The sequence below is a fragment of the Camellia sinensis genome, chromosome 6 (genome assembly GCF_055761805.1).
Source record: "Camellia sinensis isolate YWXY chromosome 6, ASM5576180v1, whole genome shotgun sequence".
Lineage (NCBI taxonomy): Eukaryota > Viridiplantae > Streptophyta > Magnoliopsida > Ericales > Theaceae > Camellia > Camellia sinensis.
Genome location: NC_138966.1, coordinates 199,489,454 through 199,561,542, shown reverse-complemented (window position 1 = coordinate 199,561,542; position 72,089 = coordinate 199,489,454). Strand labels below are relative to the sequence as shown.

General features: G+C 36.7%; 4 protein-coding genes and 1 pseudogene across 5 annotated transcripts; 4 read left to right on the top strand and 1 right to left on the bottom strand.

Annotated features, from left to right (window-relative positions):
- The first annotated feature begins 15,801 nt into the window (after positions 1-15,801).
- LOC145793990 (PKS-NRPS hybrid synthetase cheA-like) lies at positions 15,802-17,281 on the top strand. The gene is made up of 2 exons (XM_082876907.1): positions 15,802-16,877; positions 16,957-17,281. Exons 1-2 carry the CDS (start codon positions 15,802-15,804, stop codon positions 17,279-17,281), a joined length of 1,401 nt encoding a protein of 466 aa, XP_082733033.1.
- Positions 17,282-26,963: 9,682 nt separating this feature from the next.
- LOC114300022 (protein DEHYDRATION-INDUCED 19 homolog 4) lies at positions 26,964-30,584 on the top strand. The gene is made up of 5 exons (XM_028244875.2): positions 26,964-27,133; positions 27,341-27,477; positions 28,480-28,557; positions 29,264-29,526; positions 30,285-30,584. The coding sequence occupies exons 1-5, from the start codon at positions 27,070-27,072 to the stop codon at positions 30,391-30,393; spliced, it is 651 nt and encodes a 216-aa protein (XP_028100676.2). The 5' UTR covers positions 26,964-27,069; the 3' UTR covers positions 30,394-30,584.
- An 815-nt stretch (positions 30,585-31,399) lies between these two features.
- On the bottom strand, positions 31,400-37,696 carry LOC114300021 (heat shock protein, putative (DUF789)). Its single transcript, XM_028244874.2, has 6 exons — positions 37,026-37,696; positions 34,944-35,155; positions 32,452-32,734; positions 32,273-32,358; positions 32,066-32,157; positions 31,400-31,978 (listed from the first exon to the last, which is right to left on the bottom strand). The coding sequence occupies exons 1-6, from the start codon at positions 37,344-37,346 to the stop codon at positions 31,719-31,721; spliced, it is 1,254 nt and encodes a 417-aa protein (XP_028100675.2). The 5' UTR covers positions 37,347-37,696; the 3' UTR covers positions 31,400-31,718.
- A 6,057-nt stretch (positions 37,697-43,753) lies between these two features.
- Positions 43,754-50,813, top strand: LOC114300002 (major strawberry allergen Fra a 1-2-like; annotated as a pseudogene). Its single transcript, XR_014333793.1, has 7 exons — positions 43,754-43,973; positions 44,112-44,782; positions 45,345-45,525; positions 45,977-46,128; positions 47,416-47,475; positions 49,909-50,124; positions 50,362-50,813. The product of XR_014333793.1 is annotated as a major strawberry allergen Fra a 1-2-like (transcript).
- Positions 50,814-59,968: 9,155 nt separating this feature from the next.
- On the top strand, positions 59,969-60,586 carry LOC145793989 (uncharacterized). The gene is made up of 2 exons (XM_082876906.1): positions 59,969-60,253; positions 60,365-60,586. The coding sequence occupies exons 1-2, from the start codon at positions 59,969-59,971 to the stop codon at positions 60,584-60,586; spliced, it is 507 nt and encodes a 168-aa protein (XP_082733032.1).
- The last annotated feature ends 11,503 nt before the right edge of the window (positions 60,587-72,089 follow it).

Here is a 72,089-nt window from a genome sequence, read left to right as displayed (position 1 = left end):
CATCAAAACCGATCCTCTTGGGCTCATTTTCTGGAAAACTCTTATAAACACATGGAGTAACATGATTCAAAGCTCAATTTGAGAAATCAAAGCCCAAGGGTGTTTAATTCAAACCCAATTTCAAATCATTTTCAAGAACAATCTTCAAACATGACATGCATGATCTTAAATCATTTTCAAAGCTTCAATGCTGTTTCAAAAGAGCTCAAACCTTCAAAAACAAGATGAACTCATGGACTTGGACATAGTTGTGAACATGCATGTAACATTTTGCCATGACTCAACTCCAAATTCAACCAAGAACACATGCATGCAAGAATTGAGCTTCATTTAACAACAATGAACCAAAACATGACTTAGTTCTACAATGAAGCATGAATCATGCAAGAACTAGCTCAAACACATCAATAAAGGTTGAGTTCTCTTACCTAGAGCCTCAATTACAAGTGTAGGACCACAAAGCAACAATCAACCTTCAATTCTCTTCAAATTCTAAGCAATATTGAAATGAACTCAAGACTCTCACTTCCTCTCTCTCTAAATTCGGCTAGAACAAGAAGAAATGGCTGAGCAAATGTGTTTTGATTCAAGTATAAGGCTCAAGTGTGTGTATTTGAGATAGTGGCCCACTCAAGGGCATAACAGTAAATAAGTCCAACTCTTTAATTAGCTTATTTAATCTAATTTAATCATACCTAATCAGTTTTCAGGTAAATACACCACAAAATCACATAAATTATGTTGATCATTAAACATCAATCAATTTTGGATTCGGCCGCCGATAAGGCCTTCAATTTGCAGTTTAATCACTAAAATACGAACAGATCAAATAAACAATCAACAGGTAGAATGCAGTTCAAACAGATGTATTCATTCAATTCAGTTTCAATTATCAGTCATTATCAGTTCCGTTTAGCAGTAATCGGTGATTATCGGTAATCAATCGGCCATTAATCAGTAAACAGTATGAGGGTTGTTACACTAAGAGTCTTATCTTTATTCAAACTGAAGTCCTCTTTTATTCTAGGACTGTTGTCCCTTATCCGCTTATTCCGGATTCCAGTATCTTCGCAGATAATCTCGGCCTAGCCGAGATCATCTCGGCGTCATGACCAGGACACGTGGCACCTCGGCTGACACTTCAGTGCCACCTCGGGCACGTGTTGTCATTCAAAAATTATGTCCCCACAACTGCCCCCTAGGTTCTATTACCTCGGCATCCTGAGGTGATGGAACCTATATCATTTCCTCCATCTAGCACGTTGACTAATCTTGTTTTGTTACCGAGGTCATCATTCGTCGGCTCAATACAACCAAGACTTAGTCTGTTTTCATCAATGCTCTAGAACTAATAACCAAGTTTGTTCAAGTTATTTAGCCGAGATCGTTCTCCTAGCCGAGGTCCTGTTCCATTAAATCAAGAACTCCAAGAGTTTCAACACGCGTATGAGCTGTTATGCACAGTATTTCAACCGTTTCTGTGACGCATCTTTCCCCTACTGAGCCATACCTGACACACGCCATTAAGTCGCATCTCACTTGTGTGCGCCGTCTGAAAAGCACGTCGTCCTTGACATAGTAATTGCGTTTTTGCCGCCATTCCATGTGTTTGATCAAAACTGTGTCTCTCTCTCTCTCTCCGTCTTTTCACTTTTTTACCATCATTTTCGTGCAAACTCTCTCTTTCTACTCTCCCAAATTCGCCATTGTTTCAAGCTCTCAAGCTCTGCAACCACTTCCACTCTTCCCCTCCGGCGAAGCTTTTGCTAATCTTTTCAGATTGCTGCCATCATTTGACTCCGGCGTACTCAACACCGGCTTCACTCCTCTGGTAAGCCACTGCTTTCCTTCGTTTCAGTTTCTTGTTTCTCTTCAAACTGTTACGTTTGTATACTGTTTCTATGAATTCATTCATGTTCTTGAATCTTCATTTATATTGCAAATTTCCCTTGCTTGCAATTTGTTTATAGATACATACACGTATTTACACACTTGTTCACTTTGCCACTGCTTTTGGCCTGGCACTCTTGTACACACTCTGTCACAGCATTCTTGATAGTTCATCACCATTCTTGATTCTGAATCACGTTTTTGCTTATGTTTTCTTGTTGTTTTTTTCCAAATTCTTTCCTTTAATCCTCCTGTTTTAGTAACTTTAGGATTTGGGATTTGCCTTAGAACTCCAAACTCTAGGAAAAATTGAAAAAAATTCCGTTTAGATCCCAAAAAACCCTTGCCCCAGCATTCGCTTAGGTTTTGCCGAGGTTCGTAAAACCCTAACAAACCACTTCTTCTTGCAACCCAGTACTTTTCCCTTTAAGTCGACATCATAGGTATGTGGAAGTGGAAGGTAGACATCCCAATTAAGCAAGAATATTTCAGGCAGGAGTTTTCCATCCCTGCCGACGTTCATCTTAGGTTGGCTGGGGAGGACGACTCTATTATGCCCACACAAGACTCCATGCCCTTCCCAGTGATAGCCTTCGTAGTATATGGACTTAGGCTTCCTCTTGATATCCTTTTACGAGAAGTCCTACACTACTACAAACTGAACCCCATGCAGCTTGCCATTAACTCCTACCGAGTTATCAATGGTATAATTGCCTTAGCCAAAAGAGAGAATGCTAGGGTCACCCTTGCCGACATCCAGTACTGCTACACTATGTGCGGCCTTAAGTCAGAAAAAAGGCTATATTTACTACCTTAAGCCGAGGTCAACAGAATACAAACTCATTGCCGACCTCCCTGATTCCAACAAGGGCGCCGGGGACGATTATTTCATCGTCTCGGGCAACTGGGAGTTCCTTCCAAACGACGATCTTCACCTCTACCCTTTAAGCCGTACACTGTTCAGAGAGGGAGATGGTAAGAGCCAAGTGTTACCTTTTCTTGCTTCCAAGTCTCTCTTACTTTGATATTTTTTTGTACGTTCTAACGTCTGTTTGGTTTTGTTTTGCAGTTCTTCCCCAGCCCCCAAAGGACTTTCGCAAAAACTTCTTTCCCAGTAAAGATTTTAAGAAGTTGCTGGACTTGCTTGTCAATCAGCGCAAGGCTTCTTTGTTGTTCAACTTTATCTCAACGTACAAATCTGTTCTTCCCAACGTCCTAAGAAAAAAGAATAGCAAGTCTCCTTCATTAGCCATAACTCCTTAAGCCAAATCATCAAGGCCTGACCAAGGATCAACATCTGGTCCTGTGGAACAATCATCAACCTCGGCTCCATAACTAATTTCTCATTCTCAACGTAAACGCCGACGTCAAATCGTAGCTGCCGCCGGGATGGGTCGCAAGAAGGTAGTTGCTGATGATCTTCTGGCCGACATCCCGAACGTCACTACCGTCCAATCTCCATCTTCGCAATCTCAACCGAAATCAAAGCCAAAAAGGCTGAAGAAAGCCCAAGCTAAGGCAACGGTAACTCAGATTGACACTGAGGATGCCTTGTTAATTTCAAAACTGGCCGAGGGCGAGAAGTCCTCTTCCGCAACTGAGAAGAGGCCTGCCGAGGCCAAACCATCCGAATCCACCAAGTCAAAGAGGCTGAGGTTGGCCTCTGTGGCCACCTCGGGGTCTCTCAAATCCGATGCCCCCTAGGCCCCTCCAATCACAATTGAGGACAAGCCAGTCAGAGCTGGTGACAGCGCCAATGACATTGAGGTCGGTATTGCCCTCTCTACTACCTTGCTCCTCTCCAAAGATCTTGACCGCAACGCCGAATTCAGCGAGTATGAAAACTTCGCTCTAATGTTCCGTCCAAGTAAGCCCTCAACACTTGGTACTTTTTCATTTTCTGCTATTCCATACTTAGAGAGTTTTACTAACTTGTTTTTTCCATTTCTTCTAGGCGATCCAGCATGGCCACTCCTTCGCGATGTAAGCCTTTGCCATCAAGAATGAGTTGGCCAACAAGACTAGGGAGGCTGCTGGTTTGCAGAAGACCATCAACAAGGCTGAGACAAAGATGAAGACCTCGACAGATCAGGCCGAGGCAGCCAAGAAGGCTCAGGACGAGGCCGAGGAAAAGGCTAATGTTGCAGAGGCCATTGCCAAGGTCCTTGCGGTCGAAAAGAAAGAGGTCGAAGCAAAGATGGTCGAGGCCCAAAAACAACTCCAAGATGCTTTGGCCACAAAAGAGGCCGAGATCAAAGCAGCAGATGAGAAGGCATATGCCGAGGAGGCGGCCGATGTCTGAGATGATTACAAGAAACAAGTCAGACAGCCATGCAACAAGGGCTATACCCTTGGTTGGATGGCTGCTCTGAAAGAGTTAGTTGTCCCTGAGGACTCGCCTCTCCGACAAAGCAGTCATATTGTCCTCCTATTCCCCCCTACTCCAAGCCAACTCGAGGACGAGGCTGAGTCTGAGGAGGAAGCTGAGGCCGAGAAGACGGTAGAAACTGTTGGGGCCAAGTCCCCAACTTTGAATGAGCAAGTCTTGGACTTGACTCAGGATGAGGAATATGAAGCTTTAAAGGGTGCCTCTTCCCAGAAGACAACCTCCGATGTGCCAATCGCCGAGAGAAGCATCGATCAGACTCTACAAGAGATCGTTGCCGAGCTCGAGGCTAAGAAGGTTGCCGAGAAGTTACCACAACTGTCTTCTGGGATCGAGACCTAGCCTCCCGAATAGTCTTGTTATAATCTCTTTCTTTGTTTCTTGTACCTTGTACTTTTTTCTTACTTTTGAAACAATGTTAACTTTAATTTGGCCGACGTGCCATTTTTGTAATCTGAACAATTACTCTTCAATGTCAGGCTGAAGTGCCTTCTTTCCTTATCTAAACGCACTCTCAAATTTTTTCTTTCAATGCGATTGTATGTTTGTCTTCTTTTTATTCTTGTATGATTCTATACTTAGAATAATTTGCATGTCTTTGAAGTACACCTTAACTGTGCAATCTCCTCGGGGTAAAGTACCTCAGATATACCCATCGACTATTTATCTCGGCCTTGGCTTGACCCTCGAAAAATATTTTCACAAGTGTTGGCACTTTACCTTTACTTATCAAGACTTCTGTCTTCCATTATTTTCCAAGTTTTGGCAACATAGTAATCTCGGCAAGTGTGTAGATACTTTTTTCAACATAATCTTGGCTTAACTTCAACTTGTAAATTTTTCTTAAAATTTCAACAAGTGTTAAACTAATCCTCTTTTAACATATACTCGGCTTAACTGCAACTTGTAAATTTTTCTTAAAATTTCAACAAGTGTTAAACCAATCCTCTTTTAATATAAACTCGGCTTAACTGCAACTTGTAAATTTTTCCTAAAATTTCAACAAGTGTTAAACCAATCTTAGCTTATAAATTCCAACTCCCAAGCATCATTCTTCCAGCCCTCTGTCCCCTAATGTGAACTTAAGTTCCACTTGGGTTCTCATTAAGTATGTGGCTTTGATCTTGTCACTGAGATTAGATTCAAACAAAGGCCGTCCGAGGTCATCAACCTCGGTCGCCTGTTAATCTAACTATTATAGGTTAATTCAATTTAATTCAACTATATTATATCCAAGTAGAAACTCTGCCATATAATAAGTAACTATTTATCATGTTTCAGTCAGAAACATCGCCAACTTAGTTCAACTCTATTATATGCAAGTAGAAACTCTGCTAATAAGTCTAAGTTATTCGTCATGTTTCAATCAGAAACATCGCCAACTTAGTTCAACTCTATTACATGCAAGTAGAAACTCTGCCATATAATAAGTCTAAGTTATTCGTCATGTCTCAATCAAAAATATCTCCAACTTAGTTCAACTCTATTACATGCAAGTATGAACTCTGCCATATAATAAGTCTAAGTTATTCGTCATGTTTCAGTCAAAAACATCGCCAACTTAGTTCAACTCTATTATATGCAAGTAGAAACTCTGCCATATAATAAGTCTAAGTTATGTGTCAATCAGAAAAATCGCCAAGTGACTGGTCAGTCATACTACACAAGTTTAAAAATCAAGCTAAGACTTTATTTTTACTTCGGCTAAGAAACAAAAAATCTAATGATAGAAAAACTTCAGATTGCAAGTATTCCGGGGTCTTGGAAACCCTTTGCCTTTACTGTCTTCAAGCCGATATGCCCCATTGCCCAGGACCGAGATGATTCTATAAGGTCCCTCCCAGTTTGGGCCAAGCTTGCCTTCTCTGGGATCCTTCTTGTTGTCGACGACCTTTCTTAGGACAAGGTCTCCAACTTGGAATTCTCGTGGGTTAACTTTTTTATTATAAGCCCTGGCAAGCTGCTGCTGGTATATCCCCAGCTAAATTACTATATTCTCCCTTCTTTCTTCTAGCAGATCCAGATCTCGGTTCAACAATGCCTCATTGGTCCCATTTTCTACTCCCTGGGTTCTGATCCCTGGGATGCTGACCTCCAGTGGGATCACTGCCTCTGTGCCAAAAACCATGGCAAATGGGGATTCCCCAGTTGATCTTCTCGGTGTAGTCTGATATGCCCAAAGTACACTAGGCAACTCATCCACCCACTTTTCATTTGCTACTTCCAGCCTCTTTTTGATCCCATCCAAGATGACTTTGTTGGATGCTTCTGCTTGCCCATTACTTTGAGAAAAACTTGGAGTGTAATAGTAGTTCTTGATCTTGTACTTTGCACAGAAGCTTTTGATTAGCTTACTGTCAAACTGTGTACCATTGTCTACTATTATTGCCCTTGGGATCCCAAACTTGGTGATTATGTTCTTCTAGATGAAGTTCTTCACATCAACATCTCGAATCTTTGCGAGGGGTTCAGCTTCCACTCACTTGGTGAAGTAGTCTGTTGCCACTAGCAGGTACTTCCTTTGTCCAAGTGCTTGAGGCAGTTGTCCAACAAGATCCATGCCCCATTGGGCAAATGGATAAGGGCTGGACACTGGGTTCAAATCTACTACTGGTTGGTGTATCAAAGGTGCAAACCTCTGACACTTCTCATATTTTGTGACATAGGCTTCAGCATCTTTCTGCATATAGGGCCACCAGTACCCCTGAGTAATGGCCCTATGAGCAAGTGACCTGCCCCCAGTGTGGCTTCCACATACTCCTTCATGTATCTCATACAAGAAGTCTTCAACTTGTGAAGGATGTACACACCTCAAAAGGGGACCAGTAAAAGACCTTATGTAGAGATGCCCCTCTGCTGTCAGACTGAATCTTGCTGACTTTAGTCTGATCTTGTGTGTTTCTTTATGATTATCTGGCAGTTTTCCTTCTTTAAGGAATGCTATTATTGTGTCCATCCAGCTTGGTCCCATCTCCACACACATTACTTCATGCTCTGTGTTTAGTGGTTCTATGCTTAGACCTGACAAGTAGTCCACCATTATTGTCCTTGCCTTTCCAAGTTTCATTGCACTAGCCAGGTTGGCCAGAACATTAGCATGGTTGTTGTTATCTCGGCTAACCTGCTGTAGTCGGCAATTCTGGAATAAGGCTACCAATCTGCCTACCTCATTTACATAGGTCGACATCCTTTCATCTCGGGTTGCGTATTTGCCTGTTGCCTGGTTGACAATAAGCTGGGAGTCACAGAAGACTATTACTTCGTCAGCTTCCATTATTACTGCCAGCTTTAACCCTACGATTAGTGCTTCATACTCTGCTTCATTATTTGAGGCTCTAAACCCCAAACGAATGGATTGTTCCAGTACCTATCCATCTGGCGATACCAGCACTACTCATGCCCCCGCTCCTTGTCGGTTGGAAGGAGTCGCCGATGTAAATATTACATGGCTTGAGTTTCTCTTTTTTCCTCTGTTTGGTTATCCCCAACTGGGTTTCTCCTTGTTTACCTCGGCTTAGCGGAGCCCGATGTGTGATGGCACCTGATGTGAACTCAGCCATGAAGTCGGCCAAACCTTGGCCTTTGATTGTTGTTCTGGGTCTGAATTCTAGGTCATATTGGCCCAACACCACTGCCCATTTGGCTATTCTGCCTGTCAAATCTCCCTGCTGTAACAGGGACTTCAAGGGATGCTCAGTTAACACCACAATTTTGTGGGCTTGAAAGTAATGATTCAGCTTCTTAGAAGCCATTACTAAAGCCAGTGTTAACTTCTCCAAGGGTAGATATCTGGTCTCTGCATCTTCTAGTGTCTTACTCACGTAGTAAACTGCCCTTTGCTCTCCATTTTTTTCTTTGATTATTACTGCACTCACTGCATGTTCTGACACAGCTAAGTATAAGAACAACTCTTTTCCTGGTACTGGATTTGAGAGAACTGGAACTGTGGTTAAATACTTCTTCAAGTCGTCCAAAGCGACTTTGCACTCTTCTGTCCATAAGAAGTCTGTGGTTTTTTTCACTAAGCTGAAGAAAGGTTTACATTTGTCAAAGCTTCTACTTAAGAATATATTTAGGGCCGCAGCCCTTCCAGTCAACATCTGCACTTGCTTTGCCGATGTTGGGCTCTCTAACTCCAAAATGGCCTTGATTTGATCGGGGCTAGCCTCAATATCCCTTCTGGTAACCAAATATCCTAAGAACTTACCAAACCCAACTCCAAATGCGCATTTTGATGCATTGAGTCGGCGTTGATATGTTCTAAGGATGTCAAAAACTGCCTTTAGGTTGGCCAGATGATCTCCAGGTTCCTTAGTCTTCATGACCATGTCATCTATGTATACCTCCACTGTTCTGCCTATTAGATGCCTGAACATCTTGGTCACCAATCTCTGGTAAGTTGCTCCTGCATTTTTTAACCCAAAAGGCATCACTCTGGAGCAATATAGCCCTTTTAGAGTGATGAATGCAGTCTTCTCCTCATCTAGGGGGTACATAGCTATCTGATGGTACCCTCTCACTACAACAAAAAACACATTTGGCGACCCAAAAATTGGTCGCCAAAAGTTCAAACTTCGTCACCAAAAGAATCGGTGACAAGTATACAATTGGTCGCCAAAGGCTTGTCACTAAAAGTATTGGTGACGAAATCAGAAATTGTCACTGTATGTAGACATTTAGCAACAAGGAAAATTGGTTGCCAAAAATCATATATTTTGTCGCTATAAAATTACAGTTTGTCGCTAAAAGGTTAAAATTTTGTTGCCATAAATATCATTCACCTTTCAACGACTATTTTAATTTCGTCGCCAAAAAGTCACGATTGGCGACAAACAGTTTCGTCGCCATATATTAATTTGGTCGCCAAAACTTTTTTAGCGCTCCCGCGCAAAAAGTTAAATTGGCGCCAACCATTTTTGGCGACCAATTGAGATATTTGTTACTAATAGTGTATTTTTTGCCGACCAACACGTATATTGTCGCCAAAAACATACAATTGGCAACTAAATTCAATTTGGTTACTAAAAAGCGTCGCAAAAAATGCTTTTTGTTGTAGTGCCTGTATGCATCCAGGAAGCTCATCCTTCTATGCCCTGAAGTGGCATCCACCAATTGGTCAATCTTGGGTAGTGGGAAACTGTCTTTGGGACAAGCCTTGTTCAGGCTGGTGAAGTTCACACAGACCCTCTACTTCCTATTCCTTTTCTTTACGACGATTGTGTTTGATAGCCATGTTGGGTAGTTTACCTCTCGAATGGCCCTAGTCTCCAGAAGTTTATCCACTTCCTCTTCTACTGCCTCAACATGAATCAACATTGGCCATCTTGTTCGTTGGATAACAGGTTTAGCCGACCTGTCCACATTCAGTCTATGGCAAGTGACCTCGGGGTCAATGCCAAGCATCTCGTACGGTGTCCAGGCAAACACCTCAAGGTTTGCTCTCAAGAATGCCTTTAGTTCTTTTTCCTTTTCCTCGACCAAGCCCGAACCGAGAAGAAAGTAACGCTCTTCATCCTCTTGCTGGACAACGACTTTTTTCAAGGCTTCCTCACTCTTCTCGGCTGGCTCTTTGTCGACGTCCTCTAGGACTTCCATGTCGTCATCTTCAATCTCTGTTGGTTCTGCTTCTCGTATATTGCAGGTGGATTTCATTACTGCCATGGAGCAATTCTTTGCCTGTACTTGATCCTCTCTGACCTCCTCAATTCCATGCTCTGTTGGGAATCGTAACAGCTGGTGCAATGTTGAGGGAACAGCCCCCATTGCATGCAGCCATGGCCTTCCCAAAATAGCATTATAAGGGGAGGGAGTGTTAATTACTGTGAACTTAGTTTTTATTTTCTTGGTGCTAACCTGCACCTCCAAACTAACTACTCCCAGGGGCTATGTCGACGTTCCATTGAACCCGACCATAGGACCGTTGGATTGTTCCAGATCGTCTTGGTGAAGGCCGAGCTCCTTGTAACACCTGACATACATGATGTCACAAGAGCTGCCTCGGTCAATTAAGATGCGCTTCACTTGGCATTCCCCAATCTTGAGGGATATTATCAGGGCATCGTTGCATGGATGCTGCACCATCTCTAGGTCGTCTTCAGTAAAGGACACCACTGGTCCCTGCACTCGTTTGCCCTAGGTCTTTTCTGTCTGACCTGGTACACATGTTGCAAGTGTTTTACCTTCTGGGTCTCCCCACGTATTTTGTTCTCATTGACCTTCGAGTGAATCACATTGATCACTCGAGGTCCGCCTACCTGCGGTTGTAGTGCTTAGGGAAGGCGGTGTTGCCGGTGCCTGAGGTAGTCTTGCTTGCTCTTCCCTTGTTCTGGCCTTATCTACAAGGTCCCTTAGATGACCTTGTCTTACCAGGTCTTCCAAATGTGCCTTCATGGCTCTGCACCCCTGAATCAGATGGCCATCTTCATTATGGTGGGCATAGTGTTTGCCAAGGCTTCTTCTCATAAATTCACCAGGAGCCCTTACTGGTGCTCTGTAATAGGGCTGATTTCGGATTTTCTCTAAGACTTTGTAAATTGGGATTCGGAATATGGTTGTGATTGCCTGTGCAGCCCTTAATCCTGTCTCTTGCTTGTTGAACCCGCCATTACCTCGGCCTCGCTTCGGCGAGCCGTTTTTCTTTTCTTGTTTCGACGCCTTTGTCACCGGCGTGTCTTCTTCAGCCCTCGCATACTTCTCAATTCTGGCCATCAGTTCCTCCATACTTTTTGGCAGTGTCTTTGCTAATGATTTTCGAAGCAAACAATCATATTTCAGGCTGTTTTTAAAAGACACAACCGCTACCTCTTGGTTGCATCCTGGTATCCGGTTGAATACCTCACAGTACCTCTTGGCATAGGCCTTAAGGCTTTCATCCTCGCTGATTCTCAGAGCCATCAGGGAGTCCACCCTTAATGGCTGTAGCTTGTTTGTCACAAACCTAGCCACGAACATCTTGGCTAGGCCTTCCCAGGTTTTCACAGTTCCTTTCGGCAACTTATGAAACCAATCCGATGTTATTTCCTCGAAGGATAAGGGGAACACCTTGCAAAGCAACGGCTCGTTCCCGGTGTATAGTGCCATCAAGTTCAGGTACAGGCCGACGTGAAAGTTGGGATCCGACTTACTGTCGTATATCTGAAACCTCAGCATACTAAACCTTTTCAGGGCCTCGAATTTGTCTAACTCTACCGAGAACGACGTTCTCAGCTTAACCGGGGAGGTTACCTTGGCATTTTGTTGCTTCCTCTGGAGGTAATCCCTCAGATCCTCCTTGGTCCGTCCTGGAGCTCAGCTATATCCAGATTTCAGCCTTTTCGACGCGCTGCTTCCGGTGTCATTGTGAGTCCTCTTGGATCTCTCTCCGTTAGTTGCGTCGAAACAGAGTTCCTTCCCTTGAACATGCCGATGTTCTTTGGGGTCAGCTTCTTTGGTACGCTACGTCCTCCGTGAATCTCCCTTCATTGACTCTCCTCGCCCGACCTCCCTTGAAGGCCGGTGAGAGTGTTCCTTGGTCCTAGTGTGTTGGGGGGCTACTGGGACTGTTTTATGTCCTCCCTTCTGGGTATTGTTCTTGGCCGCTGGAATCGACGCATCTTGTAATGGGAACGGTGGTTACATGACGTTGTTCTGCATCATGAAATTGACAACCGCTTGCAGGTCCGCCAATTTTTCTGCCATTCCTTTCATCTCTTCGTCCCTCCACAGGCATCTATCTTTCCATACCTGGAGGTCATCCTCATTATAATACCCGCTTTGGTCTAATTTCTTTGGTACGTCGCCTTCCTTACCGACGCCTTTCTCTCCGGGATTCGAATCCTGAGTTCTTTCGTTGCAATTATCTTCCTCAACGTCAAGGTCAATAGGTTTACTACTCCCAGTAGGGATGTCGTCCCCAACCTTTTCTTTCCGTTCGTCGTTGGTCATCTATTCTTTTTTTTTTTCCCACAGACGGCGCCAAATTATGGGTGTCAATTTCTGACCACACTGCTAAACAGGTACTCAGTTGGAGAACACTGACAAAATAGATTAAGTCCGAGCGACCTATCAAAAAGAAAAGATTCTGGCGGTGGTTCGTCCACCCGGGGGCACTCCGACGATTAAGTCAGTTATCTCTCAAAGATAGCAAAAGTGCTTAACTCACTATTCAGAATACAAAAAGCATACCTTAAACCCATGAGGGTGACTCTCTTTTATAGCCAACACTAATCTAATCCCAATAGAAGTCTAACTCCAATAGATTATGTCTCAATACTAATCTTGGACTCCCAGTTAGATTGGGATAAACTTTCTAAGAATCTTATCTTTATCCAAACTGAAGTCCTTTTTTATTTTAGGACTCTTGTCCCTTATCCGCTTATCCCGGATTCCGGTATTTTCGCAGATAACCTCGGCCTAGCCGAGATCATCTCGACGTCATGACCAGGACACATGGCACCTCGGCTGACACTTCGGTGCCACCTTGGCCACGTGTTGTCATCCAAAAATTATGTCCCTACACTTACCTACTCTTTGATTGATTGTTTCAAAAAACTATTTTGATTATTACTCTTATCCATTGTTTGATTTTGTTCAAACTTTATTCTATTTGTAAGTGACAATATAATAAAAAATAATGATATTGATGATAATAGTGAGTTTTGGTGGGTGGATTAGAATTTTGGATTGAGAAAAAAGAAGATAAAATAATTGAAATTTAGAGAAGAAAATGAAGAGATTTGAATAGGAAGAATGCGTATAATTGATTAGGGTGTATCATAGAAAATAAAAATATATTTTATTTAAATATTTAATATTTGTTGTCCATATTAGTAAATTCACATTAAAATATAATAGAAATTTAAATTTTAAAATTTAAATTGGCGTGTAGTAAGATAATTTTTGAGTTCAAATATAATGTCCCCACAACAGCAACTGATTTAATGAGCTGAGCCATAGCCCAAGCCCAATAAGAAAAACCAGTTATAGTTGCGAATTGAATGTCCTAATTAGGATTGTGCAAAATATGGCATAATCCGCAAAAATCGCACTAATCCTCATTAATCAGCACTACTCTATCCGCTAATCGTGATTTAAACTTTAAAATTTATAATCCTCCTTCAAAACTAGAGGTGAGCAGCGGATATACCGATCCTTCAAAACCGACCGAACTGAACCGAACCGAACCGATCCGCCGCATTTTGGACGTATACGTGATGATGAGCGGACGGTTGCGGATTGATTTTCTCCAATCCGCCAATCTGGCAGACAGATGGCGGATTTGAGATTCCTTTGGCCACAATCGAACTGCCAAACTGCGAGCACCCCTAGTAATTTATAAGTCTTTGTATTTTCAATTTATTTAAATATTCTGTTGAAAAAAAGTTTTCAACTTGAATATCTTTTTTGAATTGAAAAAAATAAACATAATATTTATCTTTATTTTTTGGTTTTTAAATCTATCTCTAAAAATAATAAATAGAAAATATAATATTGCTGGTTGGTTTTTGTTTTCAAAAATAGATATAGATGTAACAATACAGAGATATACAATCTCTACTATTACTCTGTTCATGGTTTTGGTGGTTTGAATTGTTTTTATATTTTAAGAATCACAGATTATAATACTTTATGTGGATGAGGCATGCAGTGATTATAATATTCTAAAGTTTCAAACTTTTTTGCTTTGGATGAGGCATGCAGTGATTGTAATATTTTTTCAAGTCATTGATTGTAATACTTTCTTTTTCTTTTTTTGAGGAAGTACATAAGTTGAATTATGTTGAAAATTTATAAAATTTTAAACCGCCAAACTGATTTGCGTCCATCCGTCAAACCGCCAAACTGCTCAATCCACACCCGCCGAATTGGCAGACGGATGCGGATTGATTTTCTCCAATCCACCAATCTGGCGGACGGATAGCGGATTGGAGGTTTAGTGGCCGCAACCAACCCGCGCCCACCCCTATTCAAAACCGTTCCGTTCCGCTATAGTTAATACATATATATTTTCTATCCTATAATGAAATATCAAAGTAAAAATAAGTGTGAAAGAGATTTAATATGTAAAATTTATTACAAATTAGTAGTTATATATATGAAAAATATTATGCAAAATAATGTTATATATTATGCAAAGGCTTGAGAATTGGTTATAATATTTTTCAATCCGCCAATCAACCCAAAACAGCTCAAATCGCAATTTGTCAATTTGTCAATTCACTAATCCGTCATTCGATTTATAATTTTACTTTCAAACCACCCGAACCGCACCACATACACCTTAACAACTGCTGGTATAGTAGGCTGGGTAATTTGTGAATGGGCTTATAGTTATGATACCATTTTACAGTCGGACTGGGCCTGAGACAAGAGTTTTTCCACCAGTCCTCAGTCATGTAGGTAAGGGCATTTTCAAAATTAACCCAAACTTCATGGCCATATACCCTAGTCGTTCCTACTAAAACACCGTACCTACGAGAAAAATTCGGGAGCTTCTATTTGCACACACTTAATGATTTTATTTTTATTACAATTTTATCCCTAAGTGAAATTACTATTTTGGACATCATACACAATTCAAATAAACAAACGTTCTCATTGCACATCCAGACTCCATATCCACATCATGTTGAAGTTGTTAAAGCCGTTGAAGCTCCAAGTCCATTATAACTACTCCTTCTTCCATACTCAATTCACATTCCATCATCATCCTTTGAAACCCTTCATTGTTAGCTTCCATTCATTAGTCCACACACTAAACACCCTCATTCTTGATTCGTAACTTTTCATTAGTTTATTCACTAAACCTCATCCTCATTCATCATTGTTATGGAAGATTTTTCTTCTGAAAATTTAGATTTTCAAAAACAAATAAATGTTTATAAGAAAGATAGCTAAGGATATGTAAGTTTTGCAATGTAAAAGTCTTTTTTTTTCTTTTTCTTTTTTTTCAGCGTCTTTCAGATAACCAAGGTTGAAACATATCAATTTATTCAGCAGTCTACTACTGAAATAATTATGTAATTTCGGAAGTTGTCGTCCGAAATAATTTAAATTTTACGACATTCAAATTCCGAATTGGTAAAAATAATTCGGACAACTACATTCGAATAGTAGCATTTTGTTCGACACTGTACTTTCGAAAGAAGTAATTTTTTTTTTCCCCCATTTTATATTCCAAATTTGTAAACTGCATACTAAATTTGCAGTCTCGAATTGTAAATTTGTCTTTATAATGCCATTTCAAATTTGTAATGTTGTATAAAACATGTAGGAATATGTGTCAACTCAAGGAAGTCAGGTTTGCGCGAATAGTGTGTTGGATCACACTACTCAATTCACAACTGAACAGATTCACTCTACGAAATTATAATGATTGTGTTTTGAGTTGCTCAACAAATGTAAATATTTGATAATATTTATTTGACTTTGTAGGTATTCAAAAGTAAGGATGAATTGCTCAACTAGGTACGTGAAGTTGGAAAGAGAAATGGTTTGGTCATTGTAATCAAAACATCAGACTATGGTGGAGGGAAAAAAAACCCAGGATGTATCTTGCTTGTGAGAGGAGTGGCCAATATAGAGCGACAAAGAAGTTAAAACATGATGGCAACAATACATCAAGAATAACCGGTATGAAGAAGTGTGGTTGTCCTTTTGATATGAGGGCTCACAGGTTTATCACAAATGATGAATGGACATTGACCATAGTATGTAGATTGCATAACCATCCACCTACGGAGCACCTTGAGGGACATTCATATGCGGGGAGGCTGTCAAAGGATGAGAAAACATTGTTAATGGATATGCCAAAGAGTATGGTTAGGCCAAAAGAAATCCTAGTAGCCTTGAAGCAGCGAGATGCCCTAAATATAAGTACACTTAAAACCATTTACAATGTACGCCATCGAAACAGGGTGGTACAAAGAGCTGGAAGATCACATATGCAACACTTATTGGATGAATTGGCCAAGTATAATTACATTGAGTGCCATCGATGTGAAGAGTTTTGGGCACATTCTACCAGTTTGAACTTATTTCGGGCACATTCTACCAGTTTGGACTTATTTCAGTCTTTCCCATGTATATTAATTATGGATTGCACATTTAAAACCAAAAGATATCGTTTTCCTCTTCTTGAAATTATGGGAGTGACATCAACTGAAATGACTTTCTCTGTAGCTTTCGTATACTTACAGTATGAGAGGGCCGACAACTATGCGTGGGTGTTAGTTACATTGCGTGATGTCATGAATTGTTTTGTTTTGCCAGTGATTATTGTCACTGACAGAGAGCTAGCCTTGATGAATGCCATACAGAAGATATTCCCGAGTGGAAGACATTTATTATGTCGTTGGCATATCAGTAAGAATGTATTAACTAAATGCAAGAAAATGTTTGAGACACAACAGAAATGGGAGAAGTTCAACCATGAGTGGAACTCTTTAGTTTATTCATCTTCTGAAATTCAATACGATGAGCATCTTAAATCATTACTTAAGGAATTCAGTAGTTATCCCGAGGCAGTCAACTACGTCATGGATACTTGGTTGGTTCCTTACAAGGAGAAATTTGCGACGGCATGGACAGGCACGTGTAATTATGGCAATGTTACAACCAACCGGTAAAATTACTTTTATTTAATAAGTTATTAATAAGTTCCACGTACTTGATTTTTATTTGACTTACATTGAATTGAACAGGGCTGAGAATGCATATGCAAAACTTAAAAGACAATTGGGTTCATGCCAAGTCTCATTTCAGGCATCATTTGAGAAAATACACAGTCTACTTGAGTTGCAACACACTGATATCAAGGCTTCATTTGAGAAAAGTCTAACTGTTGTGCAACATCAATTCAAACCTTCTCAGTTTAGGGAGCTATGGGGTAATGTGTCTATCTCTGCATTAGAGTATTTGCTTGTAGAGAGTAAGAGAGCCAATTCTATTGGTATTGATGCTGAAGCTTGTAGATGTGTCCTTCGCAACACTCACAGTTTACCTTGTGCCCATGAGATTGCTGACTAAACAAGATTGTCCTATACCACTTGCTACCATACACTCACAGTGGAGGTAACTTCATATCTCTATATGCAACAAATAAGAGGAAACGAAGGTGACTTGTCATACAAAAGTAGAGTTGTTTGTGAAAAAGTTCAATGAAAGTGATAGAACCATGCGGTTAGATCTTTTGAAGAAGTTAAAAGAGATTGTATGTCCGGGAAGCACTTTTCTTGTTGAGCTGGAGGTGAAGCTCAAAACACGTCCTTGGGATCATAAGAAGATCAATGTTTCTACCCGTCGTGACCCGTGTGCATTTGAGTTTGTGCAATCTGGACATGATTTATTCTCACCTACGGACACTCAAATCACTACATTAGCTTCTACTCTGGAAACCAAGAAGAAGCGACCTGTTAAGGGAAAAGAGAAGGTGAATGCGAAGGGGAAGATGTACATTACCAAAATAGTAAAACCTGGTGCATATGTTGATACTTTCCCTTCTGGGTTGAAAACCATACATTAAGTTTGCCAAGGATGTAGCTGTAGATGGGAATTGTGGTTTCAAGGCTATAGCTGCTTTAATTGGTCATACAGAAGATGATTGGGCTCAGGTTAGGCGTGATCTTTTGGGTGAGCTACACATACATAGAGAGGAATACATTACACTTTATGGGTCCTACGAAAGGTTTGAAGAATTGATAAGCATATTGTCATACTTTGAAGACAATCCTGACTACTCATATTGGATAACTATGCCAGACATGGGGCATTTTGTTGCATCGTGCTACAATCTTGTGTTATGCCACTTGTCATTACAACAATGTCTTACCTTTTTACCTCTTAGAACAGAGCCAACACCTTAACTTGATAGATATGAGATTGCCATTGGGTTTGTTAACGGAAATCATTTCGTCCAGGTATAAGAGAAACTTATCAATTTGTGCATGCACAAGAAGTTATGAGGTATGACCACTAACTCAAGTGACATTTGGTGTAGGGTTTTTTGCTGCCAGGCCATCTAGTTCCTCCTATAGCCACTAATTGGTGAAAATACTGTCACTCTTACGCTGTCGACTGGGATGATGCATATGTGCGTCGCATTCAGCATTTCAAGGACATCATTCATGATACTGTAGCTACTTGAGAGACATTTGATGTTGTTGATGTCGAATGACACATGTATGCATTTGACAATGTTAGAATTATAGAAGAAATTAATGGATGTGTTTTTTGACGTTGATGCGTTCTGTGGCATGGATTAAATGTTATCGACCATTGTTACCATTCCATTCTAATAACAAAATATCATTTACAAAACCATCGACCATTGTTACCATTCCATTCTAATAATAAAATGTCATTTACAATGTCATTATTCCATTCTAATAAGAAAATATCTTTTATAATGGCATTAAAAGATGTGTACAACAGTGTCATCTTGCAAAAAAACACTACAAAAAATTCTTCAATTGACAAATAACATGTCACAAATTAGCTATATGCCTATGATTAGGCCTACGACTGTATGTCAATGTCAGAGATAAAAAGCGACCTCCAGTACAACTAGGTCCAGCAAAACTAGGTCCAGCTTCGTCAATGTGCTGACCTTCAAGGACAAGCTCCATAGCCTCGATAGCCTTGTAAAGTCGATAAGGATGTCGAATCCTGTCCTCATAACCAACCTGAATGATAGGATGTGCAATCCTAAGTGCATGTGCAATACACTGTATTTGAAAAGAATATCATGTTTTAGGGAACATATCAGAAAAGCAAAAGTAAGCTACAAATGCATAAAAGAGGATAATATATTACATCGACATGTTGGTTGAAATCCTGATGTTCATGGACACGTGGTTCATCAGTGTGCTCAACATATAGGTGCATGATATTCTTATGCCAATCCATGTAACCCGGTACACATTCCCAAGGCTAACGAACTGGTGTTCTCCTCTGCTGCTCAGATAACATATGGTTATCCCAAGCCTCTAGATCCTATTCAAGTATCTATACATGATTGTATATCGTGCATATATGTTGCCTCGAGTACCACGAATGGGAGCTAACGGTGCATTTGGGATGGTTTGAACCCTGCCAAACTGCCTCAGAACTCTATCTGGATGATAGGGTTCGACCACGTCTAAGCACTTCAAGCATCCATGGTAGAACGTAACCGGGTTACATGGATGCCGGTCTCTGCAACTATGATATAAATCCTAAATAACCTATAAACGTAAAGTGTTTTTGAATTAAAGTATATAAAGGGTAACATAAATGGAAAGTGTTAAAATTATTGATGGACGAGTAAACTTACATCAGTTGCTACCAAACTGTCAAGCTCCACTTGAAAAGATTTGAAATGATTAATGGAGGAACCCGCCTCTTTCCTAGATGTCCACTGGTGCACGTGTGGCATGTTTTCATTGTAGCCAATGTTCTGGTGAGGTCGGAATGCTCGGAAGTGCTCATAAATCCACGCCTCCAAAAAAGACATATAACTACCCATCTGCTTAACACCGAATTGGCTAACATACCCCAACTGTCTGTCTAAAAATGATAATGCAGCAGCACCCCAAGCGTAAGTATGAATGGATCCCAAATCCATCAATAAGTCAAGGTAAACAACAGGAACCCTACCGCCACTCTTGTCACTGAAGAGCGTACATCCCAACAGAAACAACAAATAAGCTCTAGCAGCGCATTATATGGCCTCCTTTGGGTCTGAATCTGTGACACCAGCAAACTGACTTCACAACCACTCAAGCCTGACTGAATTCCCACCAGCAGTAGAAACCTCGTTATGTGCTACACGTTCAGTAATCCCCAAGCCAAAAACCAGTAGTGTAACTCCATGAAGATCCATCACATCTAGTACGCGAACTAATTTATTTAAAATGAGAAGGCTAAGAATAGTGCCAACATCATCCAAGGTCAAGGTCATCTCACCAACTATCATATGAAATGTGTTCGTCTCAGGTTGCCCTCTCTCAACAAAACTGGAGATTAGAAGCTTGTTAACAAACCGATAAGTGTAACGAGCTAACTGTGACAACCCAAACAGCTCAATAATGGCTTTGAATCTGGTGTTGTTGTCTATTGACCACCGTAGCCATGCAAGGATCTTCAAAGAGTGATTATAACACTTTAGGAGCCCTCGTTCTTCTAAAACAAATGAATATCTCATTAGAAACTACCATATAACACAACAACAAAAAAATCATATACAAATGAATTTCACGTCTACTCAGGAATGTTTACCTCTCCCTGTCAAACAGCTACAACGACATGACTATTGAAACTCCGCAGTATTGATGGATCAGTCGGTCCACCTGGAAAAGCATGAGTAAGGTCCTCTTCCTGGACAGTAGGAGAATCAGGTAAAGGAACATCCTCCACAGCAATGTCAGGCATAGGGGTGTGCGCGGTGCGGGTCGGTGCGGTTTGAGAGAAAAATAGAAACCGTGTGGCGGGTGGCGGATTGATAAAAGTGTCACTAGAATTTGCCATTTTCCTTATCAAAAACCGGCGGTTCGGTTGGCAAATAATGGCGGATTTGCCTTGGCGGTTCGGGCGGATTGGCGGTTTATAAAAAATATAATTCAAATTACAAAACTTAAATCAAAGAGTAAAAAAAAGACGAGAGATACCGTGATATTAAGCATCTTGCGAAGCTTTCTTCTGATGCAGCAAGTGTAGCAACAACATGATAATATCAACGACTATGCCATCAGTTCATTACAAGCATCTGTGAAAGCTACCATGATCAAATACAATACATAAAATTCCCCTCGAGCAGTAATGTAATACTATATTCTAAGGTATAGAACAACAAGCAAACTTAAGTAAAAAAGAATTTTTAGAATCTTATAAAACATGATTTAATAGCTTTGCGGGTCGGTGCGGTTTGGAAGAAAAATAGAAACCGGCGGATTGATAAAAGTGTCACTAGAATTTGCCATTTTTCTTACCAAAAACCGGCGGTTCGATTGACAAATAATAACGAATTTGCCTTGGCGGTGCGGTTCGGTGCGGTTTTGGTAGTTTCGACGGTTTCGGCGGTATTATGCACACCCCTAGTCAGGCATATCATCATCTTCAACTCGTCTTTGGCTTCGGCTCCGACTTCGACTGGCACTAGGGATATCATATTCTACCGGAACTAGATCACGACCTCGACCCCGACCTTGTCCTCACCCACACCCTCGTCCCCGTTCATGGTCAACATCCAAATCACGACATTGTCTATTTGAAGTAGTAGGTGGGACACGTTGTTGACATTTAGGATCCATATTATTTGCAAAAATTAATATACTTTATGAGTATACAATTGTAAAAAGAATATACAAAAGAGAGGGAAAAAAAAAAGAACAAAACCGTTCGGAAGTTAAAAATCGCAAATGTCCATTATGTTCGAAAGTTGAAATCCAAAAAAACACATTCATTTTGAAAGTTGAATGTTGTCCGAATTAAACATATTCAGAAGTTGAATGTCAAAATAATGAAAAAAATTCAAACTTCTACTGTTGAAATAAATGATAATTTTCAAAATTTTACTTCTGAACAAGTTGTTTATTTTTAGATAACCAATTCCAAATGAGGAACAGATTACTCGTTCGGTGGGCTATGTGTTCGTTCGTTCGTTTCGAAAATGGTAAAAGCAAACCCTACATTACAAGTGAAATAGGAATGAGGATTGAAATAAGTAAACTAACCTAAGTTCTCTAAATGTGAAGAATTCCTTCAATGGTTCAATGAGATTCTTCATTGCTTCAATGAGATGTCTTCAATAAGCTTTTGGGAATGAAAGGTGTGAGAGATGGACTTGTGTGAGAGACGTGTGTGAAAGATGCAGCTTCAATGGGTGTGTATTTGCACCGTTCAAAAAGCTGGGTTTGAGGTCTAGGTGTGCGTGTGTGTATGTGTGTGTGTATAAGGATGGCAATGGGGGTTAATGGGGTGGATATTAATTCCCCATCCCCATTCTCTTATAATAAATTTTTCCCATTCCCCATTCCCCATTCCCCATTTCCTAATGGGTTTGGATTTTCTCCAACCCACTTTAATCCCCATTTTTATTTTATTTTTATTTTTTATATTTAATATTAACAATCACTTTTTTTTTTTAAAGGTTCACAACAAAAACTAAATATACCTTCAATCTTTTTTCTTTCTTTTTTAATATATTTAATGTTAACAACTTTTTTTTTTTTTTTTAAGTTTCATAACAAAAGCTAAATGGGTGTTGTTATGATGTGCAACCCCTTAAGGTTGCACACCATATGCAACCAACACAAAGGGTGTAAGTGGAAAGTGTAAACATAAAACAGGACAGCAAACAGAAAGGCGTAAGTGTAAGGTGTAAGTTGCATACTTAAGAAAAGTCCAAGCTAAATATACCTTCAATCTTTTTTCTTTCTTTTTTAATATATTTAATGTTAACAACTTTTTTTTTTTTATTTTTTAAGTTTCACAACAAAAGCTAAATATACCTTCAATCTTTTTTAATATATTTAATGTTAACAACTTTTTTTTTTTTTTTTTTTTTAAGGTTTTAGCTAAATATACCTTCAATCTTTTTTCTTTCTTTTTTAATATATTTAATGTTAACAACTTTTCTTTTTCTTTTTTTTTCTTTTTTTTAAGGTTTTAGCTAAATATACCTTCAATCTTTTTTCTTTCCTTTTTAATATATTTAATGTTCACGACTTCTTCTTTTTTTTCTTTTTTTTTTAGCTAAATATACCTTCAATCTTTTTTCTTTCTTTTTTAATATATTTAATGTTAACAACTTTTTTATTTTTTATTTTTTTTATTTTAAGGTTCACAACAAAAGCTAAATATACATTCAATCTTATTTTATTTTATTTGGTTCAATAACAAAATCAAATACACATTAATTAATTAATTAAAAAGTTTGTTTTATAATAATCAAATATATAATTTTGAGACAACCAAACAAGTTTTAGTAATTAAAAAAAAATGTGGAAGAACGTGAAAGATTAAAAAAAAATTACAACCTTCTCTCTCTCTCACTCTTACTCTCACTCTCTCCCCTACATGTTATAAGAACATGTTTACAATGTTATAAGAGTCTGTTTGAAGAAATAAGATGTGAAAGAACCTGGTTGAAAAAAGTGTTATAAGACTCATATTAAATTGCATCAGGGCATAAACAAGAAATTGTTTGTTGATCTCTTAGCCACAGATATTTTGGACGTTAAACCATCTTTCTCTTAGCAAATTTGAACCATTCATTTTAATTTATCCAAAATCTAATTATACCTTTTAACAAATCTAAACCACTCATTTTAAGATATCTATGCCTTATCACACCCAATCCATCCTCCATCTTTTTCCTTTAGTCCCCCACTAATTTTGTTGTTTGTTACTTTTAAAAAACAAAAAATATTTTTTCAATTAAATTTTTACTAATTTCACAACATTATCATCACTATTCTCACCTTCACTATCACACTACCATCACTATGCCCACTACCATCATCACTGCCGCCATCACTCCACCACTATGTCACAATCTCTACTTTCACCTTCGTTCCATCACCACCACCACCAAATATAAAAAATATATTTTTAATTTTTTTTATAAAAAATATTTTTCATTAAAAAATATTTTCTATCTAAATAAATGAACCATAACATTGGGAAATAAGCTGATTTCAGTTAAATCTGTTCATAACTAAGAAAAATTTTTTATTTAAAAAAAATTTATTTAGTAAGACTTTGTATCCCCTTTTTGTTTTTTCAGCAAATAAATCTTTGTACCCATCCTTTCTAACCAATCACGACTCATGCTTGTTTCGATTATCTACAATTTCCTTATTTTCAAATACATTCATATAATATATATGTTGTATGAATTGTGTGATAACATAAAACAAAGAGATTTATACTCGTTAATTGAAATTTCAGAACAAGCAAACCATTCTGAAAATTATAATACATAACAAAATAAAATAACATAGAAAAGCAAACCGAAACTTGCACTACATAGTGTCCTTAATTTTTTTAAATAAATTTAAAAAATTCGAGATATGCATAAAATTCGACAAGAATAATGTGACAATATTAATTAATGTGTATTTGATTTTATTGTTGAGCCAAATAAAATAAAATAAGATTGAATGTATATTTAGTTTTGGTTGTGAATCTTAAAAAAAAAAAATGGTTGTGAACCTTAAAAAAAAATTAAAAAAAAAAAGAAAGAAAAAAGATTGAATGTATATTTAGTTTTGGTTGTGAATCTTAAAAAAAAAAAAAATTGTGAACCTTAAAAAAAAAATTAAAAAAAAAATGGTTGTGAACCTTAAAAATAAATAAATAAATAAATAAACAAAAGAAAAAAGATTGAATGCATATTTAGCTTTGGTTGTGAATTTTAAAAATTAAAAAAAAAATGGTTGTGAACCTTAAAAATAAAAATAATAATAATTAAAAAAAAAGATTGAATGTATATTTAGCTTTGGTTGTGGATCTTAAAAAAAAAAGAAAAAAAAAAGTTGGTTGTGAACCTGAATAAATAAATAAATAAATAAAACAAAAAAGATTGAATGTATATTTAGTTTTGGTTGTGAATCTTAAAAAAAAAAAAAAAAAAAAAAAAAAAAAAAAAAAAAAAACATATGGGGAAATTAGTGGGTACCCATCCCCAATCCATCCCTTGTGGATATTTAAAGAATATCATTTACCCTACCTAATGGATAAGAAAAAAAAGAAAAAACCTATGTATTTGGGTTGGGTCTCCATGGATACCCACAGAGTAGGTTATCCATTGTCATCCCTATGTGTGTATGAGGGTAGATGTGGAATAAAAGATTTGTGTAGTGAGTAAAATAAATTGAGATTAATTTTTTAGGTGTACGTAGTGAGAATGATGTGCAAAAAGTGGAAATGAAAGTGCAAATAGAAGCTCCTAAAAAATTCTATATCCATATACTTAAGGACAATTTGGGAATCTAATTAAAAGTTAATTTTAATTTATTTTAAGTTATATTATTGCTTACATTTTTTATATATAAAATGATAAAAAAATAAAAAAACTCAGCTTTTAACCAACTTTTCAAATCACCCCTTAATTATCGTAGTACATATCTTTTTTCGGTACATACATTTATTAATTTGATTATTAATTAATTTTCTTAATTTACTTAATGAAAGTTACAATTATACTCTTCACTTATAACTATTGTACATACACCACTCAATCCTCATTTCCACACTTGTTGAGTGACCATGTTTTCAGATTTGTAGACTTATTGTAGACTCATGTGAAAACCATTCAAGATCACAGTTTGAAGTCAAGTGAAATGAATATAAAGTCCTCTATTGAATACAACAATTGAAGACCCTATTAAACTTCCATTGAAAACACTATTGAAAATCCTTCAAAATATTGTTGACGATAAGGTATATTTCCATTTTGTTATTGTATTTATCATTTCAGATCCTTGTGCACTCCATTGTCATTAAACCCTTGATTTTTTTTTTTTATAATGTTTTTCAGTTTGGGGATTTCGGCACTGATTTTTTGAAATTATACATTTAATTCGGAACTTAATTTCCAAATAAACGTGAATAGTTTGGCAAATTTGTTTCGAAAAAAATAAAAATAAAATTATGCAGTTGATCTCTAAATATAATGAAATAATTCGACAATTGACGTCTGAATATAATGAAATAATTTAGCACTGGTTGTTCGACTGATAATTGCAAAAGAAAAAAAAATTACTGCACAAAAAAACTGACATTTTTATCACTGATTTTGCTATCACCAGACATATTTTTGCGTGAGTTTGAATTTCTATTAGTTTGTAACTCTTCTATAACAAAATCAAGCAAAAATTGTGAAACTAATAAAAAAACGATATAAATATAAATAATAGAGTATAAATGTAGAGATTAAAGGAATATGAGAGTTGTTATGAGAATATTGCTTTGTAAGTAATAGAAGAGTATAGAGTGTGTAGTAAACAAATAACAATAATGGAAAAAATATGATTTAGTTTTTTTTTTTCTTTCTCAAAAGGTATTGAAATTTTTTAATTTTTAAAAAATCTGTAGCTGGAATATTTTTATATAATATTATTTGTGTTAGTAGATATCTATTTTGATCATCTTTATTTGAAATATAATTATTATTAAAATAATATTTATTTAAATATATGCACTAATTAATTATTAAGCATATTTATTATATAAGTAACAAATATCTAAAACTATATAAATAATATTATGTCATTTACTAATAGATTAATATATATTAATTGACACATGTAAGATTATTATTCCGTAGGTAAAAGATATGAAAATAGGAATTTCTCAACCCACGAAGGTTGGTGGTCTGCAGTAAGGGTGTGCACGGTGCGGCTCGGACGGTTTGAGAGTAAAATTATAAATCGAATAGTGGATTAGTGAATTAGCGGATTAGGAGATTGATAATTTACGATTTAGGTAATTTTTGACGGATTGAAGAATATTTTAACTAATTATTATACATTTGTATAATATATAACACTAATTTATATAATATTTTTTAAATTTATAACACAAAGTAATTTTACATAATATGTTTCATACATATAACCATTAATTAATAATAAATTTCATATTTTAAATATCTCCCGTATTTATTTTTATATTAATATTTTATTAAAAATTAAAAAATATATATATATTAATTATAGCGGGGCTATCCAATTGACGAATTATAAATTTTAAAGTATAAATTGCGGTTAGCGGTTATAGCAAATCTTTGTAATTTAAAGCAAAATTATCGATCTTTCCTTACAATCGAAGCGAAAATGGACTCTGATTTGTGGACTACGCGTCTCTTAGCTGCCTCCAGGCGATATCAATCTCGATCTGGTTAGTCTCAGTGCTACTCACGTTCTGTTTGTTTCCCGGGAAAAATCTTATGATAAAGAAAACGAACTTGGGATATTCAGATTTCCAGCTCGAAGCTGTTGTGAAAATTACAATCTTTGTTAAAATTTCTTTTGTGGGATTCAAATGGGGGGTTTGGTTTTTTTTCTTTTCTCAGAATTCGTGAAATTGGTTTTGATTGTAGTGCAGCTCACGAAGGAGGTGATGTTGATGGTGATGATGAGTCGCGGACGGAGTTTCTTTGCCCGTTCTGTGCCGAGGAATTCGACGTTGTCGGACTTTGCTGCCATGTCGATGAAGCCCATCCTGTTGAAGCTAAGAACGGGGTAATCATTTTTTGTTTAATTTTATAAGTGAAAAAATAAAATAAAATGAAACCCTACTAAATTCTATGGGGATTGGTGCTTTAAAGCTGTTTGCTTTATCCATTTTTTATTATTTTTTTATTTTATTTTTAAAGAGTGATAATGTGTTCATTGAGGGCAAGTGTTATTTTTTCTTATTTTTTACTGATTTTAGTTTGGATTTTCTTTTATTCATTTACATGTGAATTCCTGTTGTTTCTTTAGCAAAGCATATACGCACACTTATTCCTTATCTTTTTGTTCAACTATGACATGTTTTCTTTACAATTATTATCATATAGTCTTTTGTTGAGTGACATTTTGATTTGAGAAATTATTTAGTTATTGTCTCTGAAAAAGATGGCTTTGCAAGAATGAGTTACAGAAGTTGGCATCTGGGTTTTCCTGTTTGCTTGACGGAACCTTAGTTTAATATTTTTTGGTATCTAGATGAATTCCCCAAAGTGAGGGCCCCCAATTACATTGTGGGGACAACCCCCCAAAGATTGAGGTTTCCACACAACAATGTTTATTTGTCCCTTTGGAATGCATTTCCACCAGTGAACCGGAGTTGATGCATATCTTTCTGTTGGAAGACATATATAGATAACCAAAGGAATGTTTACAGTATCACTAGTCTGTTGCCGAACCAAACCCCCAGCTAACCTTTTTTTCTTAAGCACCTCATTCAAAAACCTCTTACCCTTAAACAACGGGAGTTATGTCAGACGTGTGCATATATGCATCTATACGGAAAATGCATTTGGGCTATGTATAAGCAAGATTCAACAGATATGCATTATCTTTTAATAGTTACTGCAAAAAGTATTAGTTACAAACTGCAGAACCACAATAAAGGTTTTGTTGTATAGACTGTTATTCATTTACCATTTTTGCTATTTACTAAAGAGTGATTTGTGCTTGCTGAGCTACACAAATTGTATGTTTCCACTGTTATGCTAATTAAATTGTTTATATATGCAGGTATGCCCAGTTTGTGCAAAAAGAGTGGGGATGGATTTGGTTGGCCATATGACAGTGCAACATGGAAGTCTTTTAAAGATATCCTTTTTGTTCAAGTTGTCTAAAGTTATAAGTTAGTTCCTTTCTATGTTGCAGTTATGGTTTTGGTTTTGATTTGGTGGAATGCCCTAGTGCTTGTGGGGATGCCTTGCAAAACATGAGCTCAAAGTCTGTGTGTAGATACCATAATTGAACTAATAACTGACTCGGTTTTATTGATAATGGTTAGACTGTATTTTGTCTCAACAGAAAACCACCCGGTATAGGGTTTTAGAAATTGTTGTTTCATCATACAACTGAGTACTGACTAAAAAAATTTCCTGAGCCCGATTAGGAAACATGTTTACAAACAATTTTGTCTAGCCGTCTCGGGATTCTGCCTATTCACCGGATTTTGCCAGTTTGCCGTCTGGATTTATTTCCTAGAAGAATTAAACCACGTGTCTGCTTACTCTGTGGTGTGCTTGGAGTCTTTGTTATCGCAGATTCTTTTTTACTAGTGCTATTGGAACTTTAATTGGTTGACTTTCCTTTAGAAGTTTATTTTATACAAAAAAGTAACCCCGTGTTTTCCTTACCATAGGAAACGGGTTTTAATCATGTGCATCGTGCATCTTCATTATCCCAGATTCGTTCTCTTTAAGGCTTTCCATGTATATTTCTGTTTTGTTTTTTGTTTTTTGTCTGTCTCAGTTTCTTTAAATGGTTTCATGAAGATTTATGCTGTTCCTTGACTAGAAGTTACGTGCAGCGCAAGAGGAGATTCCGTAAAGGTGGATCTAATTTGACAATTTCTACATTGAGAAAAGAACTGCGCGAAAGAAATATACAATCTCTTCTTGGGGGATCTCAGTCCTTGGTTTCATCCTCCAGTACAGAACCTGATCCATTGTTGTCTTCATTTATGTACAATCTTCCTGTGGTTGATGAGCCTGCAAGAGTAAAACCCAAATCTTCAGTGGAAGCAAGCTCGGTGAAGGAAAGCTCTATTGAGGATTCCTCTAAAAGGTTTGAGAATTGGCATTGATCATCGATTATTATGTTGTTTTTGTTTGTTGATTTATTAGAAATAGATGTGAAAACTTGAACTTGTAGTAATAAAGAGTTGGCCATGAATTGAAAGAAAGTAATTTGAGGAAGTGGATGCTTATTCATGTTAAAATAACCTATCTCCCTCTCTCCTGTGCAACTCACACACAATCATTCTCCCCCTCTCCCACAATAATTCAATAGGCCTGAATTCTTATATTAGAGGATGCTAAGTGTGATGCATATTATTATTACCTTGTTTGTTTTAACAAGTTTTAGCAGACCACAGAGTCAAAAGTTTATAATGAAACAAAATTCCTTATTCTGAATTCTGTGTATCACCATAGTTCAAAAGATTTGAATGTAGTTCCATTTTTTTGCATATTCTAATACCAAAATGAAGCTGGTTTGACTTCAATTCTGAGAGGCACCATTAAATTTTGAAAAAACCAAAAAATGCAGTGTGTCCCGAAACTAATAGCAATTTATGTCCATTCAATATACCTATTGATCAAATCTTTTTTGACAAACATGTAGTATATACTCAAATAGTCTCTACTGTTCTTATTTTTATCCCTTTCTTCGCTAATTTATTTTGTTTGAAGCTTTACAACAAACACACACGCCCAACCTTTCATTCTTGTAGTTATTGGTAGCACAGAAGTGCCATTATGTTTGATGTACATGGTTTTGTATACAAATAGAAGAAGAATCTGATGCCAATTTACTACTTACAGAAAAATCCAACAAACTCCATTGTCAGACAAGGATCAAGAAGAGAGGGCTAGGAAGTGTGAGTTTGTCCAAGGGCTGCTGCTGTCTACTTTTCTGGATGACAATTTATGAGTTTCAGGGAGTTTTGTAGCTCTGATGATGCTATTATATGTCATTACTGGAACTGTAGTTGAGGGAAGAAGAGAATGCTCTTAAACATTTGTTGGTGGAAGTAGTTGAGACACAGGAACATTATTGCATTCCCAGTTGTATGTAAAACGTATGTTTATATTATTGAAAAGTGGAACTGCTTTATTTTCCCAGATCATGTTATTGCAAATCTACCTGCACCAGTTTTTCTTTTCTTTTTCGATTTTTGTTTTTTTTTTTCTTGTCTTCTCCAGATAATTTGAAAGCAAGTCTCATCTGAATGTGCTGCATGGTAGGATCATTTCAAGCCAGGATATTTTGTATACAGAACAACACGAGAATGTAAACAGGTTAGGTCGGGTCGAGTCAAGTAAAGTAATGAATTGTTTAATAAATTTGATTTGAAAAAATAACTTAAAAAAAATGTTGCCAAGCAGACTTCTTTTGGTTTTTGAGCTGATTTTTACTTCAGTTTCAATGGAACTAATCAAGCTAGATTTTATATAATTTTATAGTATATAACATAATTTTTTTTGTTTAAATAAAACTTTAATGAACTAAACATAAGTCGAGCTTCCTGAGAGTCCTAATATTTGGTTGTGACATTTGTAGATTGCCCCAACAAGAGCTCAAGTTAAAAACGTTTGTGCAATTGATTTAAGAATCAACTAACTAAAATCCGATTCCCTTGACACATTAGTGGTGTGTGGATAAATTTTGAAGTGATGTTTTAAAAATCTCAACATTCCTAAGTATATAATAGTGGGTCACGGCATAAGCGATTTCTATACCAGATTTTGAAGTGATGTTTTAAAAATCTCAACATTCCTAAGTATATAATAGTGGGTCACGGCATTAGCCATTTCTATACCAGAGGATGCAACAATAAATGAGAAATTGCATTATCTAAAGAGATAAAAGTGTGGGGGGGGCAAGTAGCCACTGCACTTGAACAAAGATTCAATTAGTAATTTTTAGACTCAAGATAGACTGCAAATCAAATTATATCATAACCACTAGGAGAAGAAACTTCTACTACACCAAAATGCTGTTGTTAAAATTATTCTAAAATATATTTAGCACATTAGCTAACATACTAAAATATACAAATATCATGCAACTTCTCGTGTCATTATATAACTGCATCGGTCTGGTTCACCAACATATTTTCTTTGGCCATCAACATTTTAAAAGCAAAACCTTAAAATGCAACTCAAATATAGTTTATGCTAGAGTATTTAGCACATGGGCGAATTGTTCAGCTTGCATTTTCCAAGAAAAGTTTTTCACTAAAAAGATTCTTCCTCTCATCGCCAGTTTGAGTTGTGGGACACAAAGAACCTGTAATCAGGGTGATTCACTTGCAAAAGATGGAGCCAGTTGTTAGCAGCCTGCAATAGAGAGTTCGTCTTCTGACATTCCTGAACTCCATTTGGATTCCAATCCGAAACATTGAACTTGTAAGAAGCAAGACCAAAGATGGGCAGTAACAGCTTGAAGGACATGCCAGCACCATGCAGCTCCCTAGCAGTCGAAACATGAATATCCGGACTATCACTGCTGGTACCTGCCAGAACGTGGGAAACACATAATGATTGACGCAGAGGAAAGCATAAACATACAGATACATTTGGAGTGAGAGAGAGATGCATACTTCGGATGGGTGTTGACAACGAATGGAATGTTAAAAAGCAGGCATCCAGATTCTGTAGAGTTGGTCCTATGGGTATCCTATATATGGGATACCTTAATCAAGAGTAGAGGCCAAAAAGTTCAGTCACAAGTCTTTAAGAATTACACTTAAAAAATGCACTAAAGAGACATGCTTCGAAAAAATTAAGACAAGAAAGTGAAGGCTTACCATGACACAGAAAGCCAACTTGCAGATGTTAGATCACAGCTTCTGTAGGTTCTGAGTTCTTGAAATTGAGATGCAAGGAATGCAATCTGTTGGATACATGTGGGTATTATGTTATGATCATAAGCAAGCATTGCAAGCCAAAAAAACATGCTAATCTTCTAGAGAATAAAAGGACTTGCCTTATCCGCCAACGGTTCACGATTGAATGGTGGATTGTGCTCCAAGTATTCAAACACAAGTAAACCTGGAGGGTTTCTAATCTCGCCTTCATCAACTGTTGATCCCATGACAGGATTATTTCCCAATGAAAGTCTGTTAAAACTTTGGGTAGTTGCACGCATAGTGTTCTGCTGGCTCCATGAACCTTGAACATCATTGGCTCCTCTTTCAGCACCACATTCACTGCTGCCATCACTACTTGATTCCCTGGATGAATCTGCATCACTCTCCTCACCAGGCCGGCTGTCGCAAATGAGGAAAAAAATACATTTCAATTAGTGTATAGTTAATAGATCAAACTTGATTATATGCAAAACTGGTTTAAGATAGGGTTCATGTGGTTATGGCAAACCCATCACATCCTGCTCCCAGTAGTCTAGGATCTTTCCTGGCTTTGAAACTAAGCAAGCACCTCCTACTTACCCAAAAAGCAAGCACCTCCAAGCCCAATCTTAGTCATGTCCAGTTGCTTGTCACAGTAATCAAGATAATTTATAATTTGTATTACAAAATGGAATATGAAAATTAGCAAAGAGTGGATCTTTCAATAATTGTTTCCAACATTAAGAGAACTAAAAAAACAAAGCATGATAGGCATTTTTTTTTAGAAGAGTAGGCCATGGAGGCCAGCTCAATTGTGTAGGTTGTGGCAGTGGGTAGTTATGATATACTTCCCAAGGTATCACACGACTCCGTCAATCTTGGTCTTTGTGTAAAGGCCTTTCTCTCATGTCCAAGACTGGTCAAAGTGGAACAACCATGAGGGGGTGAGCCAAGCAACTTTGATGATCCCTCAACTATAGCAGCCAATCCACAAGTCCGGGGTGATCCCGTGCAGGGTCATGGATGGCTTGGATATCCCATGACCAAGGCACTAACCCTGAGGGGGTACCTAGGCCCGGCTCCCAACATAGACAGGCTATACAATCTCAGGGTGCCATCTTACAGTTGGAATCTTTGCAAGGGCAAAGTGATAGCTAAGTGGGCAAGGTGAGGCGAGGCAATGTGCCTGATGCTGAGCAACGGTAGTGACACAAGCAGACGGTCACAGAGCAGGGGTAGCTGCTCATGGAGCAGGTAATGTGCTCATGAAGCAGGAGTAATTGCTATTGGAGCAGGGATAGTGAGGCGAGCAAATGGTTGCAGACCAAGGAGGGTTGCCCATAGCACTTAGTCGAGGAAAGGCACATGGGCTAATTAGAAATGCTTGAGTAAGCACCTGTCAAGGTAAGGATAATGCCTTGAGGCTGTGGGGTCCAGTCACCAGTGAAAGGTATTCAAAATCCTACAGGGCTATAATTTGAAGTCTACACATAGGCTTCGCACTGTTTTGCAGTTAAGACTCCTATAAAAGGTCCACATAAGTCTCTTTTCAATGATTGAGTCTTCAATGCCTTCTTCCAAGCTATCTTCTCTGTCACTCCTCTCAGGTTGCACTGAATCTCCTCAAGACAAGGTGCTCATCCTCATCACCTTTTCTTTATTAAACCTCCAATTCCAATCCGATTAACAACAGGTAGATCAAAGCTCAGCTATGAAAACCATCTAACAACTCATGGCTACTAATTCTCAACTGACCCCCAAACATGACACATCTTGCACTGTTTCACATGTTAAAACTCCTATAAAAGGCCCAAGTGTGTCTCTTATCAATCGTAGAGTTTTTCAAGGACTTCTTCCAAGCTCTCTTTTCTGTCATTCCTCTCAAGTTGCCCTCAATCTCCTCAAGACAAGGTGCTTGTCCCCATCACAATTTCTTTGGTAAACCTCCTAATTCCAATCCTAACAACAGGTAGATCAAAATAGTCACAACAACTGTGTAACAAGTAACAGGTCCAAAGGATGGTGAACGTAAGTTGATACGAACAGGAATTCGTGAATCATGAGAGTAAAAGCTCAACCAATGCCATTTGCTAGAAGACTTACCTTTCCTAAATTAATGGTTCTGACTGATGAAAAAATATTGAACTAGAAAATAAGATCTTTGTTGGACAACCATTTGCACACAGGTACGTAAAACGACTCCCTGCCTATTGACATTCACTTGAAAATTGCATAGCAGGTTCTGTCTGAATCACTTGATGAGTTATTCATGACCTAGAACAAGAGTTATGGCACACAATGACTGATTGACAATCCCACCATATGCATACATCACATAAATCGTCATGCAACATTTAGCAAAACACACATATTTCACAGAAGTAACCAAATGAAGGACAAAGAAAAAAGCTCAAATGGAAGCATTCTTAACTAACATAATTACATGATTGAACTAGCAGAAGTGCAACCCTATAGTTCAATACACCCCTTGAGAGAATCAAAAATAGTAATCACTTTTGGCACTCAACAAGGCTTTCAAGACAATATCAGTGTAACAAACTCCACATCAAAATAAAGAAAGGAAAAAGAAGAGTGAGACAGAAAACAAAATCAGAATATAAGAGCTCACCTTAGCCTCATGCTGGGCTTTGATGAGTCTATATACAACTGAATGCCAGACAGGTATGGCACATAGTATTGCACAACAGAGTCGCTTCCATTCAAGACAAGAGGAACTCCTGCCCCATATGCACTCCACTCCTTAAAAGATTCCCAGAGATCCCCAAGGACAAAGTATGGATGGAATTCGTCTTCACTCAGTCTCCATCCCCTCATGCTTGTCTGTAAATACCATATTAAATCATACTCATATAAAGATCACAAAAAATAAGAAAAGAATTACAGATCACAATCTTAAAGATCCAAAGTAAACTAAATTCTCACATTGCAACATGAAATCAAAGAAAACTAAATGCTGGGTAAGATCCAAGTAACAACTAGCTCAAATCAACTGAGCTGAACATAACTACCTGGCTTAGTTCAGCTAAGAGTTTTAAACATAAAATTCAATTTTAGCACACTAGCTATCCTCTAAAAATGAATAATATAAAGTGTAGTATAACGTCCTTTTTCTTCTTCTTTTTCATTATTATCAACCAAACGGAAGATAACAAATACAAAACCAATAACCAAGTGAAGAAACCTTAAATTGCTGCTTCTAATTTCTGAGAAGAAGATATTACAGACTTCTGAGAGTTCTCAGTATTTTGGGATCCAAAAAATCAAACATCTTTACCCGATTACACCCAAAACAATGATGCTGCTCATTTGTAAATTCTTCATCATTTAACACTCAAATAGCATAAAACAAATGGTGGTGCTACATGCATCAATTGGTATACCAATTAGTGTACCAACGTATGTTATGACATTATTATTGACCCCATCCATTATACAAATAACAAATACCCAAAACCTCTAAATTTATGCCACATCATATGTTAGTATACTAATTGGTATACCAATTGGTGCATATAACATTATTTTAAAACAAAACATTCAGAATTTAATTTAAAGTTTCCCTTTTCCCTAGAATTTTCAGCAACCAGAGGTCAAAAACCAAAACACATTGCCCACAACAAAAACTTATTGAAGGGCTAATGATTTAAAACCACCAAGTTACCAAACAGTTCGAGTTCCTTATCTCAAGGAAAAAGTGAATCATGTCAATAAATTGATGAAGGAATACATATAGGATTGGGCAAAATAAGGATGTTCTATAATGTGCGATGGGTGGACAGATAGGAAAAATAAAATTTTTGATGGATGTGAATGTGATATTTTATGACTTATGTTGGATGTTATGTTTGTGATTTTTAGAAGGTTATATGTTATGTTTAAGGATTTTTTGAGATGTTGAATGTTATTCTTATGGTTTTTGAAATGATGAATGCTAGTTTATGATATTTAGAATTCTAGAACTATTTGGTTATGTTGAAAATTTTGCTATGACTTTGCTTATCTTCTACAACTTGAACCTCCTCCTCACTTTGGTGAGGTGCAAGCCTCGCCTTTAGCCTCATGCTGAGGCTGTAGGAGACCTTAGTGCCTCAATGTGCCTAGAGCTTTTAAGAACATTAGTAAAGACATAAAGAGAAAAGGAATAGGGCAAATATCAAATCACTGGTAATGGAGAAAACCTTATCAAGTCAGTGAGAAATTTTTTTTTTTTCAGAAAACATAAGATGGGGTAAAACAATATCAAAAGAATAAGCCTTTTTTAAAGACAAAATTGTCTTCCCTCAAACATCCTCACTTCCATGTCCCAAATCCCACATTCTTTCTCTCTCTTGAAAGGGGTGGACCATGGGCATAGGGCTGTGGAAGGGGCTGGGGTGGCGACAGGGGAGGTGGGGGTGCAACGAGGGTGATGAGGACACTAAAGAATGGTTTCCCTGCTTGGATATTATTATTTTCACCCATTTCATGTCTGTTGAAAATTTCAAAACACTTGTCCCAAAACAATTTGATTAGAAATGAGACTAAATCCAACACAATTATTTGGTCCAATTCACTCTAAACATTTCAATAAAGTTACAACCCCATAAAAATATACCAAAATCATTCTCTATTTTCTCAGCAACCAGACAAACAACGTGAATAGGAGGGGGTATTGTAGCAAACCCTAATTTTAACAAAATCTGAAGTATACCTTAGAGAAATACTGAGCTGGAACAATCGGAGTAGTGTGCTCGAGAAACCGATCCAAATTAGTCAAATTGGCGGTTCTCGGCGGCGAAAACGAGGAAGACAGCGAAGGAGCCACCGTCGCCGACGACGATGAACAATCTTCCGACTCAATCCTCTTCTCGGACTCCACCGAAGACGGCTTGGACTTGGATTTCGACCGATTGTTCAACTGCGATTGTTGTTGCTGTTGCTGTTGCTGTTGCTGGTAGTGCCTACGCATCGCCGGCGGACTGTAGAAGCGGTCATCGCCGCCGCGATTCCGACCCCCTCCGGACACCGACATTGCAGGAACAAAAGAACCCCAAAAAGGGTCAAAATTTATGTATATGTATGTTTGTAGAGGTTGATTGAGATTGGGTTTTGTTTGAGGGGTTTATGTGAAATTCAAGTATGGTGTGTTTTTTTTAGGGTTTTTGAGGTTGATGAGAAAGAGAGGGTTTGATTTGAGTTTTTGGCGAGAGAGGAAGAGAACAAGAGTCGAGAAAGTGGAACGAGTAAAGGAAGGGATTGTGTTGTGTTGGGTTGAGTCGAGGGGTTGAATTGAAATTTGAAAGGAAAGAGGGGTCTAGCTTCATTGCCATGTACCTCATTCTAGAGAATTCTACACTCCTCACTTTTTCTTTTTCCTTTTTCGCAGTTGTTTGGTCCAGTCTAACATTGAATTAGACCGTGCTCTTGATTTTGTAAGGGTCTATCAAGGGTCTCGTTTTGATAATTTGAACATTTTAATGTGTAGAACTCGTCGAGTATTATATGCTTGTAAAAAATTACGTTGATCGAATATTGATAGCTATGTGAACAAAATAGTTTTTTATCAACCGTTAATTGTTTTATCGTCTATTTTTTTTATACAAAACTGATTTGATCACATAGCTATTGATATCCGATCAATGTGATTTTTTACAGGCATGTAATACTCGATGAATTCTATACATCAAACGGTTCAGATTATCAAAAAGGGCCCAAAAAATGAACCCCATGAATCAAACTGAATAAATTCAATCTTAATCTCAACTTGAAACAAACGGGACCCTCCCTTTTTTTTTAATGTTTTATTGTAGTTATTAACGTACACCTTCCCTATATAAAAAAAAAATTAAAAGATTTTAAAAAAATATACATCTCACCAATGTTTTCAAAATCAGATGGGTGAGAACTGGAAAAATGACCGGGTGGACGGGTCACCGGTTCAATTGTCGAGTCAAAGTAGTCGAACCGTGATGTCATAATTAATATTATATAATTAAAAAATATAACTATAAATTATAAATAAATAAAAATATATATAAATAATCAAATAAAAATAAAAATTGTTGCATAGTATTTATTAATAATATTTAATAAAGTCATAATTGATAAAAAAAAGTCACTTTTTTTAAAGAAATTAAATTTTTTAAACATTCTCTCCAAACAAATTGAATGAATGTTAGATTTAATTTTGGAAGAAAATGAAATTTTCAACCCTCCCTCCAATCAATATGTTTCAAATAATTTGATTGAATCTCACATAGAATTTTGTAGGTTTTCTTTGAAAAATATTTTCCTATAAATAGGAATAGACTTTCATAATCTTCTTAACTCAAGCTTTCAATGAGACTCTTCCTTATGAGAGGAGACTCTTGAAATAAGAATTTTTAGTCAAAATTTTAAAATATATATATATATATATATATGAAAGAAAGAAAAAAAAAAAAGGTTAAAAAAAAAAAAAAACTAGACTGGTCCGACCCTCCCGACCCGGTCCGGGTCACCGATTTTACTGGTTCGACCACTGGGTCACCAGTTTTGCTTCCACTCCGGGTTTAGGGGGTTGACCGGACTGGAACAAGGCCCGGTCCAACTGGCCGGTCCGGTCCGGGTTTGAAAACGTTGCATCTCACCCACCACGCTATGCTCGTAGAAAATTAAAAAAAAATTACAAACACATCTCTTCAAATTTATTTAAAATACGAATTGTCCTTTATGATTTAAAAAAATTATAAATATCTCCCTATCAGGATTTTTCATTTAACAGAATTAATTGAAAAAATGAAATTTCTAATTGTTTACCTATACAATAATAAAATTATCTGAATTATTAATTGAAATAAAATTTTAATATTATTAAAAATTGTTAATTAACTCGATGACTTATTAATAAAAGGATTTATTTGTTATGAAATTAAAAACTTTAGAAGACATAATGTAATTTCCAAAACTACAAGAAATAATTTGTAATTTAAATCTCAGGGGATATGTTTGTAATTTATCCAAAAAAAAAACAAAAAGTATATAAATGAATGGAAATAAATATCAATGAAATGGTAAATTAAATATAAAATTAAAAAAAAAAGAGTTTGTTTTCATCTTATTTAATTGATAATTAAAAAAAATAATTTTTTTAAACAAGATTCAATTATGTTTAACAACGGTTGTTAGCTTTTTTTCAAAATATATTCAGCTAGAAGAAAATTTCCAAAATTCTTAACATAAATAAAATGAGAAAAATTAATCTTTTATTCTTTCAATTACCATTTTATTCTAACATAAATTTTTTTATTTTATTCCCATCTTTGACCTCTCAATCCTAATCTGAATTTCATCTACAATCACCACCAACTCTGGCTATCTTTCCAGCCCTTGCCCTCTCTAAAAAACCCGTCCCTCTTTAGCGTCAGCTGCCACCACCTAACCCTTCTACAGTCCCTCCCTTGACTCTGCAATGCTGCTTCATTTTCCTTCTCCTCAAAGGGGAAAATATCTGCTCCATCATGTGTACCAAAATGTAGTCTTATACTAAGGTTTATATCTATGATGTTATAAGTAAACATCAAGGCTTGAATGTGATAGGGATTGGGAGCAAATAGAAGTGGAGTGGTGATTTTTGAGTTTAGGAAACATTTGTGCTCCTGAGTCCTACCACCCAAATGGAAAGTGATCTAACATATATATCCATATATCAAAAGATAGGAAAGACTTGATTGAGAAAATGACTCCGCACTCCATATAGCCCCTTTTGTTTGAAGAGTTAAATGAGGGATTGCAATTGGTAGTAAGGTGGAACCTATTAATATTGTGTTTGTTTTAAGAGATAGGGAGGAGATTGATAGTGAGCTCCGGATTATGATGGATCTTCTCAAGGGGATTCGGATGAGCCTCCAAGACTTGGTATTAGAAAAATAGTCTGCCGGACTAGAAATTTTTTATTTTTATTTATTTTTTATTTTATTTTTTACATGTTAAACATTTTTTTTGAACATTAATGTTTAATTTTTTGTATTTTTTGTTAAGTAAAAATTATTATTTTATTTGTTTTATTTTTTTTGGAATTTTTTTTTATTTTTTTTACATGTTGGGTATTTTTTTTAAAAACATTAATATTTAATGTTTTTGTATTTTTTTATTATTTTATATTTATTTTATATAAAAATAATTTAACAATCTCCACACTAACAACTATCATCAAAACAAACACAATTTTACTTAATCACCTCACTATTAATCTCCTCATTATCAATCCCCTCCATTCTACTTCTAAAAACAAATGGGGCCATAGTATTACTTGTCCCAGGCCTTGCTTCGAAACTTATGCTGTGTTTGGTTTGAGAATTTGGGGAGGAATTTGGAAAGAAAAAAAGAAAAGGTGTGTGAAACTAGATATAGATATATTTTATTCACATTTCACCTACGCTACAAGAAAAGTGGGTATATGAGACAGAACTATTTGCAACGGCACACTTGCCGTCTCAAAAAGTCACTTTTTGCGATGGCAGAAAATGTTGTCTCAAAAAAGTATAGCATTTGCGACGGCACAATTTGCCGTCTCAAAAAATGAGAGCATTTGCGAGGGTATTTTCTGCCGTCGCAAATACTCTGCTTTTTTTAGACGGCAAATTGTGCTGTCGCAAATGCTCTGCTTTTTTGAGACGGCAAATGGTGCCGTCGCAAATACTCTACTTTTTTGAGACAGCATTTTCTGCCGTCGCAAAAAGTGACTTCCTTTTTTTTTTTTAATTTTTAGTGAATATTTTTAAAATTTTAAATATTTTTTTTAGATGCACCTTACTTAGATGTATCTAAAAAAAAAAATTATGAAAAAATATTTTTAAAAATTAATAAATAGATAAAAATATAAAAAAATGTATTGAATTATTGTATTTTTGGTATTTAGTGAATTTTTAAAAGATTTTTTTTTATAATTTTTTTTTAATTTTTAGGTGTATTTATGTTAGGTGTGTCTAAAAATTAAAAAAAATACTTAAAATATTAAAAAAATTTAGTAAAAACAATATAACACAGCAAACAAGAAAGTATAATTTTCTCAAAAGAGTTTTTGGAAAACTCTAACCTAGCATAGTGATTGTGGTTTTGAGACAGCTTCATACATATACAGTCACAAAATGGTTTGAATAAATTCTAGTACTTTTTCTGTCTCAAAAAAAATTTAAAAAAACAATGTCTTCTTACTCTTTTGATATAACATTTCTCTTTTCATTCATTTTTTCATCTTCATGTCTCTCTGTCTCTATCTCTCTCTCTTCTCTTTATCTCTTTCACTCATCACTCTTCTTTCTCTGTCTGTCTGTTTCTCTTTCTCATTTTCTCTCTGTGTCTGTCGCCTATCTCTCTTCTCTCTATCTCTCTCATCTGTTTTCTCTCTCTTTCTCTCTCGCTCATCTCTCTTCTCTCTATCTCAATCATTTCTTTTCTCTCTCTCTTTTATTTTTCTATCTCTCTCTATCTCTCTCGCCCATTTCTCTTCTCTCTCCGTCTCTCTCTTTTTCTGTGTCTCTCTCTCGCTCATCTCTTTTCTCTCTATTTATCTCTCTTTTTGTCTATCTCTCGCTCATCTCTTGTTTCTCTCTCTTTTTCTATCTTTCCCTCTATCTCTATCTCTCTCTATCTCTTTTTCTGTCTATCTTTCTCTCCCTGTCTCTCTCTCACTCATCACTCTTCTCTTTCTCTCTCTGCTTGTCTATTTGTCTATTTCTCCCTCACTATGTTCGCCTTGCTCATTCTCTTACTCCAATCTTCTCTATTTATCGAGCTCTTTCTCGATTTATCGATCCACTATAAACGACGTCGTCTTACTCTTTTGAACATTTCTCTTTTCACCCATTTTTTCATCTTCCCATCTCTCTGTCTCTATCTCTCTTCTCTTTTCCTCTCTTACTCATCACTCTTCTCTGTCCGTCTGTCTTTCCCTTTCTCTATGTGTTTCTGTCTCTCTTCTCTGTCTCTCTCTCACTCATCACTCTTCTTTGTCTGTCCGTCTCTCTCTTTATCTCTGTGTCTCTGTCTCTCTTCTCTTTCTCTCTCTCACTCATCACTCTTCTCTGTTTGTCTGTCTGTCTGTCTGTCTCTTTTTCTCTGTGTCTCTCGTCCATCTCTCTTCTCTCTATCTCTTTCATCTATCTTCTCTCTCTGTCTCTCTTATCTTTCTCTTCTTTTTTTTTTCTCTCGCTTTCTCGCTCATTTCTTTCTATCTCTCTCTCGTTTATCTTTTTTTGCTCTTTTTTTTTTCTCTCTCTCTGTCTATATCTTTTCACCCATTTTTCATCTTTTTCTCTCTCTTTTCTTTCTCTCTCTCATTCATCACTTTTCTCTCTCTGACTGTCAATTTGTCTCTCTCTCTCTCTCTCTTTGTCTCTCATTCATCTATCACTTCTCTCATCTATTCTCTCTCTCTCTCTCTGTGCCTCTCACTCATCTCTCTCTCTCTCTCACCACTCATCTCCTCTACCACCTTCACCACTACTGCAAACGCCATTTCACTACCACCACTACTACCACGGTCGCCATTTCACCTTTACGACTACCATTACTACTACCATCGCCACCGCTCCACTACCACCACTACCACTATTGCCACTACTACTACTACTACCATTACCTCTCTTTCATCCATGCTACTCCATCTACTCTACTACTACCACAACTTCACCACTAATCTCCTTCGCCATCACCACCACCACCACCACCACCACCATCATCTCTTATCCACCACCTTCACTACTACTGTCGGTTCCTCTTCTCTACCACAAAATATTACCTCTCTTCTCTCTCTCACTCATCACTTTTCTCTGTCTGTCAGTCTTTGTCTTTCTCTTGCTCATCACTTTGTCTCTGTCTGTCTATTTGTCTCTCTCTCTTTCTCTCTCTCTATCTCTCTTCTCTATCTGTCTCTCACTCATCTCTCTCTCACCACCCATCTTCTCTACCACATTTACCACTACTGCAAATGCCATTCCATTATTACCACTACTACTACTGCAAATGTCACATTGACCACAAAAAAATTACTTTATTTTAATGGAAAATATTATCCTTACTTCTACCAAATAAAAAAATAATAATAATTTTTATTCATTAAAATAAATATGAAACAAATAATAATAATTTTTATCTCTCGCTCATCTCTTGTTTCTCTCTCTTTTTCTGTCTCTCTCTCTATCTCTTTCTCTCTTTGTCTGTTTGTTTCTCTCTCTCTCTCTCCGTCTCTCTCTCTCACTCATCACTCTTAATAGAAAATATTTTTCATTAAAATATTATCCTTACTTCTACCAAATAAAAAATAATAATAATAATTTTTCATTCATTAAATATTCATTTATGATGAAAATGAAAATTATTATTATTTTTTTTATTATTTAAATATTCATTTATGATGAAAATTATTATTATTATTGTTATTATTCCTAATCCCGCCCGCTCGGTTCCCCCATTTTTTTCCATTCTCGCGCCCCTCAAAATCCCCAATCTCTTAGAACCAAAATCCCTAATTTCTACCAAATATCTCTCTCTCTCTCTCTCTCTCTCTCACACACACACACTCTCGTTTCGTTGTTCTTCATATCTGCACCGATCACTCTCTGACTCTCTTGTTGTTCATCTCATCGCACCGATCATCGCACCGTCGATCTACTCACAGGTAAACTCTCTCTCTCAATCTCTGTCTCTGTCTCTCTCTCTCTCTCGCCCCGATCGTTGTTTTTTTATATACATATATATATATATATCAGATATCTCTCTGATCTGATCTGTCTCCCTCACTCTCTCATCTCATCAGTCTCACTCTCTGGTTTTGCAACTTTGTGTTCCCTTCGCCTAGGGTTTTTGTTCAATTCGATTCTCTCATCTGCAGGTACGATCGTTTTCTAGGTTTTCCAACAGTATATCAGCGTTTGCGAATTAGGTTTATAATAAGTTCTTATAATTTGTATTTTTTGTTTATTGAAAGACTCTTCGCTCTTTGGATTTGTATCCGATAAACTATTTGCTAGATTTATTTTTTTATTTTTTAAAATTTTTTTAATGTGTTGTAACCTTGTTTGTCTGAAACTGTTGTCTTTTCACAGTTTTCTTTCTGTCTCTCTCAAGAATTCTTGTTTTGTTTAATGTGTTGTAACCAATTTTTTTGTGTTGTTTTGCTTTTTTTCTTTTGGTTTTTTGGTAGCCTGGATTTTTTTTTTTTTTTTTGTATGGGTTATTGTTTACTGTGATGTAAATTTTGCCATTACCAATGAATAAATGTCAATACAAACTACAAAGGAAGAGAGCATCGTTTGCAATTTCAGAGGAGTTAATTGTGAGAGTGCCGTGCCCTCTGACATGATTGGCCGCGTTATTGGCAAGGGAGGGGGTTCAATCAAAAGTGTGAGACAGGCCAGTGGTGCTCGTATTGAGGTTGATGATAAGGCTGATCGTGATGAATGCATCATCTCCATCACCTCAACAGAGGTGTAGCTTTCTTTCTACTTCCTTTTTATTTATATTCTGAGTTCTTTGTCAAGTGCTCAAAAGGTAGCAGGAGGACAGGGAGAAACTGCTCTGCCTCTTGATTTCCTTACTGTTTTTAACTTTGATTGGGGAATTGTGACCCAGATCAAGTTACTACACACACACACACACACATATATGTACATTTGGATCATCTCTACGTGCTATCATGGGTTTGTAAAATACCTTTACAATAAAACATGTGTTTATAAATATTTAACACTTGATGGTTGTGTCATGACTTTTTTAACTTGCTGAGGCATGACTAGTGTTTCTTGCAACTCTAGAGTGTTTGATGCAAAACAACATTATTTTTTTGAAGAATTGTTTTTTACTTCATTTATTGTGCCCCATTTATTTTTATTTTGATGACTGTATGTAATGGCATCTAAATACCATCATTTATCTGTATCCATTTATTTAATGTTGGATCATGTTCTGAGTTGTTGGGTTGGGAAACCTGCTGTTGAGGGTATTCTTCATTCCATGTGTCTTGATATTTTTGCACCACTTTTTTTGGCAGTCCATGGATGACATGAAATCCATAGCAGTTGAAGCGGTTTTTATTGCTGCAAGGGAAGATAAATGACGAAGATGATGACACTGTAACTATCCGGCTTCTTGTTCCATCTAAAGTTATTGGTTGTATAATTGGAAAAAGTGGTTCAATCATAAATGAGATGGCTTAGGCATGCTTTCTTCAGGTAGCCTTTATGGATATGGATCTTTATCAGTATGTCAATGTTGTGGCATTTAATTTCTTTGTTATTTCCTTGGTGTTATGGTCATTTGATATTTTTAGATCTTGTTATTCATTTTTTTTTTCCAGTTACAAGTTTTCTTTGGTACATTTATGGCAATGTGCTTGCTTATTTTTCTATATTGTTTTAATTTTGTTACTTAGGCATTGTTTCCTAAAACTGAAAATTAACTACTGTAAACTTTAAAAGTTGAATTTTTTAATTTGAAAAATTGTTTGGTATCTACTGAAATTTATGTGCTAAATAAATTTATTGTCTGCTCTTTTTCCTGCATTGGTGTTTGTGTCAGTATTTTATTATTTAATTTTTTCACTGTTTTGTCCACTTAATTAATTTTTTAACTCCACCCCTGTTCTTGTGGTCCTTATTTGAGTGGTTGTTTCTCTTTTGATAGATGGGAGACAATGGCTATGGATCTTTGTCTTCATACTCGTCAAAGATGTATGGAGGGTTAGCATTATTATGGCCATGAGTTTTTTACTATATTGAAAGACTCTTCAATAACTCTCATTTTGGGCGAAATTAAAGATGGCTGCAGAAAAGAAGGTAAGAATGCTTGTGGTGGTCATACTTTATGAACATAATAAATATACTCACAGCACACTAATTAATTTTAATGTGTGATCACTGTGTGCATGGAAATTATAAATAGCAATCTTTTTTTTTTTGCTTTGAAGTTAACTCTCCTTGACAACCACATTTCATTATACTTTTAGTGTGGAACATAAGCATTCTATATGAAATTTGCATTCTTATCTCATGAGAACTAGCATATAATTTTTCGATGATACTATTATTGCTTCAATTTTCGGGTTAGAGTTTCCATTTCATATTTTTCATCTCTTTGGAGATATGTTTACTCAAAAAATCGTAATAGCATATTTAATATTCATAATGAATATCAAATAAGACAGTCAACCAACATAGCTAAATTATAATGATTGTTTTTGATGTATGGGTTGATTATTCGTAATGAGAGTGAATAGATACTGCCCATATAGATATAGCATCTATACAAAACACCCTTTTAGTTGGGTCTTTTTTTTATTTAATTTATCTACATGCCATGTTATTCTATTTGATATCATGTTAGGTAGTCAGAAAACATTTTCACAGATTGATCCTGTTTAAGGAGGGGAATTTGAGGTGGAGGACTGTTGAGACAACTATAAAAGTATAAATGAAACCATTTTGAGTGGGTGGGTTTTTAACATAATGAAAGAATGCTTGATTTGGGATGATTTGCTCATCTGCATTCAAGACCAATAAATTTGATGGTGGGGATGTGGTAGAACTAAGGTGTAACATGAATAAGAAGACAACCGAAAAGGGCATGGGTTGAGAAGTGATAGTGCATTTTGGTCTTTGATTTAGCGGAACATGTCATCTTGGAAAAAGTACAAGCATTAAATGGCACAATGACATATCGTCTTGCAAATTGTGCTACACTTTGCTTCACATTAATCCCAAACCTAAGTTCAGATCATGCTTGGGCCTGCTCATGGCCTAGCCCTAAGTTAGTTGCCATTTTAGCTTATGCTATTATTAATATGAGGTTTGTAAAAGTTTTATCTTATTAAGCTAACAAGGGATAGAGATCTGACAGAAGGGATTTTTGGGGATTCATTCATGTGGCAAGCTCATATTCCCCAAAGTTTACTTATAGTGGATGTGAGGTTATTTGATATTCGGCTGGCATTAGCCAGGTGTCCAAATACAATAATAAAACCCGAGATTGGGCATGCTCTTAATTGAGGTCTTGTCAGAAAATGGCAAAAGAAAATATTAACACAAAATGGGCATAACGACTAACTTTTGGTGCACATGTTACAGGTGGGTGCAGCAAAGGCAGAACAATTTTGCAAGGCTTTTCGAAGCATTCACAAGAAACTTGTAAGCATATTCTACTATCGAAGAATCATAAAATTTGTCCTCCATTAAACGCTATTATTTTACTTTCCTGATTGGACTTTTTTTATTTGTTATTATTTATCTGTATAAAATAATGACTCATGAGTTTAGATGCTGCCAGGAGTTTTTTTAGCTCACCTAAAAGTTATGGAGAATAGTTTCTTGCCTCCTGAATTTTCTTGTTATTCGGTTTCTGGTGGATGTTTTACTTGGAGAGAGAGAGAGAGAGAGAGATTGTAGTTCAAATTGAAGCAGTTCATGTTGCAAATTTGATTTTGATTTATGTTATTTAAATTTGTGAACAACATTATGTATGTATTATGCGACATTATGTAGTGGTATAATTTTTATTGTTATGAATTTTTATTTATGTATTATTATGAATGGAACAACATTATGAATTTTCATCATGTGTCAACTTTTGTCTATGTATGTATTTATATTATTATGTAATTATCGATTTTTTTTAGTTATTTTTCATTTAATACAGGTTATTTTCATATTTTTAATAATTTTAATACAGGGTTTTTTTTTAAATATTTTTTTTTTGAGATGGCAGAACACCCCGTCTCAAAATAAAAATTGAACCAGGCTTTTTGCGACGGTACTTATACTGTCGCAAAAGGTACGGAATTGAATTGAAAAATAAGGCCTTTAGCGACGGTATCATTGCCGTCGACAATAGTCATTAGCGACGGCTCAGGTTGCTGTCTCAAATACACTTTTAGCGACGGTAATTTTGCCGTCGTAAAAAACCCTTTTAGCAACGGCAATACTGTGCCGTTGCAAAAAACTAAGATTTTCATCTATTATTGGTGACAGAAATTTGCTGTTGCAAAAAAGGCATTTTCCCGTCGCAAAAACAAAGGCAACGGCACTTGTCGTCGCTAAAACCCTTTTGCAACCCCTTTTGTTGCGGCCCCCACTTGCCGTCGCAAAAAGCTATTTTACCGTCGCAAAAACCTTTTGAGATGGCGTTTGGGGTATTTGCAACGGCGTTTTACCGTCGCAAAAAATAATTTTTTTTGTAGTGCTACATTTTCTCTTTTCTTTTCCAAATCTCTACTTAAATTCCCAACCGAACACAGCGCTAAGATATTCTTAAATGTGAATGTTGTGGGGCGACTACTAGTAGTAGTTTTTGGGGAAATAATACCACCACCGCCACATTTTTTGCGGTTCACTTCAGCCGAGCAAAGGGGGTAGCCCAGTGCTCTCAGTCATTCCAACAAGTTTTAACAAATTTTTGGAACTCGTTAATTTGTTAAGTTTCGGGTCTTCAGAGCTTGGTTCTGAGTTCTATGAGAAGAATGGTTAGATCTTATGTCACAGATATGCCGTATATGTATTATAACAAATGGACGGTTGATCTTTTGCTGGGTGTATTCTTGTTTCTTTCTTTCTTTTTTTAATTTTCTATGTTGCTAGTGTGGGGCATATTGAACACCAGATTTTTGCTGCAATAAAGGATACTGTTAGAATCATTAATACCAGGATGTTGTTAAATTTGATGGTTGAAGGCAGTATGGCTTGCACTGCCCTTGATAAAGATGGAGTAGAAATTTCTTATCATGTTCAAAACCTGCCATTCCCAAATATCTGTCCTGATAATTTTTGCTAAATACACTTACGTTGTGTTTAGTTTGGAATTTGAGAAGGGATTTAGAAAATGAAAAGATAGGTGAAATAAAAATAAAATATACTTATATTTCACATATTTTTTCTTTTTTTTTTTTTTTTTAAATCTCTCAACCAAACACAATGTTAGTTAAAAACATTTTCTAGAAGGTTTTTTCTTTCTTTCTTTGGCCTGGCATAGGATTTTCTTTATTCTCAAAATCTTTGTTCCAATGCAGGTATAGTGAAAAAATCGTGCCACAAAATTTTCATGTTTTGAGATTTCACCACATCTTTTAGTTGAGAGTGCATTAAGAGTGTGAAACAGATAGGGTTTGAACCGAATTGAGTCAAATAGTAACTTGTTTAAGTTTCAAAATATGTAAAAACCTAACTAGTTTGCTTCTCGAGCCAAACAAGAGTCTAATTTGAAATAACTTAGTTTATTTTATCACTCAAGGATCAAATATTATTTTGAGTAAAGAGGGGTCTTTTAATGTTCTGGCTTTTTTTATACAAGACGGTGAAAATTGAGGATATCTTCCCAACCGCATGAGATCATCTCATCAAAGAGATCTGACAATTTGGCTTTAGATTCATTACCCATCTTGATCTAATTGTGACTAAGCTTGAAAACCTCTCATCCAAAGAGTCTTGCACCGAAAAAGTAGTGGTTTAAGCTTTGTTTTTATAATTGCTATTAGTTTTGTATTGCCAAACACTACACCACTCCATTTGGCAATCTACAAATACCTACCCCTCTTCTTCACCATCTTCCTCTGCTCTCTCTATTTTCAGGGCATTTTTGAGCTTACAAGAAAGAAAGATCAATGGGTGTTGTTACCTTCACCGAGGACATCGCTAGCCCCGTCCCGGCGCCGAGGCTGTTCAAGGCCTTGATCCTTGATGCTGATAACCTCATCCCCAAGATTGTACCACAGGCTATCAGGAGCATCGAAACAATCCAAGGAGATGGCGGCCCTGGAAGTATCAAGCAAATGAACTTTGCCGAAGGCTAGCTACCAACTTCACTAATGCTGTGTTTGAATCTTACGCCCCATTTTGTTTTGGCAAAATATTTTCCTACGAAAAACATTTTTTTTATTGATTTTTATTTTTCATCATATCAAATGCCAGAAATGCAGAAAGCATGTTTTGAAAAACAATTTTGCTGAAATAAATGAAGCATTAGATTTATTAGTACAATTCAAACATATAAAAAGTAGCATATGTGATTTTTTACCCTTGAAGGTAGTCCTTTCAAGTGCTTGAAACATAGGATTGATGCATTAATGGACAAGCTCGAGTTCATTTCTTATGAAATGAAGCTTGAGTCCGATGCCAATGGTGGTTGCGTTGGTAAGAATATAAGCAAGTACCATGCCAAACCCGGCGTTGAGATCAAGGAGGAGGAAATCAAGGCCGGGAAAGAGAAGCTCTGCCGTGTTCAAGGCTGTTGAAGCCTACCTCTTGGCAAACCCTAATGCCTATGCTTAATCATCCTCCATTGATGAAACAATCTCTTGCATATCACTCTCTCTTCCATTTTACTAGAATAGTTTGTATGTTCTCTATGGCCAAACCTGCAAATTTGGCTTGATAAATGTGTTTGTGTAATAATATAGAGTTGTATGCTATGTTTGATTGGAATGAAGAAATTTGATAAACTACACCAAATGATGTACTAGTCCTGGTTTTGTTCATTACTTGTCTCCCCCCCCCCCCCCCAAAAAAAAAGTGTGCTCTAATAAATTGATTAATCTTGATTTAGAATTCTATTGGTGCACATAATTTGAAATTCAAGAGCTTTGACATTAGAATACTTTTGAAATGTCTTTTGAGTCTGCATCATACGCTTGATTTTCAAGTAATTTTCAAACTTACTTTTTTAGATTCTTTAACTTTTTTCATAGGAATAATAGTCATGAGATAATTGGATAGGAGACAAAATTGACCAATTTATCATTTTGTAAGGTTTTACTAGTTGAAAGCACCACGTACATATATGTTACAATAATGCTCTGAATTGCTGTATAATTTTATAAACTGGCATAACCATAAATCATACATTGCTATATGGAAAACCCAGTACTTTGCCCAAGGAAATAAATTTAGGCTAAAACCTTGAGTTCCTCATGTCTCCTTTTAAATCCTCTAATTGCTTCTCATTTTGTCAATCAAACGTAAGGTGATGTTTGTTTAGGGGACAGGCCTTTGAGATTGAATTAATGATCTAACAAAGTTAATAATTTCTTGTGTGGCTAAAAAAAATTTGAGATTCAAACTAATATTATATTCTGGCATGATATTTCCATATAAAAGACAGTTGAATTTCAAGAAGAGTGTGTGACAAAAAATGAGAGATTAAATAGATATTCGGACAAGTTAAATCACAAAATTGATAAAAATTTGTCAATTCTTATTTATAATCTTGAGTCAATCTAAACACAGGATTGAATGTATAATCCAAAAAAATTGAACTAACTTTAAAATGTTAATCTCATCTAATTAGGTCATGCAAACAAAGTCTAGGAGTGTGTTCTTATTTCTTTCATTTCGTTTCTTTATTTATTTATTTATTATTTTATTTTTTTTGCTTTTTTTGTTTTTTTAAGTTATTCATTTTTTAATCTTACTTGTGTGGTGCATAATGAACATAATTTTTGAAAAATTATACAATAATTCCAGAGTACCACGTGATCATACTTTGTAGCGACCCTAATTTTTCGTAAGTCATTATTTATTATTATTATTATTATTACTTTATTTTATTCTTGACTTTATTAATTGTGTGATTATATGAAAATTTAATGTATTATTTAATTAATTTAATGTGATAGTTAATTATATATAATTAATCTGTATATTTATATATTGGGGGTTTTTTTTTAAGGTCCTTGATATTATGATTTTATAGCATAAAGGACATCAAATATTTTTATGATGTCTAAGGTCCATCAACAATATTTTCATAATGTCTAAGGTCCCTCAACCTTGATCCAGAGAAATTTCAGTCCAGAGAAAATTGGTCCAGAGAAATTTCAATCCAGAGAAAATTGGTGCAGAGAAATTTCAGTCCAAAGAAAATTGGTCCAGAGAAATTTCAGTCCAAATTTCTCTGGAAAATCTAATTATTCTCAGAAAATTTTCAGATCTGCTGCTACTTTTAGCATGCAAAATGCCCATGATTTTGTTTGGTATTGATTAGTACTCTTTCTCTCTTGCAGTTTTTCCCCATTGTCTTAAGTTTATGTCCAGAGAAAATCTGTTGGTTTTATAGGAAATCAAAAAACTAAGGATAATAAAAGAAGCTAATTTTTGAGACTGCAGAATGTTACTGAGAACAAGATCATCTTGTTCAAATGGTAAGCTAATTTCATCATGTCTAAGGTCCCTCAAGTTGTTCCAGAGAAAATTGGTCCAGAGAAAATTAGTCCAGAGAAAATTCACATCACAGAGAAATTTGGTTCAGAGAAATTCTGACTTTCCAGAGAAATTTTACAAATTTCTCTGATTTGAGAAAGGAAGGGAACATTAGAAAATTGATCCAGATAAAATTTCAAATACATGCACTTACATCCGTTGTGGTTCAAGGTAAAGCACAGAAAGTTGAACCATCTAATGTGTTTTACATATCAGTTAAACAAGTCTTAAAATAAGAGCACTTCCAAGGTTGTAGAGAGAAACCTAAGTTCATGGCCATACCATTCTAATATTTTACACAAACCAGCTCTTCCTGGCATGATTTGCAGATCACAATGAGATACATTTTGTTTCTATAGACATTAAAAAAAAAAAAAAAAAAAGGAAACTCCATCCAGTCTCCTCTTTTTCAAGGGTTGTTTCAAGCTACTCTTGACCCTACTATTGACCAACAAAAAAAATCAGTTAGATACTTGAGCAGCTGCCAGCAGGAATTGACATGCACATACATGAATGGGTAGTAGACTAGTAGTTCATTCATTTGCCAAACTATACACATTTGACGTGAATTAGAGCTTTACTGATTACAGTGACTAACAAAGGCAATAGATTCCTGTTATGCTAAAATAGGAAGTTCTAAAATGCACATGTTGTGACTCATCATATATAATGAAACAATTTGTTCAACAGGGTAATGCCCAAATGCAAAAGACTGAAATACAATAATTGATCTTCATTTTCATCTACTAGGGAAAATCATTAAAAGCAGTTACAATCAGTCAACAGACAGCTGTGAAGATTTTCCATGAAATTGACATTAGTTGAATTATTGTATTTTCTGGTCCAGAGAAATTCAAAATTTCTCTGGTTGCATGGTTAGAAAAGAAGGTAAACTTAATCAATATTAAAGTTGCATCACAAGTTAGAAGTGGAATTTCTCTGCTTTGAACTAAAATTTCTCTGGGTTGGTCCAGAGAAATTCTCTGGTTTGAACAGAAATTTCTCTGGTTTGGTCCAGAAAAATTCTCTAATTTTAACTGAGCTTTAACACGATCTGGATCAGCAGTTGGCTGGTCAATTTTGTTTATGACTGGGATTATTGTCAGGTTCGATTCAAAAGCAAAGATTAAAGTTATCAACAGTTCACTCTATTGAGTGAATAAACAACAATAGCAACCTCTCTCTATATATATATATATATATTAAAATGTGTTTTTGTGCAAAGAGAAAACACTTTCGATTGTTTTTGTACACAATCTTTTCCCACACAAACACACATTAATATGTGTGTTTGTGTGGGAAAAGATTGTGTACACACCTAACTTTTGGCATAGTGCACAAAATGGTTATCCCGACACTTGAAACCATAACCTCGAGGTTATTAACCCATAAAAAACAAACAAAAAAAACAAAAAAACGGAATTTGGCAGAGCAAGACAACGAAAATGATCAGGAACTCTTCATTGAATTATGAACATAACTATCACTTCAACATAAAATTCTCACTGAAACTTTAGTGATGCATGTATAATTTAATGGAAGGTTTTGATTTAACGTGTTTTAATATTTTTTTAGGTGCTTTTCTTGCTTCTAATGTACTTTAATTTTATTTATTTAACAGGCCTAGCTTCTTGTTCCTCTCTGAAAGAGTTATACTTGGCTGGAAACAAAATCAGCGAGGTCGAAGGTCTTCACCGTCTCCTAAAACTAAATGTCCTCGATCTGCGTTTCAACAAAATCTCCACAGCCAAATGTCTCGGCCAACTTGCTGCTAACTACATTTCCTTACAAGCGATCAGCCTAGAAGGAAACCCCGCCCAGAAGAACGTCGGAGACGAACAACTCAAGAAATATCTGCAAGGGCTTCTGCCTCATCTGGCTTACTTCAACAGGCAGTCCATAAAAGCTGGCACTTTGAAGGATGCGGCAGACCGTCCGGCTCGATTGGGTATTACTGCCGATCGTGGCCTTAGATTGGAACATAAGAGTACGCGGAAGGGAAACCATGGTACCTCAGTTCACAAGACGTCGTTTTCTTCATCAATTCATGGTCAGAAAGGTCAAGCCACAGTGTCACCAAAACACTTTCGATTGATCAAGCTCAGGACAACGTGGATGGAGAGGAGATGGGGTGAGGGACCTTAGACTACAAAAGAAAAGATTGTGGACCTAATCCATTACTAAAAGTTGGATAGGGACCTTAGACCGATTTCCCCTTATATATTTATATTTTTTTATATATAAAAAAATAATGTTTTATATATTGATAAAATATATATTATATTTATGTATGTACGATTTATGTGTATTTGTATAATATAAAAATAATAGTAAATTATGTTATTAGGTTACAAATTTTCCGGGGAGCAGCGGCAAGCTCCAGAGAGAGAGAGAGAGAGAGAGAGAGAAAGAGAGAGAGAGAGAGAGAGAGAGAGACTCTGTGATCATCAAAGAGAAGAAAACGAAGAGTGCTCACTGTGTGCAGGAGACAGAGCCGAGAGAGAAAGGGACAGCAAGGAGCGCTAGGTGAGGTTGAGAGAAAAATAAAAAAGGTTAAGGTTTTATTTTTATGGATCTATTAATTCTTTAAATAATTTTTTGATCTTTAAAAAAATATTGTGGGTATAAAATCCACTTTTCTTGATTTATGTTTAGTTCGTTATTTTTATTTATTTATTTTTATTTATTTAATGTTAGTTTGATTTTAATTATTTTTATTAGTTATGTATGTCAGGTTTAGGGTTTTATATGTATTTATTTTTATGATTATAATCACACTTATAGATATATAAAATTAAAATTAATTAGGAACCCATAGATAAATTCCTTATACTCCACTCTGACTCCATGAATTGTTGTTTTATTTGAGTGTTGGTGAGGAGGAGTGTATAAAATAAAAAAAGTGAAAATTATGAGATTTATTTAAATGCCTTAGGCTTGGCATTAATATGTTTTTTCTCATAAGTAGATGAGAGATTGTGTATATATGTATATATATATATATATTGTTGCTTCGTTCTCATAAGTAGACGAGTGCTTTGATTTATGCGCGTACGTATATGCTAACTATCCGGGGAGTGTGGGTCAAACTCGAGACGATATTCCCGTGCAAGTTTGGCTTCGGAGTTGTGTTAGGTATACGGGAGGCACATGGGATATATGTGCAGGTCAGAAGTGAAGAGTCGAAGTGGTGGAGTTAAGGTACAAAAAATTAAATATGAGTTTATTATTATAGTGTAAATTGTATTGATTTGTACATCTTGAAAAATAGTAAACGATCTCGATAAATTATGAAATTTGAGCAGAGGCATGCATATGTGATTCTAGACAACTTTTGTGTTTTAACTTTTTATTAAAAAGATCAATTAGAACTTATAATTGGATGATCTTGGTTACAATAGTTTTTATTCATTTTAGCAGTGCAGACTTTAGATGCTGTTTTAACCCACGAAACGAGCTCATTTTTATTGGTTTCACACAAATTAAAGTAAAACATTATTCTGAACACTTTTCGTGTTTTGAACTTTTCTGAAAAAAATCATCTTAGGGCAGTTTGTTTTCGTTTTTAGTTTCAGATTTTTCAGTTGATTTTTCAGTTGAATTTCGTCTAAGTTCTTTTATCAAGTTTTTCTCTCAACTTGTTCAGTTTCTACTAAATTTGTTCGCCCTATCTTTTAGGAAATTTCATTCTGTATAACTTTTGTTCTTTGAGTTTTGGTCAATTCGAATTATTTAAGTATGAAATGGTGTATTTTTATAATTTTTCAGTTACTTATGATTAAATTATACTAACTTTATTTTTTTGGGAAATGGTAGGTCTTACTAACTTTTTATGCAGGGCTGACCCACTATAATTTTTATGTTTATTTTGCTTATTCTATACTTAATTTATATTTAGTTGTGTACGGGTAAGAAACTAAATGCCACTGTATCTTAGGAAACTACCCCTTCGTCTCAATGCGGATGGAACTACTTGTCTTGTCCCATAACAATAATTAAATGTATTTTTGTTTGTGTCTGGTGGACACGTGGGTGTCAAATCTTGTACTCATACTAGTATACTTGTATACTGACCCGTTTTGTCTTTTGGCATCTCGAGTGCGTTCTATTTGAACGCAGCCAAGCTTCCTTTGTAGGATTAGTTGGGACTACGGTGGTGAAGAGAAATAACTATAGTTGTTGGACACGTCGTTTGGACTTCTTTTGTTTTCTTAAGCTTAGGGTTGATATTAGTTTATGTAATTATTATTTTTTTTATGACCTTAGTATTTTGATAATTTGGCATGGTTTGTAAGTTTACATTATTTATGTTATTTTGACTATTTATTGTTACTTTAATGTTGGAGGTATTGGTTAGTTATAAAATTATGGTAGATGATTTGGTTGGCGTTTTGTTAATTTTTTTTTTATCCCTTGTAATCTTTTGAGGATAGAAATTTACTTAAACCTTATGGAAACGTGAGCGTTTAGATTTTGTTTCACCCCTAGGATTTGGATGATGGGATATTGATTGGGGTTTAGTCCTAATTTAATATTTTATTGTCTAAATTTTGGGACGTAACAATTTGGTATTAGAGCTCTAGGTTACCCTAGACTTGTGAAAGTTTAGGTGATCCTCAGATTGTGGAAACATGGGTTAGCTGGTTTAGTTTGGTGGTTGAGTTTATTCTAAGTATTTATGAACGAATTCTTTTTGTGTGTTTAACTTGAAGGTGATGGCTGGAAGGTATCTTTAATTTTTTTTTAAAAACCCATTAGAGTACTTTTTGATACTGGTGTCTCTTATTGTTTCATATCTAGGCAGTTTATAGAAAGAGAACACCTTGTAACTACCTCCTTGTCTAGACCTATTCGTGTTGAGACCCCTTTAGAAGGGGTAGTTACTCTTTATGAGATGTGTAAAGATTTTGAGATTGGCTTTGCGGGTAGAGTCTTGTATGTAGACCTAATTGTGTTAGGTTTTAGGGGTTTACAATTATTTTAGGTATGGATTGGCTGCGAAAATACTTTGTTACTCTAGATTGTGTTGGGAGGACTGTGAATATAAATATTCCCGGTATGCCACGACTTACCCACACTTCTAGCCATGGAGAAGAGTCGATAATGACGAGTTTTCTGTACTTGGTAGAAATCCCTAAGCAGGATATTAGTGAGGTAGATGTGGTACGTGAGTTTGAAGATGTATTTCAGGAGATACCTGGACCTCCACCTCGACGGGTAGTAGAATTTTACATTGACCTAGTGCCTGGAACTGCACCGATTTCTAAAGTGACATACAGAATGGCGCCTAAAAAGCTTGTGGAGATGAAAAAACGGTTGGAAAAGATACTTCAGAAAGGGTTCATACGTTCAAGTAACTCCCCGTGGGGAGCACCCGCGATCTTTGTCTCCAAGAAAGATGGCACTCTCCGTATGTCCATAGATTACAGAGAGCTAAACAAGGTAACTATCAAGAGCAAGTATTCACTACCTAGAATTGATGACTTGTTTGATCAGTTGAAGGGGGCAGCCATGTTCTCTCAATTTGATCTCAGAATGGGTTACCATCAGATGGGTGTGTCAGAGGAAAGTATACCGCTTACTGCTTTTCAGACCTAGTATGGGTTGTACGAATTTCCTGTAATGCCTTTTGGTTTGACCAATGCTCCTGCTTATTTCATGGACTTGATGAATAGAATTTTTCAACTGTACCTAGATAAGTTTGTGATTATCTTCATTAATGATATCCTAGTGTATTCTAAGAATGAGGAAAAGCACAGAGAACACTTGAAAGTCATGCTGTAGACTTTGAGGGAGAAACAATTATACCCCAAGTTCAATAAGTGTCACTTTTGGGAGAAAGAAGTTTGATTTTTTAGGCATGTTGTGTCCAATCAAGGGATATCAGTAGATCTTGAGAAAGTTGTTGCGATCAAAGAATTGAAGCAGCCCATGAACCCTACAGAGGTGAGAAGTTTTTTTAGGACTAGCCGGTTATTATAAGAGATTTATAGAGAAGTTTTCCACTATCACAGCACCCACGACCATGCTGCCTTGCAAGAATGTGAAGTTCGTATGAACAGATGATTGTGAGAGAGCTTTCTAGGAGTTAAAGCAGTGGTTAACTACAACAGCGATGTTAACTATACTAGTACAAGGGGAAAAGTTAGTAGTGTTAACTGATGCGAGTGGAACTGGGTTGGGATGTGTGTTGATGCAGCATCAGAAGGTTGTATCTTATGCTTCTCGACAGTTAAAACCTCATGAGAGACGATACCCTACTCATGACTTAGAGCTGGCAGCAGTTGTTTTCGTGTTAAAAGTGTGGCGACACTACTTGTTTGGGGAGCGTTTTGAGTTATACACAGATCACAGGAGTCTTAAATATCTTTTTTCTCAAAAAGAGTTGAATATAAGACAACAGAGGTGGGTTGAATTCATTAGCAGTTATGATTTCGAGATCCTTTACCACCCGGGAAAAGAAAATGTGGTCGCAGATGCACGTAGTCAACAACATGGAGTTATAGCGTCTTTGATGATTCAGGAATGGAACTCCTTGGAGCTAATTTCGATACATGATATTCAACCAATAGAGAATGTCGAGAGGGAATACATTGGTAGTTTGACCATACAACCGACATTATTAGGTAAAATTCGTCAGATGTAGTATTTAGATGGGTTTCTCATGAGCTAGCTCAATAAGCTTGTGGTGGATTTGATTAATGATTGTCCTACTGATTGATCTATGGACTTAGATGGGGGATTGCGATTCAGGGCAGATTGTGTGTACCTAACATAGTTGAATGGAGGAAAGAGATTATGGATGATGCCCATAGGTCCCGATATACTATTCACCTTGGTGGGACTAAGATGTATCATGACCTGAAGAGGACGTTTTGGTGGGAAGGTATGAAGAAGGATGTATGAGAGTATGTTTCTCGATGTTATGTGTGTCAACAGGTTAATGCAGAACACCAATGACCGTTTGGAGTTTGGCAGCCTCTCGAGATCCGTACTTGGAAATAGGAGTACATCTCTATGGATTTCGTGGATGGATTGCCACAGTCTAAGCAAGGCAATGAATCTATTTGGGTGATAATGGATCGACTCACTATGTCTCTCATTTTATTCCTATCATTGTTCATCGAACTACGGATAAACTAGCTAGGCTGTATATTCAAGAGGTGATGCGACTTCATGGCACACCAGTTGCTATAGTTTCAGATCATGATTTGTTGTTTGTAGCAGAGTGTTGGGAGAGTTTTTAGCATGCTTTGGTGCTAGGTTAGACTTGAGCATGGCTTATCATCCTCAAACAGATGGGAAAACTGAACGGGTAAATCTGATCTTGGTGGATATGTTAAGAGCCTGTGTCCTCGATCTTGGTGGTAGTTGGGAAAAACATTTGCCATTGGTGGAGTTTTCTTATAATAATAACTATCACTCCAGTATCGGGATGACACCTTTTGAGGCTTTGTATAAGAGGCTGTGTCGATCACCTGCTTGTTGGATAGAAATAGGAAATGTGCCATTGTTAGGGCCAGAGTTAGTGAGAGAGATCACGGAGAATGTGAACATTATTCAGGAACGTATTAAGACTGCACAGAGTCGTCAGAAGAGTTACGCTGATAGAAAACGTAAGAGAGTTGAGTTGAATGTTGGAGACTTTGTGTTTTTGATGGTCTCGCCGATGAAGGGTATCATGCGGTTCGGAAAGAAGGGAAAGTTGGCACCTAAATTTGTAAGACCATACGAGATCACTAAGAAGATTGGTAATGTGGCTTAAAAATTAACTCTACCACTTGCTTTAGCTATGATTCACAATGTGTTCCATGTATCTTTATTACGGAAGTCTGTGCAAGACCCTTCCCAAGTAGTATCACCAGAAGTGTTGGAGATTAGTGATGATCTAACGTATGTGGTGCGACCAGTTACTATTCTAGATCGGGATGTAAAGCAGTTACGGCGCAAGAAAGTGAACTTGGTGAAAGTGCAATGGAGCGAGAATGAGAACGATATTACCTGGGAGTTAGAAGAAAAATTTCGACGTATGGACCCGGAGCTTTTTGCTTAGTATTCTCTCTTATCGAATCTCGGGATAAGATTCTTTTGAGGTGTGCATATTATAGCGACCCTAATTTTTCGAAAGTCATTATTTATTATTATTATGATTATTATTACTTTATTTTATTTTTGGTTTTATTAATTGTGTGGTTACATGAGAATTTAATGTGTTATTTAATTAATTTAATGTGATAGTTAATTATATATAATTAATCTGTATATTTATATATTTATATTTTTATATATATATATAAAAATAGTGTTTTATATATTGATAAAATATATATTATATTTATGTATGTGCTATTTATGTGTATTTGTATAATATAAATGTAATAGTAAATTATGTTATACTAGACCTAGGTTACAAGTTTTCCAAGGGACCGGTAGCAAGCCACAGAGAGAGAGAGAAAGACTTTGTGATCATCAAAGAGAAGAAAAGGAAGAGTGCTCACTGTGTGCGGGAGACAGAGCTGAGAGAAAAAGGGACAGCAAAAAGAGCTAGGTGAGGTAGAGAGAAAAATAAAAAGGGTTAGGGTTTTATTTTGGTGGCTCCATTAATTCTCTAAGTGATTCTTTGATCTTCAAAAAAATATTGTTAGTACAAAACCCACTTCCCTTGATTTATGTTTAATTCCTTATTTTTGCTTATTTATTTTTATTTATTTGATGTTAGTTTGATTTTGTATTTACATGAAGATGATAGATTAATTTTAATTATTTTGATTGGTTGTGTATGTCAAGTTTAGGGTTTTTATATGTATTTATTTTTATGGTTGTAATCACACTTATAGATATATGAAATTAAAATTAATTAGGAACCCATAGATAAATTCCTTATACTCCACCATGACTCCATAGATTGTTGTTTTATTTGAGTGTTGGTGGGGAAGAGTGTATAGCGATCCCGGGTTTACCCTTGTTGTATAGTGATCCGGACATGTGTCCGTGGATGTTGGTAGTTGTTTATTATCTTGTTTACATCCTTTCTTACTTCGTATTTGAGTTATAGGATGAGTTGGGCGGGTTGGTTTCAGGTTGGTTGAGTTTAGAAACCAAAACTAGTTGCCCAGATTTTTGGCCTGTCCGCTCGAGCGGAGGTGTTGGCGCTCGAGCGGGGAATACATCCATCCAGTATCTTGTTGTGCAGTGTTGTGAGCTCGAGCGTAGGGTTGGGAGCTCGAGCGGAGGCCTGGTTCTGCAAAAGTGATGGGCGAGTGCATTCTGCGCTCGAGCGGGAGGTTGGCCGCTCGAGCGGAAGTCTGTGAGTGGCCGCTCGAGCGGGGTGTTTTACGCTCGAGCGGATACCTGGGTTAAAGTTCCGAATTTGTGACTCTTTAAATCACTTTTTCACTTTCTCTTCTCTCTCTTACTTTTCCAAAATCACCATTGTTGAGCCTCTCACTCTAGACTCTACCTTCTCTCTAGGTTTTGATCTAGTAGGAGTGATTTACTCACCTTTGGCCTTTACAAAAAAGTTGTTGATCGTCGAGGGCTTCATTTTAATCTGAAAATCTCGGGTTTTGGAGCACGTTGGGTTTTGTCGTCTTCTCCTTTGGGACTCCGAATTTGAGGTAGGGATATCCTACTCCTCTCTATGGGTTTTGTCTTTAAATTTTGGTATTTTGAGATGTTGGGCTTGGTTTGGTAATTTTGTGAAAGTTTGGGGCTTTTGTGTAATTTTACAAAAGTTGGGGTTTTATTCATAATAAACCTAGATGCATGTTTGGCATAGAAAAATGGAATGATTGTTGAATCATTGATGAAAATGGGACCTAAGGGTTGAAATGGTAATTATGGAAAATGGCCTAATTACATTGTTTAATTAATTGGGATAATTAATTGGTGAGAAATGAGGAAATGAAATGTTGATTGAATATCCATTTGTGCATTTATTTTCTGTTTTAGAAATAACTGCTTTGGGCTATCGGTGGAGGATAGTCGAGATTGTTGTAGACAATGCATGATGATTAGGTAAACGGAAACTAATCAATGGAATGTGTCATGGAACTTGACGGTTGATAGAATACATTAATTGTGTGTATTGTGTGATTGTATATAGAACCAATGTGTTTATATACGTTATGTGTAGAGGAGGAGATAGGGGATGTACTCCGCGGTTTAGGGGAAGATAGGGGATGTACCTCTAAACCGGATAGGTATTGGGAGGAGATAGGGGATGAACTCCGTAGACAGAGCTCATATGCTTGTCTAGAGAAGTGAAGATAGAGCTCATATGCTTATCTTTGTGAAGTGAAGTGTGGATACAGCTTGTATGCTTATCTGTGGATATTGTTGATATACATATCTGTGGTGAAGTGTGGATACAGCTTGTATGCTTATCTGTGGATATTGTTGATATACATATCTGTTGTGAAGTGTGGATACAGCTAGTATGCTTATCTGTTGTTAAAGGGAAAATGAAAAGTAATTGGGACTTGTAAGTCGTTGACATAAATATGTAATTTATGTGATTGTATCAGTGTTGACCAACTATCAATTGCTAATGTTTTAGTCATTGTCCATGGTTGGTTTAGTGTATTTCTACTGGGCTGTGGCTCACCCTATATGGGAATATCATTTTCAGGTACAGGAAGCATGCCACCTCCAAGGACATAGCTTGGGAGGCTAGAGGCGGACATAGTGTAGTTGTTTTACTTTTGATGTATTACATGTAACTTCAAGCCAAGGGCTTAATGTGTAAACGAGTTAGTACTCTTTTGTTGAAACCAAGTGTTAACTTGGAAAGCTGTAAGCCCGTAGGGCATTTTGTTTTGATGTTAACATGTAATACTTATGTAATGAAACTCAATGAAATAAAGAAATGTGGTTAGGTTATTTGTAAATGCATGTCTTATCTGATGGGTTTAATGTTATTATTTTGAGGGCGTTACAGAGTGTATAAAAAAAAGAGTGAGGATTATGAAATTGATTTAAATGTCTTAGACTTCGCATTATTATGTTTGTTCTCATGAGTAGATGAGAGATTGTGTGTATATATATATTGTTGCCTTGTTCTTATGAGTAGACGAGTGTTTTGATTTACGCGCGTACGTATATGCTAACCATCCGGGGAGTGTGGGTCAAACTCGGGACGATATCCCCGTGCAAGTTTGGCTTCGAAGTTGTGTTAGGTATACGGGAGGCACATGAGATATATGTGTAGGCCAGAAGTGAAGGGCCGAAGTGGTAGAATTAAGGTACAAAGAATTAAATATGAGTTTATTGTTGTAGTGTGAATTGTATTGATTTGTACATCTTGAAAAATAGTAAACGATTTCGATAAATTATGAAATTTGAGCAAAGGCATGTATACGTGATTCTAGACAACTTTTGTGTTTTAACTTTTTATTAAAAATATCGATTAGAACTTGTAATCGGATGATCTTGGTTATAATAGTTTTTATTCATTTTAGCAGTGCAGACTTTAGATGCTATTTTAACCCATGAAAAGAACTCATTTTTAGTGGTTTCTATCAAACCGAAGTAAAACATTATTCTGAACACTTTTCGTGTTTTACACTTTTCTAAAAAAAATCATCTTAGGGCAATTTGTTTTCGTTTTCAGTTTCAGATTTTTCAGTTGAATTTCGTCTAAGTTCTTCTATCAAGTTTTTCTCTCAACCTGTTCAGTTTTTACTAAATTTGTACACCCTATTTTTTAGGAAATTTGATTCTGTATAACTTTTGTTCTTTGAGTTTTGGTCAATTCGAATTATTTAAGTATGAAACAGTACATTTTTATACTTCTTCAACAAGTTACTTATGATTAAATTATACTAAATTTATTTTTTTGTAGAATGGTAGGTCTTAGTAACTTTTTATGGAGGGCTGACCCACCATAATTTTTATGTTTATTTTGTTTATTCTATATTCAATTTATATTTAGTTGTGTACAGGTAAGAAACTAAATGCCACCATATCTTAGGAAACTACCCCTTCATCTCAGTGCGGGTGGAACTACTTGTCTTGTCCCATAACAATAATTAAATGTATTTTTGTTTGTGTCTGGTGGACTGTGGACACCCTATTTTTGACCCCCCGCAAGGCTCAAGCGCTTTGCTCGGTACACTCGATGATGAAAGTAGTATTATGCGTACTTTAAGGTTCAACGAAGGAGTCTTGTTCAAACTTCGAAATAATCCCAAATCTTCCATATTCCCATTAAACACACCCAAGAGATCCATTTTTACACCTTGTGCCATCCTTTGTTGAGATTGCAACAGAAAAATAGGGGAAGTCATCGAGGCCCGACCGTGCCTCAATGAGGGCCGACCGTGGCTATTGAGGGCCGGTAGGGCTTCGATAGCGATAAACACTGTTCTGGCTGGAAGCTCGCCAGCTGTTCTTTTTTGAAGATATTTATCAGCTTTTGGGCTCAAATTCTATAAATACGATCACATACCTCTGTTTTGGGGGTTACACAATTTAGAAAGAGCCTATATACATTGAGAAAGCTCTCCCTTCCTCCTTTTTCCATTGTAAGCTACCTTTGAGTCGACCTATCTTCCTTGTATCATCTATATACACCATACACAACCTTGACTCATTATCTTAGAGCCTTGTTTAACCCTTGAGAAGTATAATTTAAGCTTGAGAATGTGTCAAGAGTGAGTTTGATTATCAACCAAAGCTTACTCCATTTTGAGAGGTATAAGCTTGTAACTTTTGTTTCTATTTTGATTTCTTCATTTCTACTTATTTCTTGTGTCCTTGGACTGTTTTACACCTATTCTAAGAGTTGGAACTTCGGTTTGGATAAGTTATCAAAGGTGGTCAGGTTAACACCCTCACTTGCACCTATTTTTATAGCTCAATCCTTGGTTCTTTTACACTCTTTTTCTTTAGATTTTGAATTGATTTTCAGAGTTGAATTGAAGCCAAAAACATAGTTTAAAGTCTTGAAATTGGAGGGGTTGGCCACCTCTCCTTGTTTTTGCTTACATAGCTTTAGTGTCTTTGTTTTTGTTTAGCTTTTGAGCTCTTTTCTTGCATTTTCAGCCACTGTTTTAGGCTTATTTTAGACTGTTTGAGGGCTGTCTTATTCTATTTAATTACTTCAAGCTTTGATTAGTTCATTTGTTGTCTCATAAGTTTACTTGTATAGCTTGTTGCATGTTGTTCTAGTTTTTCTTCAACTCATTTCCATGTTTAATAACCTCATTTTAATAATCAACTTGCCACTCCTTTCTTTCATTTAAGAGTTGTTTCAAATGGTTTATGGTTATTCAACACATAAACTAGAGTTTTGCGCTTAATGGCTTAATCTCTATGGAGATTCATTGTCAACGGCGTAATCTCTCTTTCATGTTGAGAATTACTTTTCATTTGATGCTTCTCTCCTTCTAGAGGATTTCATCATCACTTCAGATAAATGGATTAAAGAATGGAAATAACTAAAAGACTTGGTTTAAAAGCAACCAATACACTTAAAGAAAACAAGTCATCTTGCTTAGGCTTGGCCGGACGTTATGCCAAGTTAATCGAGTCAAGAGTGATCATACGCTAATTTATGGCATTTTGATGATTCTTAAAGCGTCTCTACCATCCTCTTTGAGTTTGTTCCATGATAAGGGGGAGAGGTGCTCATATCCATTGCATTTCATCGATTTTTGTCCAAAGCTATATCCTAAATCATCAAGCAATCAATTTGCTCATTGATGGCTTTGGAAGCAATTCTAACCTTCTCTCGAGGCTTTTCCCTGACAGAGAAGGAAGAAAGGGACAAACAGAGCTTGAACAACTCTGTCTGCACTATTTTCACTCTAGAACACAAAATAGAGTTTTTCACAAAACTGAGGCACGACCGGCCTTCTCTATGCTCGGCCGGGCTTCATTGAGGGCCAGTCGACCCTCAAAGTTTGGTCAGCAGTGTATTTTTGCAGAAAACAAAGGACAGTGGCTGAGGTGAAACAGAGTAAGCTTGGGGTAGACAGGGTTGTTCTTGAACATTGTGTATGTGCATGCATGCAATTCTTGCGCATCCTTGCTCACATTATGATCATTGCAATTAATTTATATTGTTTATTGTAATTAGTCTCGTTAACTAGTAGTTATTGTAATTATTATTTTATTTATTCATAATTGTTGTAGCTATTTAGCTTAGATAGCTAGTTTGTTTACCTTGATTGTCCTTGTTGTAATAGCAAAGTTAGCTAGTTAATTAGCTTACCCTATTCTATTCATTTGGTTCGGTTTTGTAGCAATTAGTTTAATTCAAACTTTCGAACTTTGATTCGCACCCTCCTGCGTGGGGGATCAAATGTTGTAATAATGTGTATGTTTTCCAACCTCATGTCTTTTCTCCCTGTTACTTATTTGCTTACGATGGTTAGTATAGAATATCATTTTTTAAACTTAGCATTCTTATGCTTTGCATCCATTGTCTTGCATGCATCCAAGGTTCGACTCATTATACTAACCCAATATCAATATTCAAATTCATTGCTTGAATACGTGATTCATTACATGTCTTGAATGAAACCATGTGCCATGCTCATAGCCGAACCTATTCAAATTACATAACGTATGTGTTGCATTTAGTCATATTGCATTAATTAGGAACATGCATATTTCTCTAATTATTTTGCTTTGTTTTGGCTTGGAGTACTAGGTGAGCAATTTTATGTCTTAACATATTGCATGAGCGTGGATGTTACCATGCCAAAGTATACTCCCATGAGGCTAATTGTTTAAATGATGTAATTGTTTGAATGCTTGTGGATGAAGGCTAGATGCTTGAATTGGGATGGTTTGATTAAATGTTCCATTTTAAGCGCACTTTTTTCAAGTGGCAAATTCACAAACAATTTCAAAACAAAACATGAGATCAAATGTTCCAATTCTTGCAAACTAGTCTATACCTTGTGTGCGCAACACATAGTAATATAGTTAATAATCGGAACAAGAGCATATAATGTAAATAAGAATCACATCATGATTAGTAGAAGCTGATCTTTGATCGGGCGAGTGGGGTGCTCAATTCATGTCATTTCTCTCTCGTACCTAGGTTTCCAAGCCGAGACACTTTGGTGATAACAAATAAGTGGCCTTTGGCACAAGTCTTGGATTTCCTAAATTTTTCACAAATATTTAGGTGGCGACTCTATAATCTAGCAAAGCAGTCCATTTTTGACATTTGATTTAAAACATTGATTTTCCAAAAAAAATTGCTGGATATGGAGTCTTTTTGTATTTTCACTGTTTCACATTGCACTTGTGAAATAAGATTCATAACCACGGAAGTCCGAACTGTAGGGCTTATTTTGCCTTTCGAAAGGGGGCACGAAAAAGTCGAGCTACAGTATCTGGCGACTCTGCTGGGGACTTTAGCAATCTTGACTTGAAGCTCATGATGTGAATTTTTTTATCTACATTTATATGTCCTTTGCATAGCATTTGCGTGGTTACGGCCAGTCATCGTGTTTTCCATCTGCTATTCTTGGACGGTTTACCAGAGGCTTGTCCAAAAGGCTAACTAGTCATGGGCTCTGCCATGTTGGAAACACAACCCTTGGATCTGGATCATCATTGTACCGCTTGATCCACCTTTCATTTCTTGGTGTTAGGTATGATAGGTATATTAGGTAATCTTGCCAAGGTACCCTTTTGACCATTCGACCAAGTTGCATATAGTAAAGTTATAGTGACTCTTCGAATTTAGGACAGGGTGCCACCCATGTGTAGGATGTTGTCTTGTTGAAAATAATGCAGCCTAGATCATGCCAAAAATCTAGGACAGGGTAACCCTACCCCCTTCATAGGGGTGTTTTGGTCGTTTTTTTACCTGATGCATGTTTTTGTAGTGAAACTGTACGAGATAGTTCATATCAGTAAGGTTTGAAAACAAAGTTCAGTGGGGATTACAGTGCAGCTATGTGTTTTGACTGTTGTGGATTGGGGCCGAAGTGCTGTTCGATTTTGATTTTGTTTTTCTTTCTTTCTTTTTGCTAAGTAGTTTACCATCATAGCTTTAAAAAGACCCGATATTTCCCAAGTTGTGTGGACTCATTTTGGCAGGCTGTGCAAAGCTCGGGACCTTGTTGGTGGTCAACCCATGCTCATCTTGCTTCCTTTAGTCACTTAACGGAGAAGAAACAAACGGTCAATAGTATCAGTACAAAGCTCCCCATAAACACCTACCTGTTCTTAGTTAATCAATTCACCAACATTAAGTTCACCCAGATTAGCAATGGCACAGAACACAGCACCAAACCTAGAGAAATTCGCTGCCATGATGATTACCATCCAAAGGACTATGGACACTGTAAACTAGAGGATGGATGCACAAGATGAAGTCATTGCCGATCTACGACGTACATTTGGGGCATTATCGTCAACTGTGCACCCGATCCCTACTACTCAGCCAAAGACGAATCTACTCCCGCCAGGAGAAAATTTACTAGTCCCAGATCCCCAGGACATGTTTCCCCCAGCTCCAACTTATCGTCCTCCGGTTCAACCTCCTCCAGGGATTTTTCCTTTCGATATTAATGAAATTGATCCAACCTTGGTCAAGATTTCCAAATTGGAGAAAGCATTGAAGAAATCTCAGGCTTCAACTTTATTCTAGATATCGAAGATGGGTACACTGAGGCTTTGGTCAGATTATCGGAGAAATTTAAGATGTCCCACATCGACAGATTTGATGGCAGTGGGGATCCAATCGTATATGTCTAATTATTTTTGGATGTATTGAGGCCATGGGTTTGTCTCGAGCACAGAAACTTTCGTTGTTTGGAAGGACCCTGTCTGATATGGCATCCATTTGGTACGCTAAATTGGAGGATTCTACAAAACAAAATTGAAAGGAGCTATCTGAGGCATTTGTCAATCAGTACTCATATAACACTCAGATAGAAGTAACCATTAGTGAGCTGGAGGCTACTACCCAGAACCCCAAAGAATCATTCATTGATTTTGTTGCCTAGTGGAGAGCCAAGGCAGCCCGAATGACAAATAGGCCTGTCGAAAGGGAACAAGTCCGACTAGTGGTCCAAAACCTTGAGCCAGATATGTTGCAGAGAATGATAGTGGCGCCGTTGTCCACATTCGCTTCCTTACATGAGCTGGGGATCAATACGGCCAAGATGGTTGATTCCTTTGCTATTACCACAACCTCAAACTTTCACAAAATAACAGTCCACCCCAAAATCGAAGAGTTTTTACTCCCCTCCATATGAGCCCAACTCAAGCCCTCAAGTTATTGATGCGAAAGGGACATCTCAAGCCTCTCAATCCTCGTCCACTTCCAGACCCATTGCCACCCAAACATGACCCTACTAAGTACTGTATCTTCCACCAATAACATGGCCATCCCATAGACATGTGCTACCGCCTACGTCATGAGATTCAGGATCTCATCGACAACAAAGTCATCGCCCCACCCGCAAAATGAAACGTAACAACCAATCCACTTCCTACACACGACCAAGTCCCCTCACCCAGAAACATTAACCACATCTATACACTACCGCCGACCTTTAACCCTAGCACATACATTACTTTATCCCACTTACTAAAATCGGAGGTGGTTATTTCAGAAAGCACAGACATGTGCATGATGAATCTAACACCACAAACCTAATCCAAACCTGAGGCAGTAGAAATGGAGAAAGAGAAGAATGCACTGAAGACATGGTGGCTTGATACCTGTGTCATAGAGAAGAGGTCTAGCTTGCAGAGGAGTATAATCCTAGCTTATTAATTGTGGCCATCGATCAGCCAAAGCCAGTGGTCATATTGCTGGACTTTCTCAGCATTAATGTTATCGGGGTAGACCAAATGGCACAAAATCAGAATGAGTGGCCCGAGCAAGGCCTACACAACTTAGCAAACCTAGAGAATGGTCTGGCGGAATTAGAAGAGGATCTGAAGGATCTTTACTTCTTCAAAAAAGAAGATACAAGCTGTGTACAGATGAGATGGTAGGACCTGAGCCAGCCAAAAACTAGTAATGGGTTGTTGAGAAATGAAGAGTCTAGTGTGAAGAAACAGACAGGAGAGACCGGGGGAAAAGAGAAAATTGCCGTTGAGGGTAAGGCTGAGGCTGCATCTCTTACTGAGAATGAACATGCACTGGAATAGTTTCAAAAGGAAAGGATAGAGGAAATCCAAGCGAAGATAGCTCTGGAACAAGACAAAGGAAAAGGGAAAGAAGAAGCTGAGTCCACAACAGGTAGCGTTCAAAACACTAAGAAAACATAATGGGATCCCAATAACTGAAAGAGGATGTTGAGGAAACTCATAAAGTACTAGGATATTGAAACTCAAGCTGTGGTAGAAGAAGAATGGTATGATGATGAGGCGCGTAATGTTAATATGCTTCAGATAGAACCTGATGCCAGTCTGGTTATGACTTCGGGAGAGTGGTGGGAAGACAACGACCTAAGTCATGCATACACTGATGAAGGTTGGAAAGCTGATACCCCAGATGACACTTGGTATACCGATGAGATCAATCACATGACCTGAAGCTATCGGTACTTCAAGCCTGTAACATTAGACCAGCTAGAGACCTCTGGAAAGAAGGCTGAGAAAGCAAAAGAGAAGGATGTGGAGGAGAACATGGTCTTGAAATAGCTCAAGAAGATTCAGGCCAAAATATCTATCTAGGGACTGATAATGGCGTCTTGGGAACATAGACAAGCCCTACTCGAAGCAATGAACCGAACCAAACTGCCCATTGACACCACTGCTGACCAATTGGTGTCACTGGTCATCTCTGGGGATGTTACTCCAGTGATATCCTTTACGAATAAAGAATTGCCTCCCGAGGGCGCCAACCACAACAGGTCTTTGTATGTAACCTTGGAAAGTCGGAAGAAATGGATTTCGGTGGTGTTAGTAGATATCGGATCGGCAATCAATGTGTGCCCAGTTAGAACTGCCTATACCATCGGTTTGAGACCGATTGACTTTGCACCCACGACCTAAGCTGTCTGGGCCTATGACAATACAAGCCGGGATGTCATGGGAACATTCAAAAGTAATATCCTAATTGGTCCGTCCGAACATGAAGTGGAGTTCCATGTCATGGATGTTCTGGCAACACTCAACCTGTTACTGGGAAGGCCCTGGCTCCATCAAATGAAGGTTGTGTCATCAATAGTCCATCAGTTAGTGAAATACCCCTTTAAAGGTGGGATCACCACAATGTATAGTAACTCTGCAATCTATCCTCCCTAAGGAACTATTGCACCATTACTGGAGATCATACATGGAGAAGAGAACGTGTTCCTTTTCGGCTTCTCTCTAGCAGAAGCCCGGTTAGTCTAAACCATTATGGCGGAGGGAGATGGAGATTATGTGAGTGTGCAATCCATATACATGATGAACAAATAGGGGCATATGCCCGGGTCAAGACTAGGCCAAAGCAGCAGGCAGGAAGGTACTATTACTAAGAAGCTGAGTCATAACCCCTATGCCTTCGAGCTGGGATATAAACTTACCGCTGCAAATTGGCAAAGGAAATGGTAGGAGTTGAGAGAGAGGTTGAAGGCAAAGAGGACTGG

Excerpts from the sequence above, each read along its gene's own strand:
- LOC145793990 (XM_082876907.1), top strand. The coding sequence starts at position 15,802 with ATGTATCTTGCTTGTGAGAGGAGTGGCCAATATAGAGCGACAAAGAAG. Across the intron at positions 16,878-16,956 it reads GGCAATGTTACAACCAACCG|GGCTGAGAATGCATATGCAA; the intron begins GTAAAATTACTT and ends TGAATTGAACAG.
- LOC114300022 (XM_028244875.2), top strand. The coding sequence starts at position 27,070 with ATGGACTCTGATTTGTGGACTACGCGTCTCTTAGCTGCCTCCAGGCGA. Across the intron at positions 27,134-27,340 it reads GCGATATCAATCTCGATCTG|CTCACGAAGGAGGTGATGTT; the intron begins GTTAGTCTCAGT and ends ATTGTAGTGCAG. Across the intron at positions 28,558-29,263 it reads AACATGGAAGTCTTTTAAAG|GTGCAGCGCAAGAGGAGATT; the intron begins ATATCCTTTTTG and ends ACTAGAAGTTAC.
- LOC114300021 (XM_028244874.2), bottom strand. The coding sequence starts at position 37,346 with ATGTCGGTGTCCGGAGGGGGTCGGAATCGCGGCGGCGATGACCGCTTC. Across the intron at positions 35,156-37,025 it reads CAGCTCAGTATTTCTCTAAG|ACAAGCATGAGGGGATGGAG; the intron begins GTATACTTCAGA and ends TGGTATTTACAG. Across the intron at positions 31,979-32,065 it reads GTTGTCAACACCCATCCGAA|GTACCAGCAGTGATAGTCCG; the intron begins GTATGCATCTCT and ends ACGTTCTGGCAG.
- LOC145793989 (XM_082876906.1), top strand. The coding sequence starts at position 59,969 with ATGACACCTTTTGAGGCTTTGTATAAGAGGCTGTGTCGATCACCTGCT. Across the intron at positions 60,254-60,364 it reads GAAAGTTGGCACCTAAATTT|TCTGTGCAAGACCCTTCCCA; the intron begins GTAAGACCATAC and ends TTATTACGGAAG.